The sequence below is a fragment of the Chlamydotis macqueenii genome, chromosome 1, assembly GCF_036417535.1.
Source record: "Chlamydotis macqueenii isolate bChlMac1 chromosome 1, bChlMac1.mat, whole genome shotgun sequence".
Taxonomy (NCBI): Eukaryota; Metazoa; Chordata; class Aves; order Otidiformes; family Otididae; genus Chlamydotis; species Chlamydotis macqueenii.
In genome coordinates this window covers 166,774,523-166,846,611 of record NC_141556.1, presented here as the reverse complement: position 1 = coordinate 166,846,611, position 72,089 = coordinate 166,774,523, and the positions used below count along the sequence as shown (strand labels likewise).

The window sequence follows — 72,089 nt, the reverse complement described above, 5'->3', positions numbered from 1 at the left end:
CTTGGAAACTACATCAACCAGTTCCTTCAGTATCCTGGGATGCATCTTATTGAATCCCACAGACTTGTGTATATTTGGGTTGCTCAGGTGGTCTCAAACTGGATTTTCTTCTATGATAAAAGGTACTTCTTTCCCCCAGTCCCTGCCTTGAGGTTCAGGAACTTGAGATAGGAATCTTGAACCAGCTGATATTAGTGTCAGTGTGTCCTTCTCATTTAAGTGCTTTAACATATGTGTCAGTGACATTTTTTTTGTGTCCTAAAACATGATATCTAGTCTCCATCTTTCTTTGCAGAAAGATATGAGATTCTCTTAAGTCCTGTGTCAACATCCACCATCACTATACAGATTCCTCAGCTATCCTGAGGTACGTGGTGCTAGGCACATACATTAGAGTCATAATTTACTTGTTTTATTCCACACTTCTGACATTAACATGGACAAGATTTCATCCCTGTGTATAGTTATTCAGTTGCCAAAACAGGAAGAAATAACTGGGTTTCTGACTCACACATCCCTTCTCTCCACTAACCAGAGTATTTAACTGTATCAGCTCCAATTCAAAACGTATGCTCCAGATAGTATATTAATATAATTAAACATTGGGACTTAACTAAGAGTATAATCTATTGGTCAAAGATTTTCTCTCTATTACTGCATTGCTTGCACTGAATACATGGAATTTTTTTTTTTTTAATGTGAAATGAATACAGGACTATAGTATTAATATGGCCAAGCAAACAGAGTATGAACTTTGATTAGGTCTCATTTATGTTGATTTTTCCATTACTGTAAAATACCATAAATAGGCATAACTCAATTATACTATTAGAGTCTCACACTACTGGATTTGAATGCCAATTTACAGAAGTATACATCAAAGAAAAATCAGATTCTTGTATTTTATATGTGAGTGGGTATGTGATATACTAAAGGCATGTTAACAAGATTATCGTGTAAAGATCAGTGGGAAGAAAGCAGTTATGGAAGAAGTTAAATCTTGTTCCATGTATCTGGCAATTTATAAAGTATTATTTTTTTTTAACTTAAATACCATTTATTAACCTTTCTTCATTTTTTTTTTGTTAAACTTCTTATTACTGCATTTGAATTGAAATTCTGTATTTATTTGAGTTGATTTTCTATTATATGGTATCAAAATACAGATGTGCACAAAGGAGACTGCTTTTGAATTAGCCTTGCCTATGCTTGCAGTCTGAAAACTCAGAAATAGGTCTAACTTTGAGTACATAACAAAGATTCCCATTTTGTAAAGCAACTCTGAGGTTTAAAACTATGACTAATGCATTATTATCCTAATGTCTGTTGAACTGACTAGGCAAAAGTCTTCCTTCATATTTTTGAAGACTTATCTCCGTGTTGCAATTGGTTTTCCATGTGACTGTTTCAAAATACTAGGAAACTGCTAAAAAGATAACACTCCTCTGTTTAAAAAGCTGCACCAGGATCTACCCTACCCAGTCATTTACAAATGGCTTGTTACACAAATTATATGATAGAATTCAAGCTTAAAACTTTACTTTGATAGATGGAGAAATGAGAGAAAAGTTAATGAACTGAAACTGTTCTACCATTCTGTAGGGCAATTCAGTGAAAATGTTAATAACACACTGAACCTGATGAGCAAGATAGCGTGATGATGAACATAGTAGTCATGTACAATATTTAGTTTGAAGTATTATATTAACATGAAAAATAATTAAAATTTGCTTACAGAACTGTATTCATATGCATAACTTGCAAGGAATCAGAGTCAATTAGGAACGAAAACTTGAGCTGTTTTTGTTTGTCACACACAGGCTGCCTAATGTAGTGAAAAATACAGCATGAAATTCCTCATTCTGCTTCACCCTCCTTAGACTTCTCTTCAAATGAAAATGCTATTTCAACGCAGATTTTTTGTGGAGTTGATTTTTTCTCAAAATAATTTTCTATGAATTATGTATGGTGGTTATGTTGTGCAGTCTTGTTCACGAGAGACAGAAGGCAGATGACAACATTTGCTTTATTTAAAACTATCACTGATGTTTCTGAAGCTAAGTAACTTAGGCCAATTCATTCTTATTTTAACTCTTTTTTTTGGTAATCTTTTAGATCTGACTGAAGATAATAGGCCATACAGTCAATTTCTATAAATCCAAATATATTTCTAGTGAAATTAGCTTACAAATGGATTTTACAATTTGTTTCTGAATCATGCAAGGGAACTTTTTGTATTAATTTTGGCTCCTCTTAACAATTTGTGCTTTAGTCTGCCAAGATCTCCACTCATCCTTCTCATAACTTCAACATTATTTTCAGGAGGAATGTTCAAACTTTTCTTCACCATGGACTTTTGTGTAATAGTATGCAATTTTGTGTGAAAAAAATACAACATGGATGCATGAGAGGAAAAGAATACTTTTCTTATCAGCCAACAGCATGATTTCTTTGGAATCGACATGACATTTTTGCATATATGAGCTCTTTCTGAGATAGGAAACTGCTTCCATGTATTTTCGTTTTGTCATTTGTGTTTTTAATATCTCTGAGATATTCAGAGGTAAAACTGCCATATTCCTCCTCTTTTCCCACCCTCCCCATAGAAAAAAAAAAAAAAAAAAAGCCAGAGCAAACATGTCTGTACTCAATAGGATATTTTTCTCATGGAGTCAGATTCCTCAAAGTGAGTGAGGGTCCCTTGGGGTCTGAGAGCACAGGTACATTGTGGGGCTGATGTTTTCCAAATGTGCTGGCTGGTGGGGCAAGGGGGAAGAGGGAAGATGGAGAGGCCAAACACTTGAATCCTTGCCTCTCCATTCAGGAAGATCAACAAAACTATGCAATTTTACAGCAAGGGAATATATATTCCAAGTGAAAGACTCAGTGTGGAATTAATTTGAGGAAATGCAGCTGTTTATGGCAGTACGTGTGTATTTAACCAGATGCCCTAGATTCTTATTAAAGTCAATGGAAAGAAATAAAACTTTTAAAATATGCACTTTCTGAATATGGATAGGGTATATTTAGACAGTAAGACTTCCAAACATAAATGTCCAATTGTGAACTAAGTATCTAAGTTCCAGATACAGTCAATGAAAAACCCAGTCTTGAACAAAACACAAAAGACTAGTACCATTTGAGATGCCTTAGTGTATCTCAAACATTCAGAACATTAATGGTACTCACAGGTATGACACAAGACCTATGAAAGCCTTGAGAGTGGCAGCTAGAGACCAGGTGAGATACCCCAGGAAACCCAAAGTAATACTACATTTTAAAATTGAGCTCCATGTTAAGTGTCTATTTAAATTGAGCTGTGATACTTTCTATTCTCTATTAACTGTTCTGACTAAACCTTGATTACTGTAATGAGTTTAGACATTCAGTTCACACTCACATGACAATATTTAGTTACCTACATTTGGTGTCTTGTTCTACAGTTGAACTATTCTTGGTATCCCAAAACCTTGAAAGCTCCCATTTCTTGACATTGACTGTGCAGAAAGTCAAAGCTGACTTGCTCAGCAGGAGACTTTTACACTGCAGGTGTGAGAAATTCAGCAGAATAAGTGTACTAAAACTCAGCTTAAGAATGTAATGATGAAAAAAATCTTAATAGCCACATCTATTAATCTGATGCACATAATCTGTAATGTTTATTTTCAGGAAGTTTAGATCTTTTGTCAGAATCAGTGCATCATAGACAGAGAAGGAAAAAAAAAAAGATTCAGTATGTGATTTCTTGGTCCCTGTCTTAATAGTGTCAATTTGGCTTGTCAGTTACTGTCAATTGTGGTTATATTGATCTGTGTGCTTTATGGATTCTACCTAGAATTAGACTCAATCTACAAACTCAGATACTACAGCGAAGTCCATGGCGTCTAACTTTCAGTCACTACTGAATTAAATATTAAGGCTACTCTTCTAAGAAGAAAGGAGTTGAGCTTAGTTATTTTCATCTTTCTCCTTTACTTACTGATTATTTTTTATTTAACTGATGTTAGTAAAATGAGCAAAATTTTACCCTGTTTTGGAGGGGCAATATTACAGAAATGATTCTTACTTATTTAATAATTAAGCATAATATGACATTATGAAAGTTAGCTAATATTCTTTGTCTAAGATAAAGTGTTATTCTGATCCTATTTGTACTGTACTAAATTGAAGATATTCTCCTGAAGCCAAGAAAGGGACAGTCTTGGGGGGGGGGGAGAACACAAAAATTCTCATTTTTATTGTTGCTGCTGTTATTCTACCGGAATATCATCCTACTTTCCAATATGAAGTAATGTAACATTAAATATTAATACAGTGTAAAAACCTTACAAGCAAATATGTATCAGTCTGTGTCCTAACGTTACAACAAACATCACCAAAGATAATAAATTGGATGTATCATCTGTAATATTTTGGTTTTCTTTTCATAAATTGTGATTTGACAGTGGAAAAAAAATACTTGAAGAATATTATTTGACTGCCTTCTTATATGTGTGTATTTTTATTTTTAATTGAAAGTTCCATCCTGAGTATGTTATTCATAAGTTATTCATCACACTTAACTTTAGCAATATAAAAGTTAAATAGCTCAGCTCTGATTTAGCTTACCCAATCTTAGAAGCTACAATTGAGTAACAAACTGAGATGTCTAAATTCATGTGCTCACAATACAGCTGTTATATTTCAGCCAGGGAACACTTAAGATTCCTTAACATAATCATGCATAACACTTAAGATAAGCTAAAGTATCTTGCCTGGACTCCAGCTACCAATCCAGAAAAGAAAATACGTTAAGCTTCTGCAGGTATCTCAGATACCCTAGGATGCCTTAAAGACTGTCTAAGCATGCACAACTAAAAAAAAAAAAATATTTAAACTCTTTTTAAAATCCAGTTCCAAATGTCTACCCGGAGTTCAAAGAAGACAGGATATTTCCAAATGCCATTGGTCATAACTAGAGCAATTTCAATTAACTCTGCTAATTCATTCTAGTAGTCTTAGTATAAAATATTAGCCCACATGACAAACAAAAATAATTCCTATTTTTTATTGGTTTAATTAAACAAAAATTCTCCTTGATACATTCTTGTCTGCTTGTTCAGTCAGGCAATGTCAGTCAAAGTCAAAGGAAGGGACATCAAAGGTGGTTACAGATATCCAACGGGATTTCTGAGAAGGAATTTCACAATCAAACCCTAGCAAGTAGGAAGGCTGGGAAAAAAAAAAAAAAAAAAAACACAACAAAATCCCACAACTTTAAAACCCATTAATGAATCTCTGGGCTTTAAAGTTAAGCCTACAGGAGATACACTGTGAATATTCACACTTATAAATGAGCAAGGCATAGAATTAAATCCTAGGCTCAAGGTCCAAGTACAAATTGGCTCATGTTCACATTGCCAAGGGCTAGCCCCCTCTGTAGCAATTTTGTCTTGGACACAGCTAGTGGAGAACTTCAAAAAAAAAAAAAAAAAAGAGCTAGGTTATGGTAGAACAGTAATTTGGTAAGGATTCTCCATTATGGAGTATCTATTATGGATTATAGGTCCAGTGCTTGAGTCCACTCAGGTTCTGATTTCATTAATTTAGCAAGACAGAGGATCCCATTCCAGTCAAAGATGTATGGGCCGCTCAGTCCAATGCAAAAGGATGTATGTTCCACAGTTACATTTTCTAAATTTTTTCTTTCTTCTACTACTGTTTGACAATTTGGTCCTGCATGAGAGATTAAGACAGATTCCTTATCAACCCAGACAGAGCAGGGATCTGCAACTGACTTTCTTCTCTTTGCAGGAATAATTATTTTGAATTTAGTAAACTCTGACATTTGGGAAAAAAAAAAAAGTGTTAATTCAGTGAAAACTACAGAAACTTATCTGTGGATGGGTTTTAGTCTAAAAAAAAATATGTTCTGATGAAACAATTCTATGATTCCATGATTCTAAGACTCCATTAATACCAGTACTATCAACTCTTTGGTAGCAATTATCTAAAATTCAGCATTCTTTATTAAATGTCTTTATCATAAGCTTGTTGCTTCATAATCAGAAATTTATTGCTTTCAAATAAACAACTGCACTCATAAAATCCATGTAAATAAAACATATTGCAACATTGTCTGACCAGTACTCTTATTAATGATATAACACTAGTAGCCAGAACTGATCCTTTAAAATATGTAACCTATTTTTAAACTTTACTAGCAAATCTTTTTATTTGTTTTATTTTATTCCTCATTTCATCCATATAACAAAATGGACATGCTCAAGTACAATGTAAAATGAGGCTAAATATCCTTAAATTTAGTATTCAGATCAGAACTTATGAGTACTATGAATTTGTTCAAAACACAAATAAGACTAATTTAATATATACGTCTGCATCTGAGCTAATAAGTTTGGGCCGACATCAGTTTATGAATCTGTAGCAAGAATCACTTGCTTCTCAGCTTATTTTAAATATTGCCTTATTATAAAGCCCAAATCAACAGTCTAATCACTATCCTAAATACACTTTCTCATTTATTTAGTACCAGAGGAGTATTGTCTTATACCAAAATTTTTGTTAGTTAAGATCATCTTTAATTAGTAGCAGCATAGTTGTAGAAAGACCTTTCAAATATATAAGTGCTTCCTGTTCCCATGGGCACCTTTAGCCAATGCCAGTAACATCTTTCACTCTGCCGTTCCGACCTGCAGTTTTTCTTCCTGAGTAATTTCAGGAAATCTGCAGGGGCTAGCACCTGTATTTAGTGCATTCCTCTTGTCCATTCTTATACTGTCATATTTAATCTATGCATCGTGTTCTTTCATTCAAAAGTACGCATATCTAAATTAAAGTACCAAAAAAAAAAAAAAAGACAAAGAAAAAAAAATTGAAAATAAAAAGACAGACAAAGAGAGAGAAAATAGGTTTGCATGGTTTTCTCCCTGTAGGATATAAGCATCTTAATTTATGATAAGAGTATGAAAGCAGAAAACCTTTAAACATGAAAGGTATGATTATTATTTTACTGCTATTAATATTATTCTTCTCTGCCACACATAATGTTATAGGGGAGAACAAAATTTCTGGTAGGGATCTAAGACTTTTACAACAGTGAAAATGCACAGAAATTAGAAAATTGTTTCTATTTCAGTGGTTTACGTGTATCCATCCACCTAGCTTTTTGAAGAATGTTAGAATATTTCCACAAAGGAAATATTTTCATTTACACACTTATTTTTCAACTAGCACGATCTTCACCACCTACCAGAGAATTAGTACTATGCTTATATTTTGAGAAGGTCCTTTTTAACAATATTTTCTTACCAACTTAACTAAAATAGAGAAAATTCCACAATAAAGACACCTGATAAAATAACCTTTATAACCACATTAACTAATTTTAAAATATTTGCTTCCCAAACTGTAATAGCAGGGAAAAAAAAAATCTTACACTGTTTTTGTGCTTTCATTCTCTCATTTGGTACCCAATCTAAGTTCTGATGCTTCTCTCTAAAAGTCCATATTGCTTACAAACTGCCCAATACACAATACTGCCAAATATGTTGTGCCATATTTATCCTGGGCAATTTGATACATCCACTTACAATACAACTAATAGTCTCTGGGGTCTAGCCACATATTCTACATCCTGCACTTAAGTTTTTCCTATAACCCATCTTCCCTTTAAGATATCTCACGTGCATAGGTTGTTACTGTGTGTCCATAATTAAATTATATTCTTCCCTTTTCAAACCTCCTGTGAAAAAACACGTCCAGTTTGTCACTTTGTTTTCATAAACTTGATTATTTCTGAAGCACTTTCCGCTGTATTTTCTCATCCATTACTAGCATTTATCTCACATTGCGATAATTTTAATGACTTCAACAAAGACTACAAGCCTGGATTCCTCATTTATATTTCAAACTTGACCCAAGAACCAGTTATTTACTATTATGGTAGCAGCAATAACTGTCAGGATTTTGTTGTTGTTGTTACATTTTTGTTTCCTGAGCCTTCTATTACTTTATGATGCTTCTATTATAGTTATTATGTACTATAGCAATTTCTAAAGGTATCAGCTGAAATAGGAGTCCCATCCAAAAGCAACCATTAGGATGCAATCTCCTAGTCAAAGAGCTAGCAATTTGAAAAGACAAGAATAAAATCTAAGTGAGGAAAACAGATGGAAAAAGTGTGTGGGTACATCTGACCTAATTGATACTCTCTAAAAATTAACAACTGTCCCTTAAAAATTGTCCTGTCTCAGCTATCTCTCATATAATTTATTTTGTATATTTTCAAGGGTTTGATTTAATTCTCACATACATTTAATTATCTGCAGTGCAGGTGTATGTAACTGAGCTACATTTAGGATTCAACTCCTCTGCTCGTTCATGGAGGTGCAGTACCATTTGTGGTATCTTAAAGTACCTTGCCTGGGCACCAGCTGACCATATGTCTTACAAACCTTGAGTCTTTTCTGTCAGTACCATGTAGACAGCTGAGATACTGAGATAATTCAAATTACTTACGTGAGCCAAGTGAACCAAGCCACTAGCCCCTCAGTGTAGATCCAGAGTTCAATTCAGTTATTCCTACATGAGTGTCTACTATTTCAGATGCCCTAATGTATCCCATCTAGGCTCCAGCTGCCACTCCAGAAATACATGAGTGTGCCCTAGCCCTTCTGTTGTATCTACCATCCTCATGCACACATCTCAATTGCTCTGGGACACCTGTTAGGGCACTACTGGCTTGTGCTAGGGCAGCTTGTTCAAGCCCATCAAGCTAGGTAAGACAAATGCCACCTACATTCTAGGTTACATAGTGATCCAGAAAATGAGTGGTTTGCTATTTTTTTTCCACCAGACTGTACTGCTTCTTAATTTCTTCATAGCTGTTCTGCATTATGTTTTCCACTGGTCTTCAAAGTTTTCATTTTTGTCTTCCCAGCCCATCTTTACTATTTGAACTCTCATTTAAAGGGAAAATGACATTATCTTCCCATTCTTTTTTTTTTCTTTCCCTTAAGTCACATTTTAATACACCTTGTTTGCTAAACGTCTCACTTGCAAGAGAATTGCAGATTCAGGAATGATAAAATAACACAAACCCAGCATGATAACTCATGCTTAGATGTTCTTTGAGACAAAAGCTTGATGGGTCTGTCTGAATAGTCATAAGGTAAATAAAAGTCATTAAAAACTAAGATAATTTGTTCCACTGACTTAGTTGGAAACTATCTGAGGGGGATCAATCTCACTACCTAATGGAAAGGGAGAAAGCTGGAGGAGTTCTGATGGCACTGATATTTCTATGGGGCAAATGCTAGAGCACTTTGTGTCAGTGATACCACTAAAACAATGGCACTTAAAGCAGTCATTCGCTTAGACTTCTACATCTTCTACAATGGGCCATTTCTGTGCATTTTTTCCTCTATTGTGAATTCTCAGTCTCAGCTTTCAAGTGCTTGGTGCAGGAGACTGCTGTTTCCTTCAGGTGAATTGCTGCTGTTTTTGTCCCTCTCTCACATGACTGAAGAATGTGTTTAAGAAATATATGCAGAAACTGATTGAGAAACTTGCACCGATAAATTAAACCATTCAGCAGAACAATATGTCAATCGACCTGGTAATTATTCTTGGAGAAGGAATACTGATGGATCTCATTTATATTTCTCCACCTATAATATCATAGAAGTTTCTGAAACTCTCAAACAATTATGTTGCATACCATTTTCTGTTACAAGTTAACCCGTTAAGGTACCATTGCTAAACGTAATAATAATGAGTGTAATGTACTATAAAAAAAATACTTGCAACATTTTTAGTCCACATTTTTTTTCCACTGCTAATATTCCTCTGAATGAGAATATTTGAGGACAATAAAAAAGATTCTTGTGATTTTGATTGGTCATGTCCATATTCCTAATACATTATAAACAGATTGTATGCTATACATTTTAAAGACATACAAATATCTGGATGATCTTAGGGCAACCATAGCTTACCAAAAAAAAAACCCCATGAATTCTTCACTTTCTGACTTGTTCTCAAATACCAAAAAAAAAAAGTACTTATGCAGCAGCCAGCTTGGGAGTCCTGCTCATTGCTTAGAAATTTCTGCACCATACATCACGAAGAATTCCCACAAATTTGAACTGCACAAACACATGGAGTAAGATTCAGCTACAGAAATTGTCCTACTTCACGTATATCCATATGGAAACTTTTCTGAATTAAAAAAAGATCTACCTGCTGAAGTCCATAATCATCTAAGAATGCTGGCTTTTGAACAGAGGTGAATTAAAAATGTAGCCAAACCCACTCTGACTAGTGCAAATAGTTTAAACAACTACACTGAACTCAAACAAAATCCTGCTTTGTTCTTCCACAAAGCCATTAACAAAAATACAAAGAAAAAGGCTGACCCTTTACTGGGAGCTACTTGTCTTGGGGAGTCTTTCATATCTGGGAGACCTACAAAATTTCACGTGGGTAATGGAGACTAGAGATTATTTTAGGAAGACCATTCTGTAGCTTCTTGCTGTCCTTTCACCCGAATTAGTTTTGTCACCAGTTTAAGAAATGTGTAAGGTTTTCACGTTTTGTCATTCTACTCAAGTAAAGACTAGTAGACAAAGCCTTCTTTGCTTCTTCTCCTTCAGATAAAATCTGACTTTCTACACGTGCTAAAAAGAAAAGTTTGTATGACCTTAGTTTGCAAGCAGTTCTGAAACACTGTATTTTCAAGGTAATTGCAATAAAGTTATAAAACAACCTAGCACCAACTGATAAATTCAGTAAAGCAATATAATAACGCATTCCTGTGCAGTTCCAACAGTACACTTCTGCTCAAAATTGTACGTATCACCTGTGAGTATTAATTTAAAATTTTGTCAGGTTGCTCCGAGAGTTCCATTCAGTCTTCTGCAACGGCATACAAGAGGCATACATGCAGGCATGTATTTCTATGGCAACAGTTTAAATTCTAGGCTATTTTTAGTTGAACTGTTTGCAGGGAAAAAAAGGAAACATAAACATTTTTTTTTAAATCTATTATTTTCCTGGCTGTCCTTTCTGAAACAACAAAAATCTCATTTCTGTGATGATTAAGAAGAGATAAGAAGTAACGTAATATGATATATGTTATGGCTGCAGTTAGGAGATTTTTCTTAAATTAACAGAAAGAAATGCACATGTTTTGACACAAGATGGATATTACATTGGCTTCCAATGTTAAAAGGATTATCACCACAGTTAGGCTTTATAAAAATGAATAAAATATTTAATTTTTTTTGTTACTGTTAATGCTGTACAGCTAAACATCTTTAACATATTTACACTTCACTCTCCTTCAATACATCCTCAATCATCCCTTTCCTTTCTCTTTTATTTATTTATTTATTTATTTATTTTTTCTTTGATTGGGTGTTTTGTTTTGATAAAAAGAACCTTGAAAGTGCTAAACATGCAAATAAGACAAACATTGTAATCCAAAGCCTAGAAATTATTATATCATCTCACAGAGTTAGGTGATCTATGTGTCTTAAATGCGAGTGTCTGCAAGACTGAAGAAAGAATCATGTGAGTGTTGAAATCAGAAAAATGACATAGAAAGAGAAAGGGTCATTTTGTTATTACCCCTCCATCCCCCACCCCAAAACCCAACCTAGAAACAAGGTGATAAATACGTAACTTGGACACTTCAATTGAACTGACATTTCTATTTCAGTGTGCCAATGAACTAGCACTTTAAGGAAAGTAAATGAGCGAAGTTACAGGTTTATGCTACTTCTCGATGACGACAAATCAAAATGACGTATATATAGCATTCTATTCTCTGGAATGCATGCATATCTGATCTCAGTCAGTGACTTGACATCTTTAATTTACTATATATTTTATCTTAATTTCTATAATAGTGCTTGTAACGTAGCTATAGATTTTTAGCATGGGATGCATCCTTAACGTTCTCGGTTCTTCAGTTTTATCACCACAATATCGTGGAGAAGGCAGCAAGACTTAGATAGTCATATAGGGGTGCAGTAGCTTATTCTTAAATGTTTTGTTTTGTTTTGTTTTGTTTTAACTATGCCTAAGCTAAAGTTGATGGCCTCCTGAGGACAGAAATACTGGCTCATATGTAAACGCTTTTTCTTTTTCTTCTCAGTTTGGCAGATTGCACAATGCACAATGGCAAACTAGTGCCTCTGCTGCCATCACTTTGTTTTACACAGAATGTCCTGGCAGAACAATCAGTCTAACAAAGAAGTAAGGGGGAGAATAAAGAAGGGCCCTCGAAAGAGGAATGATTTGTGTAGTTAAGCAGGACATCCCGTTTTCAGAGCTACACAACCAGACTTCAAGGTATTTTCTAGGAGACTGCAGACCTTTGCACAGTGATAAAGGATTCTGCAGGAACGAACTATTCCCTACGTTTCATGCTTCATGAATGCCCGGGATCAGGCTTCTGCCTTGTTTTCAAGAGTGTATCTATTGCAATGTGTATGTATGTATGTCTGTTTTCTCCTCGCATATCCCAAAGGTGGGCATTCTCTATAAAGCAAACCGAATCAGCATTTGAAGTTTAGCAAGTCCCTTACGGTGTTTTACACTTTAAAAGGATTCTCTGCCTGGAGAAAGCCAGAAGCAACGTGACTGAAATTCTCCACATCTCCACTGGGACTCGAGCTGCGAGTTACAAGTGATCTGCAGGGGCTTTCGCCTTTACAGGTTTTACTCGGTTTAGGGGCACTTTCCTGTACAGGAACGGCGTCAAATGCGAGCTGCCTGAAGTCCAACCGCAGCACTGCGCCGTGGCTTGTTGGGGTTTTTTTCGGTTTTGTTTTTTTTTTTTCAGCGTTTAATATGAACGGGTGCAGCTACCCAGACCAGGGATGAAAAGGTCCCTCCCCTAATTAGTTTTCCCACTTGCAGTAGCTGCTGGAGCCCAGCCGCCCGCAGCAGCCCTGCCTCGCCGGCAGTCCGGCAAGCTGACTACGGGCCTGAAGTGCTGACCGGTGAAATCCGGCTCCGGCTTAATGAGACCGAGCTTGGCAGAGTCAATTAAATCAAATTCCCACTAACATCCCTAATATATCTGCAGTGTGTGCAGCAGCGGCGGCAGCAGCGAGAGATTCACAGTATTAATAAAGGGATTCACTGCCGCATTATTAAAAAAAAAAAAAAAAAAAGGAAGAAGGAAACCAGGGAGAGAGGAGGAGGCAGGAAACTTCTATTTGTTATTTACATTGGGGAAGGGGTGAGGGAATGGTGTTTGTGCTTCTGTGCGTGAATGAATGAGAGAGGGGAAGGGAGGGAGGAAGGGAGGGAAGAAGAGAAAGAGAGGGAGGTAGAGAAACACACACAGAGAGCACTGAAAGGAGGCACTGTCCCCTGAACCCAAATAACCCACTTGCAAGGACTGATGCTGGAAAAATGGTAAGGACCCAGAGTTGAAAACATTTTCACTTTAATACTGAAAAAATATGCCATTATAAAATCCTCGAATAATTAGTAAGTTTCACTTGCTTCCTCAGTTCTGGTTCCCTCAAGTTATAGTAAGATTTACAATAGCACAGAATTTTCTACCATTAAACTTTGCAGCCTAAGCACTAGAGTGACATTAATTGGTCATGCTTAACTGCCTTGGATTTTTTTTTTTTGAATGTTTACAGTGTTACCATAATAGAAATCAAGGGTACTAATTTTTACATTCAGATGGAAAGGCAATACTGAATATGTATATTTTAAAAGAAGAGAGAGAAAATAAGACCAAAGCCTCCCCTCCCCCACCTCCCAAAAACTGAAACACAACCCACTATCAACAAAGCAAATTTCTCCCAGCAAGGTAATTCCTGCCTCAAAAAAAAAAAAAAAAAAAAAAAAAAAAAAAAAAGAGAAAGAAAACAAAATCGAATGAGAATATTCATGCAACTATGTCTTAAATAAAACCTTTACAATTTTTTTTCCACGGTAAAAGTACGATCTCTACTGCCTATTGATCACACAAAAATGGCGAAATGGCACTTTTTATTATTATACTGTATTTCGTATATAGAAGGTTTGATACGAAGGGACTTATCAGGTAAGAGGGACGATGGTGTGAATTAGACGCTGCTTCCAGTCGGGGGCTGGAGCGTCCCTGGGGTGCGTTGTATCCATGCGAGCCATGCAGCACTTTTTTTTTTTTTTTTTTTTTTGTCCATTTGTCTGTTTGTTTCGGAGTCCAAGTCATTTATTTACATTACATTCATGCCTTCGTGCAACTTTCCACTCCTGCTTTGCTGTCAGGAGGAGACTGACACCAGCCAGCCTTTCCTCCGCCCCCCTCCTCTTCCCGGCCTCTCGGAGAGGGGTCGGTCCACAGGGGAAGAGGCCAAAAGAGCAAAACAAACCCCAACACAACGGAACAAAAGCCCAACAAAAACCAGGAGCCGTGTTGCGCCCTGCCGGAGCCGAAGTAAGCGGGTCCTCGCTCGTCCCTGGCTGCCCCGGCACCGCACGGGCGGAGGATGCGCCCACAGCGCCGGGCTGCGCGGAGCTGCGGGGATGCGCCCACTGGCGCCGGGCTCCCCCCACCGCTCACCGGGCCTCGGTGCTTGCTATGGGGGTGGTGAGGAGGGGCGGGCGGGCGTGTGTTTTGCTTCTGACAAAAGGTAGCCGAGGCGCAGAACCCTCCCCGGCCGGGATTTGCCGCCCCACCGGCCGCAGCGGGCAGGGCCGGTCCCGGGTGGCGGCTGCTTCCTCTCCGTCCCCCGTCTCAGTCGGATAGGGAGTGGGAGCCACAGTCATAAACTCTGTGGGCCCCGTCAGCGCTGTAGGGCCCGTTGTGCCAGTAGGATGAGTCGCACACCGTCTGCAGGGAGTTGATTTCGGATGCAGAGGAGTTGGCGTCCCTCCTCTTGGACCGCTTTCTGTTCCTCAGGATGAACACCAGCATGCCAACCACTGTGAAGGCAGAGGTCACAAAAACCAGCAGGAGCCCTGGCACCAGCACCGAAATAGAGACACGGCTAGTCTCCAAGTAGGAGTTGGAGTGAGTACCTGTCTCTGTCAAACCAGTGCTGTTTTTGTTAGAAGTTAACGTGGGTGAGATTTTTAACTGAGGGCAAATCACATCATTGGAGAGGGACTCGAAATCCTCCTTGAAGAAGTCTTCAGGGGACTCGCACCTCAGGTCGCTCATAATAACCTTGGGGCGCAGCATCTCCGCCCACTGTTTGAAAGGCACAATAGGGCAAGTGCAGTCCCACGGGTTGCCGTGCAGGTCGATCTGGGTGATGGAGGTGAGCTGGTCCAGCACCCCCGCCACTGGGAGGTACATGAAATAATTGTTGTGTATGCTCAGCTTGGAAAGAGAGACCCCGGCGAAAACGTCTACTGGGAGAGACCTCAGCAGGTTGTTGTTGAGGATGAGGACTCTCAGTTTGGGCATCGCGTTGAAGGTGCCAGGCATGATCAGCTGGATCCCATTAAATTCCACGTTCAGATACTCCAGGTTTTGCAGCCCAGCGAATTTCTCCCGGGACAGAGTGTCTAAGTAGTTGCTATCCATGTAGAGCCATCGGAGATCAAAGAGGTTCTTGAAGGTGTTGTTCTCGACAGTGGCAATGTTGTTGTTGCCCAGATCGAGTAAATTAAGTTTCCGGTAATCCAGAAAGTGGGATTTCCTGATGGTGTGTATTTTGTTGTCTCTCAGAAACAGCTCCTGCACGTTGGACGGCTTGGGCTTCAAATCCACCAAGCTGCTCACATTCCTGTCATTGCAATTAACCTTTAAACCCGAGCCAGGGATCTGATCGCAGCTGCAGATCTGTGGGCAGGAGACAGTAGCCGGTGGCTTGTTTTTCACGCTGACTGTCGACACGGCAGCAGTGGGTCTGGTCTTGATTTGCCAGTTGACAGGAATCTTTGTACCTCCATTTGGACTAGATCCTGGCGTGGCAGGGTCTTCTTTGCCATGTGTTTTAAAGGGGGTTGGAATGGGACCAGGATCACAGGTTTCTTCTTCGGCAGGGGGAGCAGCTAGGCTAGAATCCACTCTGTTCTTTTTGCACAGCTCTTGCTCTGTGGTCTCATTTAAATCTTTGCCCTGCAACCTAGTGGGAGCCTCACAAATCACTCTGCCGATCAAAGCGTTTTTGGGTATGTTTTCCAGCCATTCCTTCAACGACAGCAAATCGCAAGTGCAGTCCCAGGGGTTATCCTCTAGCAGGATTTCAGCAATGCCTGGGATCTGCTCCAGGACCTCCTCGTAAGGCAAGGTTTTAAGACGGTTTCCCCGGAGGTCGAGATGGGTGATGGGCACATACTGAAACACGTTGGGGGGCAAGGTGCTGATGAGATTGTCATTTAAAATCAGCACCTCTAGCTTGTTTAAGTCCCTAAATGCTCCCGGGTCAATATCCCGCAATAGATTAAAATCTGCCTGGAGGTATTCCAGATCGTCCAGCCCCAGGAAAGTCTGCTTCCTGAATGATTTGATCTTGTTGTTGTTTATGTGCAAGCGTTTCACCAGCTGCAGCCCGAGAAAAGCCCCAGGAACAATCTCATGCAAACCGTTGTTTTCCATGTGCAAACTGACTGCATTGTAAAAGTTAGCAAACTCATTAGGGAAAAGTCGAGTCAGGGAATTTCCATGCAGGAATAAATGGTAAAACTGGGAAGTTGGGGCGGTGAAATGTTGCAGGCTGGTAAATCCCTTTTTCTCACAGTCTACGTGCAAATCCCCTTCTATCTCGTTGCAGGCACAGATCTTCTCTTTGCAAACGTCCCCTGTAACGTTTCCAGCAGCAAAACAAAGAGACGTCTCCAGCAACAGAATCCAAAGCAGCATTTTTAAACCGAGCAATTCATTCCCGATCTCATCACAAAGTAACAGCAACCATCCTCCTCACACGGAAAACAATTCCAGTTCATTCAATACATGAAATGTCCGAACCACCACCAAAGGGAGAGAAAAAAAGAAAAAAAAAAAATGTGGGGAGGGGGAGCAGGGAGGGTTGGCGGAGGGGGGAATGCTTTCTTTTCTCCTCTCTCCCTCTCCCCTCCCCCCCCCCGACGTATAACCGCAACAGCCCAGATTCCAGTCAATAATTATATCCACAAACTATCCAGGCACGTACTGCAAAGCACGCAAAAAAAAAAAAAAAAAAAAAAAAAGAAGTAGAAGGGGAAAAAAAAAAAATCACCCTCCTCGATCCCCCTCCCTGACGCCTCCCGGGCAGCTAAGTGGAGGTCTGCCGGCCGGGCTGGCTCACCGGCACGGGAACGGTGCTGCTGGCCCCCGGCCGCCGCTGCATGTCAGAGAGGCGCAGGCGGAGAGAGCGGCGCTGGCCGCGGAGGCTGCCGCCGTGCGCGGCTCCGCGCCGGGCTGACCTTGCAGCGCGGCCGCGGAGCCGCGCTCCCTCTCCCACCGCCCGCCGGGCGCTGTCCAGAGCCCCCGGTGCTGAAAGCGCGCCCCGACCTCAGGCACTGGCCGCCCAGCCGCCGGCGCTGCGCGGCGCCTGCCCCCGCTGCGGTGCCCGCATGCCCATGCCTCTGCCGCGGGGCCGCCCGCACCGCACCGCACCGCACCGCACCGCGCCGCGCCTCGCCTCGCCCTGCCGGCCGCGCTGCCTCCCCTCCTCGCTTGCTCGCTCTCTCGCTCTTCTTTTCCTTTTTTTTTTTTTTTTTCTTCCGCTGCTGCCGAGTCGCACGCTCGCACACACTCACATGCACGCAGAGGGAGAGTTGCTAAGAGGCTCTGCTCGTTTCAACCTGGTGCACTCTGAAAGATCTGACACCCTCTGCTGAGCTGCAGTGGCAAAAATCCATCTGCTGAGGGAATGCTGGAGGAAAAAAAAATCAATCCGCATACAGGGCAAGCGTTAAAAACGTTGGCATTAAAAGCTGTCGATCTATTTAGATGCTTTCTCCTAAATGGGTTATTTAATTTATTTCTTGTATTTTAAGATGGAAAGTTTATCATCCCTCTCCTCCCGACCAGTTCCCTATTGCTCCCGTTCACACACACTCACACCTGCACAAGCAGGCGAAGAAGGTTGCCTTATTGTATTTCCCAATGGCTTGAACAGAATTAGTGTCAGGGTGTCAAGCGAATAGCAATTTGAGCTAATTATTCTGCACGCCATTTTTTTTAATCGTTGCTTTAAACGCATTTCTTCCTCCCCTGCAATCTATGGAGTTTCATGCTGGTTTTGGTCTCTTGCTGGTGGTCTCTATGCGATGTAGAACCGTGGATTATTGCATTATCTATATATATAGACATATATATATGTTTTATAATTTAGATGATCACATAGAAGAAAGGGCGGGGTGGGGGGAGGAGGGGATTGCTGCACTGTTAGCGATTCGTGCTACCTGTTCCCACAGAGTATAGTGTCTCCCTTAAGGAGGGGAGGAGAGGGCTGAAACTGACAGTTGTGCATCTTGACATTTTTATCTATATATAAAAATCTAGAGACGCATATATGTGCAAGCACAGATATTTCTCTGGGGTTACTCCTAATATCCTCCCTGTGGAAATAAAACGCCTGCTTCCCCCTCCCCCTTCCCCCCTTCCCCTTACACCCCCGCCCCCCTCCCCGGCCGCCCTTTCCAGCTCCCACTCTTCTGACAAAAGAGATTACACAGCGGAAAAACTGGTGCTTGGCCTTAAAGAAAGAAGCCAAGCACACAAAAGTTTCTGCATCATTTGGACCGGTTTCAGATGCCTACGAGCGAAGGACCAGTTGCACCTCTGGTGGTGCAAGTGGAAGCCCGCGTTTTCCCTTGCTTTGTCAAATCGCGCTGAGGAGGAGGATGAGGGGGAGGAGGAGCGGGAGGAGGAAGAAGAGGAGGAGGCGGGGGCAGGAGAGGCGGCCCGGCCGCCGGGTACCTCCTGCAGCCCGGGGCTGTACCTCGCCCGCCCGGCGCCGCCGGTGAACTTTGCGGCATACTGGTAGGGGGAGATGTAACCGCGGGGGTGGGCTGGAGGAGGCTTATTTATAGGGAAAGTGAGGGAGCCATATGGAGCCCGCACCCCCTGGTCCCGGTGGCATGCTAATTTGGTCAAAGCTTTCCCCTGGCTGCCGCTTGCAAATAAATGAGACATCCTGCCGATGACCATCTTATCAAATTAATGTAATTAGACCACAGACAAGTTAAACAGTTACCGTGGCCATTTCGGGTCTCCAGGATGAAGATTTGGCCTTTAGGTTCGTTACACTGGGCAGGGAATACGGAGGGAGGAGGTGAGCGGGGGGAGGAAACAGGACAGGAGCAGGAAACGAAACAGACAAAAAGAGATAAGTCCTTGCCGTGAGAAAGCCTGCCCAATAAATTACAAACGGGCCAGAAGAGATAAAATGCCACAGAGACAGAAAGCACGACAAGAAATATATTAGTGGTTTCATTAGGAAAAAAAAAGAGAGAAGGAAACTTGGCGCCACGTTGAGGCGCATTAATTCATTTCTCCTGACGGTTTCTTTGACTTTGTCTCTCGGTGATGCTAGGGGTGGGAGGCGGGAGGGCGGGGGGGGCGGTGGGGGGGCGGGGAAGGGGGATGTGCTAGGCTGGCTGGAAACCTTCCGTAGATCAAGAATTGCAGCCTCAAAGTTCAAGGGGAGCTGGAGGCAGGGAAGCCCCCAGGAAACTATGTGGAGTAAGGCTGGAGAGTCAGGGGAAGTGGCAAGGGTCGGGGTGGGGGTCAGGGTAGGGGACCCACTCACAGACTGTCAGCAGCAGTGACAAGATCACTGTGATTAAAGGCTCGAGGAAGGAAAGGCTGAAAATCTGGATCCTGGTGAACTCTAACTGGGATACGGGGCAGCAGGACTAAAGAGCTTTTTCTCCTCCCACCTCAGCATAAAGCTTCTCTGAGCATCCTTACCTTCGTGTTATTAAAATTGCTCAGGCACCGTAAAAACAATCAAAATGCAACCAGAGGACCTGAACATTAACAAGATATTAAATAAATAAATACAAATCAAATAAAAGGAAGGAGAAAGCAGGTCCTTCAAAGCATGAAGGACAAATTGCCTGCTTCTTCCAAGGGATCTACTGAGAGGTGGGAACTGGTGAAAGCCATCTATGGCTTTAGAATTTCAAAGAGGAAAAAAAAAAAGTAAAAAAAAAATCTACCAGAAGATGTAAGAGTGTTTATGGGATGCTATATAACTTCCAAAAGAGTATTTAAGTAAGGACCCATTGTGTTTTCAACTGTATACCTTGCACTTACATAGAGAGATTTATGTCTCATAGATAAAATACATGTATTGAGGGAGCATCTGCCATGTGAAGGTTAGCATCTAGAAGATAAGTCAGAGAGGAAGAAAAGAAGTATCATCCATTTTAGATTTGGCATCTGAAGTTTTGGTTCTGTAAGTAAAGTTACACAGGAAAGGTGTATCAGGGCCAGGAAATTGATCTATCATTACTAAGGACCATAATCCTAAATTTCCAGAGTTCCTCATCTTTTGAACTAAGTTTGAAAACATGTCCTTCAGGAGAAGAGGCTTACCTTTAAGTGTTTTAAGGACATATCTACTCCTGCATCAGATTGATCAGGATCTCTCTGACTGAAATTTTTTACTCTTTTATTTAGAGAATGTGGTAAAGTGAGAGATCATGCAGCACTGAAGTGCCAGTGAATCTGGGTCTTTAAAATTCAGCTTTTGCATCTCAGTTTACAGTCCATACACAGGCTGAATAACCAGAGCTCACATTATCCTCTCCAAATTATCCAGTAGATCAGATAGGGGAAAGAGCACCCAAGTCTATTTTCCTTGACTCTTTTCCTTACCTAATGTATTTTAGCTACTGTTTGCCTCTGTAGCTTCTAGAAGTCTAAGACAATGAGCTTTCTGCTTATACCTTTCTTCTCGGTGTAAAGTCTCATATTTAACCAAACACAAGCAAATGGCCTTGGACATCACAGTTGCCTTTTGAATAGGAATGGTTTTACTCCTAATATGGAAAATACCTTGAAATAGGAAAAAGTGCTGGGATACATTTACATTTTCCCAATTGATAATCTCCCATCTCCCTGTTGCTATGACTGTGTAAGTAACACTGGTTAAGGGTCTATTTGTGTTATATCAGAACATGTTAAAAAAATAGTTACTTCACGTAATGTTGTAGATATTGCAAAGCAGAATTCAGAGTATCTGCAAAGTTTCTACAGAACAAAAATTTATTACTGTAGATACCCTTCTTACAATACTTGTGCTACATACTGTAAAATCATCTTCATTATTTCTATGGGAGGCATAATCATAATAAAGACATCCTACAGTGTAGATAGGATGCTGTGTGTATGCATATGTATATAAATGTATGTGTGTGTCCTACAGATTATGATGGACTCAGCAAATAGAAAAGTCATGTGATCATTGTTTCATTTGAAATTATGTATTTATGTAGACTTTGGCTATGCTGGGAGTGAAAGTTAACATAGATGCCTCTATGTGTTGATGCAACTCCTGCAGAAACTATGCTGTATGATGTGTACAATTACTTTAAAATAGTTCAGATTATCTGGTTTTAAGTAAGAGTAGGAGGGGTTGAACTAATACAAGGATCTCCTCCCAGAATTTTCTATCTCAGTATGTTTCACAGGCCAGTCTTCACAGAACTACTGAATTTCTACCTAAATTGCATTTAGGCCTAGCAAGGTTTCTGAAACGAAGTATTTTTCTTCATTTTCCTGAGGGCAGTGACATGTGAGTGTGTTCCAAATCTCCCTCTCTATGTTCACCAGATGGAGCTTTGCAACATGATGCAGCGGTGAATGATGAGGATTAAAAAAAAAAAAAAAAAAGAAGGAAGAAAGAAAAGAAAGTTAGAGAAGTTGTTTGCCTACTTCTATCTAGTGGGTAGGAGACTGGCTTAGGATGAGAAAATAAAAATTCTCTATCTCTTGCAGTGTAAGAGCCAGCCCACATGTTTCTCTTTCTTGGCTCATACCCTCAACTGCCAGGCTACCAGCCTCCTTGCTGCAGCTGTTCTACTTTACAAGAAAAATAATTTTGAGATCATTTGAACCAGAGGAAGGCAGTGGGGGAGCATGAGTTTACAGGCTACTACTTACAGCACCCACCAGGGTGTGCAGAGCCCTGTGAGGCCTTGTTTGCATTGTGCTTTCGTACGATGCTGAGGTTGACCTAATAAATTTCACATATTAGATGCTCAGACTGTGGAGCCAATAGTAAAATCTACAGACATTCTTTCTCCAGGATACATATTCAAATATTGTGATAATTTTTTTTTTATTGGAAACATTGGCTTGAATAGGTCACAGGGTTAGTCTCAAAGGCTAACCTCAAACACTAGGTGTCAGAAAAGTGAACAGGAGTTGCAAAGGTGGACAGGCTTTTGCATCCAGCTTGGGTGTAGTCTGTCATAAAAGCCATGTAGACATTTCACTTTGAAATTCTGATGATGTGGAAGCAAGAAGTGTATTTAGTGACTTGGCCAGGCCAAGATCTTGACCAGAATTTCTTATTTAAACTAAATATATTGATCTGACCCAGTTTCCACTGTGATTGCTTGCATTAAAATACCTGAGCAGTTCTTAGGACAGGACTGAGCCCCAGAACTACGTTCTTACTGCTGAGACTATTCAGAATAGCTGTTTGGTGAATGATTGAATTCACAGAGACATTTATATTTTATCTTCCTCTCCCTGTTCCTTTCAATTATTATTTTTCCTCCCTCTGCAGCCTACAGTCTCCAGCATAGTTTGCTGGAGTGGCACGCTTTCAGATGAAAAGGGTACTGCAGGGAGGTCAAGGGACAGACTTGAGCCCCTTCCAGCTTAGCAGTGAATTGACCCTGTGTCTCCACTGAGAAAGTGTATTCTACCCACTACACTGTTGGTTAGGAGGAGAAAGATAGGGAGCTGAGTCACCCACCTCCTTTTATTCCTCTCATCCCAAAACACACACACACACACTCATGCTCTCTCTCTCTCTTTCTCTCTTATTTTAAAAGTTTGATACAACAGGAGTGAGTTACCAGTTTTCAGGAGAGAATTTCAAGTTGTGGAGCCTGTATGAAGGGCGATGGTTTTGCTGCAGCCCTGACCCCAGAATGTGAACTGAGATTCCACTGCAGCATTTCACTGAAATGTCCTCCGAGCTGCATCTTCGATGCTTTCTATCCTGATGTGAAGGCCTGATTTTCTGCCTTTCCCACTAGTGTGCGTGAAATGGTTGGCTGCCTGACTTGAGGACTGGGATTTCACTCCAGGCTTCTGTTTCCCAAGTTTGGCATTGCAGTGTTCAGCACTGCAGCACTGAAATACACAGATTTTTTTTTTTTTCCTTTGTGATAAAAGACACACATTTAGGCTTGGCAAAAATAAAACAGTGATATTAACTGGAGCTATGAGAAATATTCATTCTTTTGGTCAGCTATAGTACTAGTATAATGTGATAACCCTTCATATGAAGTTATAACATTTGCACCATATTCTAACCTCAGCACAATTTTGGCTTTTTAACAGATTCTGGCATTATTGTTTTAAGCAGTTATTACAGTTTTCAACATCCTACAAGACTTGACTCCCATGTAGTGTGATCAATACTCAATATAGCACTGCATTTTTACTAATGTGATCTTTTCATAGTTTGATTGCTTGCTTATTTCATTCTTTCCTGGAACATTCAAGATTGCAAACAAGCAACAGGTTGAAATAGTTGGTCACTCTGCAACATATTTAACTGACTGAGGTAGTTTAGTAAAGTGCACTGAGGCTATTTGAAATTAGTTAAAAATTACTTTAATCCTGTTACATAAACTCAAACATTGAGACAGGAAGAGCATGAGTTAACTCACACAACACAAATCACAGTGTCATTTAGATCTACAAAAGACATTGAAAAGTAACTTTCTCAACCAAAAAAAAAAGCAAAAAAAAAAAAAATTCAGACTTTCAATCTATTGCTTATACATGTAATCCCACTGAATCACATCAGCTTGAATAATAGATCTATAATGTGTTTTCAATAATTAATTATTTTCTTAGCAATTTTCATGGCTCAGTCTCAGAACAACATAAGGATCATTTACATGGGCAAAAGTAGGTAAGAGTTTATGTCTCTGCTCTCTCTAACTATAAGATATTTCCTTTGTTTAATAACAGAGAGAGAAATGTTTCTCAGAGTGAAGAACACACCACTGAGGCAGACCTGCCCTATTTCTAGCTCCACCAGTAGTTTGTTGACATGACAGGTGGTAGAACACTGGAACAGGCTGGCCCAGTGGATGCCCCATCCCTGAAAACGTTGAAGACCATGTTGGATGAGGCTCTGAGCAACCTGATCTAGTTGAAGATGTCCCTGCTCCTTGCAAGGAGTTTGGACTAGATGATCTTTAAAGGTCCCTTCCAACCCAAACTATTCTGTGGTTCTATGATTCGATGCAACTCATTTCTCCTTCCCACGCCTCAGTTTCCCCATCTGAGGAACCGGAAGGAATTATACAGCTCAAAGGTACTTTGAAATCTGTGATGAACAAACATGGTGACTGAGTTAATAATTCTGAGTCAGTCAAATCTTATGTAAGGGTAATACCCAGTTCTTCCTCTTTTTATCAATCCATCTCAGAGGCTTTTACAATGGAATACAGTATAATTTTATTTGCTCAACAGATCACAAAACAGAAGTGCTGACCTTGGGAAGGTCACATGTCAAGCCGTTGATAGCGCTAGAAATAGACTCAAGTCTCAGAAGGCCCAGCCTTGCCTTCTACACCAGCATTTTAGAGATACAGAACTACTGATTTATAGAAATAAGTCTGTTCCAAAAGAAAAGCTAAAGGTTTCCTGCCTCCTTCTCCTTCTCCCTCAGACTTGATTTTATGCATCAAAGGTTTCATATGCCAGTCATTTTCTTTCTGGAGGCCTAATGTAGTTATGTGGAGTGACAGTATTATCAAGCTTTGGTTTTCTTATTAATTCACATCTTAATTCACTGTAATTGAATTATTTTAACAGGAGAAAAATAATGTTTTCTTTCCTCAGTCTTTTCCTGACTCAGATTTCAGACTTCAAAAAACATACAAATTTCAGAGACAAATAATAAACTATTTGAAACACAAAGTACCTTTCACTTAAGGAACACTTCAGAAAAAAAAATCTTTTAAGCATGAGAACTGTGAAGAACTTGGCTTGTTTTCAGGAAGTCTATCAGCTCCTTTTTTTTTCTGCTCAAAAAAAAAAAAAAATTGAAAACAAATCCAACCAACCAACCAGGTAAAGACGCAAACAGAATTAAAAATTTTCAGTGTAGTTCAAAATATAAACCTGACACATACTGTTTGAATTGATCAAAATGTGAAATGTTTTGTTCTGGTTTTGATAGTTTTATTTCCTAACATAAAAGAAAAAAAAAAACATTCTGAAATAGAAAATCAGAATAGAATACCAGGAAATCAGAATTTGATATCTTTCATTGTCTTCCATAGTTTTTTTTTTCAAAGTTGTAATTTGTCAAGATTATTTTTCCCTTGCTTTGATTAGCTTAATTGGAATTTTCTGATAGAAAAATTCTGAAAATCTTTTTTGAAACTATCCATTAGGAGAGCATCCAGTGGTGTCTGCACATTAAAAGGAGAATTGCTGGGCATCAGCAAACTGTGAAAAGACTGACTAGATGAAACATTATTAACAATAAAATAATACCTTCTTTCTATTTATGCAGTGCCTAGAAACCATACCCTGGGACCAATCCCACATGGCTTTTTAGTTTTAATTAAATAACATTTTAGAGACATAAGGGAGAAGAGGTTGGTGACCTGATTAATCATTGTACTACTCAATTTTACATCACAGCATCCCAAATGATTTCAAATTTATTATTCTGATGTAAAGCTAGTACATTGCAGCAGTGACTCAGGATATAGTTTGTTATTTTTTTCTCCATTGGTAAAGCTGCTCTGAGAAAACCCTTAACGCTTTCACTAACCTCCAGCCACTTATTTTAACTTCTTGAGGCTTTTTACTTAACCAAGATAGTTTTATTGATCCAGTTCATATTGCAGTCCACAAACAATTCTATCCTTCCTGAGCTGGTGAGAGGATCAAATCAGCATTGCTGCTGAGGTGGCTAAGGAAGGATCCCTATACCTAGAGGAGATGGATACACACTGAAGCCCAGGATTCAGCCCCCACAAAATCCTAGCTTGAATGAATCTGGACCTTATTATCTTTAAATTATTATGTAAAATATACAGAATCTGAAATGCAGTTTCACATGAGACTCTTGCAAATGAATATATGTGTGTGCATACAGATACAGATGCATGTACATATTGGGCAGTTGGATGTGACTGTGATGCGAGTATTTAAAAGACAGAAATCCGGCCAGGATCAAAGTAGTGTTTTACTAGACTGGCATTCATTAACAACACACATTTTCCAACAGTAAGTTCTTATTCATTATTAGTTATAATTACTGCATATTCAAATGGCCCTTAATAACCATCTCCCACATTAGCTGTGTGTATTCAATTCCACATAACTAATGCAATGTAGTCAGCAGGGATGGCTGCAGTTAGGTTTGAGGATCAATTTCAAGATCTCTTTGATGAGGTAAGCTGAGGCCAAAGTAAAAAATAATTTTTCTTCCTCTTGTTTTCTCATGCATCCACGGTATTTTTACAATCCTTACAGCCTCCCCAAAAGAAAGAGTAAATCTCATCTGCTTCCAGCACAGATTATCTTATTTCTGGGAGCTGGACTTGTTCATTTTCCCAGGTATGTTTCTTGCCCGTTCTACATCCAATGTTCATATCTTGTACATGCCTTGTACATGATTTTCATTGTACCCTGTTTGTGCAATTACATCACAGAAGTCTCCTTTTGCCTCTTACAGATACATATTACCTTTACACGTACCGTTAACTGTGTCCAAGTGCTCAGACATTGTTGCTGGTTATGCCATAAGTAGCATCACAAAATGTACCATCTCACAAGTAGTTATAGTGTTGCTGTTTAGTCATTTTAGAGTACTTATGTTCAGATTACAGGCAAACAAATACCAAATATGCCCTTCTTGATCTGTTTCAACTTTACGGGTGCAACAGGCCTCTGCTTTGTCAGGAAGACATCTATTTAAGTTTATTTAAACATAAATGTTTACTCAATGAGATATTCCATAAGCTACATCGATACTTAAAATTCCTAAATGTGTCATAACCTCTGCAGAAGATACTTGAAAGTAGTTTACTTGAGATTTGCTTTTAATACTGGGCATAAGAATTGGGCCATCATTTATTAAGTAGGCTTGTACTCTCTCCTTTGGATAAAAGTTCTTTACTTACTCTCATGTACAAGGGCTTCCCTGGCATATTTTCAGTTGTAGAGACTGAGGAAAAGCAGGATAGTTTACCACGTGATTCAAATAATATTCAGTTTTACTGGTTTACCTTATTTGACATGAATACTTACTCACATTCTAGAGTTTCAGCATTTATAATTAGAAAAAAAAAATCATAAGCTGTCGACCAGGTTTGCAGTATATGCTCCTGTAGGATGCATGTGATCCGGGATTCAAGTGCTTGGCTCTCAAATACATAATTTGTTTGATGCACAAGGCGCAGCATTTGCAGTGCAGAACCACACAAGCAGGCCTCGGACAGATCGGCAGACACAATAAACCTGCTATGCCGCACATATGAGAAGCAGTTCATGCTATCACAGATCTGGTGAACCTGTACAAAAGTACATTCCTTCCATTTGTAGACCAAGAGAAATAAAGTGTCCTACCTCTCCCGTGAAGGTGGCGTAGACATACAATAGCACAAATATACCCCTTTAGCAGTTGGAATGCTGCATTTTAAAATTTTTATTGCATCTGGTTGTGAGTAGTGTCTCTAAAACATAGTAGTGCTGCCGCCTCTATGGGTGTGTAACAGGTTGCTAAAGGACTCCAGTGCTACAAGTGGGAAATACTTCTAGGAGGGCACGCAAGGTCATTGCTGAAGGACTCACTTCACTTCTCTCTGACACTTCTTCATTTTCCTTCCCCGTAACACTCATCATGAGAGTTCAAGTCATTGAGGACTGACTCAATAACTTGTGTACTTTCACTCTAACTGTGGAAGGTCAACTAAAGGTAAAGTAAAAACAAAACAAAGCAAAAAAGAGATCAGCTGAAAATATACGGCTTTTTGTCTGAGGACTCAGAGTAACAGCTCCCTTCTTTGGTCGATTTCTCAAAATCTAAAGAGATTAAAGGTTAGAGGTACATTTCTCTGAACAATTGATTTTTTTTTTAGGTCACTGCTGGAATAGAAAAAAAAAATTTAGACTAAACCATTTTCTTATTTTTTCTTAATTAGTATTGTTTCTGGCTTTTTTTTTGTGAAGAGATTACAAAATATTTTGGTTTTAATTAAATATTTTAATAATTTAAGTAAAATATTTTACTGCTTTTAAAATTAGCTTTTAAAAGTGAAACTGAAGCAAATTATGATGGAACAATTCAGTAGTATGGTGGTAGCTTTACCTTTTAGCATATAATCTGATATACTCTCCTAGGTGTCCTTACAGTCAGTGAAGAGAAATTAGCTACTCAGCTGTACTAAAATATGTATAAAACAAGTAGAATAGATCATGTTGGGAAAGCATTATTTGTGACACATTATTAGAAAGACCCTTACTGTTTACATTAATTTACAGTAAAACTAACTGACTTTTAGATGACTAATTCTAGATGTTGCTAATCCCATTCAAGGGATTAACTCTAACATCAAGGGAATGTTTATAAAAATAATATTTCATTGAAAAAAATATCAAAACAATTTTTTTTACAGTCTGTTTTTCCACTAATTTCTTGAATAGAATGAACAGTTGAAATATTTTAGTTTATTAGTGTATTTCAAGAATACCTGAACAGAAAGTTACCTAGGTGTAGTAGGATATTTGATATAAAATAACAATATTATTTTTCAAAGCAGAATAAGCAGAAGAAAAGTCATCAAGTTGTGTCTTCAAAATTTCCTTTGGAAGGATAAATCTACAAGAAGTATATTATGTTGCTATTTCTTAATTTCCGATGTTACAGAGGGCTGTTCACTTGTTATCTTTTTTATATTTCTACCAAGATATCAGAGAGAAATGAGGAGTGAAACGAAAGAGTACTGCGTTGATGACTGTCGTAAAAGCTGGATTTTATTGATTAGATTATGTGTATAAGTTGCTTTATTGTTCTGAATCTTGACTCATTAAAAAAAAAACTATGCTTGGGAAGCAATTTTCCTAATTATTACAAAAACTCCATGAATGTATGATTTTCTGTGAATACTTAGGAATATTTTTCCATACACTATTTATTACAAACATTTTGAATATTATCTGTTTTATAAGTTAGCATTACGTTGTTGACATCAAGGAAATCAACCTCTTTTAAGATCTCAATCTTATGAAAAAGTAGCATCTAAATTCAGATGCTTTGAAGAGTCAGGGATATTTAAAATAGTAATTAAAAAAAAAAGGAAAAGAAGAAATTAAATCTTAATGGTATTGTTGTTGCTAGGAGATTCCAGCTACTGTTTATGAGATAAATGTGTCCTTTTTTTTTGTTTATTTAAAAAAAAGTTTAAAATTGATTAACGAGTAGGTAAACAACTAAAATGCTAACCTCCTAGTCAATTTGTGTAGAAGCTTCCAATGTATAATCTGATTAAGCAGCAGCAACAACAAAAAATCTTGAAAGCAAATTGATCACAGAAAGGACAGGGGACAAAAAGTAGGTTACACTTCCACTTATTCCTTTAACCTGTCAAGCTACACCTTCCTGGTGCTGCAAACAACCACCTTAATTAATATCGGTCACTGTGAGAAATGGGATGTAGGGTTAGATGGACAATTTGTCCAATATAGTACAATGTTTATTATGGTCTTCTGTTCAGTCTGTGTGTAATTCAAAACTATAATTAATGTAGCTATCACCACCGAGCTCAGTAGATATAATGGGATTTTCTAACAGCTTAGAAGCTGTCAAGGTTTCACAAAGAAGCTAAAAGGCAAAATATTACTCAAGAAGACCTCCTTGGCAAGTTTCAAGTTTTTCTGCAACAGACTAGAAATTCTAAACTTTTTAAAAATGTGTTCTTAAATATAATTTAACAAGATATCACAGTGAGATAAATAGCTAAATTATTTCAACTTAAACTTTTACTTTTTTCAAATATCCACTTCAACTTAGTGATGAAAAATATCAGTCTAATAGTGTCAGTTTGGTAAAGGAGTAAAAAAAAAAAAAACCTGAAAAAAAGAATCTATTACAAAACCATGTCAGATCATCATAGCTATAGTCACTTCCACCACTAAGATGAATGTTCTAGAACTTGGAGAATCCTAAAAATGTTACCAAAATTCAGAATAAAACTTCTTAACACCAATGTGAAGTTAAGAAGCAGGCACTTCTTTATTGCAGCTCTGGGCACACGGGGGATCGCTCCACCTAGCGTGCGCACCTGTCTGATCCAACGGCATAGTTAAATACACATTTGATATACATATTCACTAGATTTATGAGAAATGTTACACACAAACATAAATTTTCCGAGAAATCATTATAATATGTCTCCTCCCATTTGCACATGCTCAGTCTTTTGAGTCGAGGGTCTTCTGGTGGTCTTGGGGGTCGTCAGGACGCCCCCTCCTCAAATTCGTTGGTCGAACCCCTCCTTAAAATCTCCATATATGGTCTTGAGAACAAGGTCGCCTTGCCCTTGAATCCTCTGGCCTGAAAGTGATGGCTCAAGGCCCAAGCTGCACAGCTGGTGCCTCATTCTACCACTCTCCTAGCTAGCCCTGACACATTAGGCTAATTTCCAATAAACGAGATGTTGTAACAGTTCTAAGACTCCCCATTCCCTCTAAGGATTTTTCATACAAAATTTAACCCATGTGACTATAGCTCTATAATTGGCAAGAATCACCCCATATTGATATTCCAGAATCATATTGATTAAGTATTTTCGTATTATCAGTCATTGGTTGTATCATTGATTATAATTCTACTGATTAAAGTCCTCAATAACCAGATCGAGATGGAAAGGGTAGGGGGTTTCCTAGCAGCAAGCTGGTGCCCATAACGTTTCCTTAGTTTCCTAAAACACAATGCTACAAGTCAATTAATCTTTATCTAACCTATTTTACTCAAAACAAAGTTTAAAACTTTTTAATATTTGCAACAAAAATATCCTATAAAAATTAAAAGTTGTTTAAAAGCATTATTTATTAATTGTCGTTAACAAACTATTTGTTAATTAATTAAAAATTAATTAACCTTCCTTCAAGATTTGCCACTTGCATGTGCTAGAATAAAAGTACTGCAGTACTGTGTCCAGTTCTGGAGCCCCCAACATAAGAAGGACATGGACAAGTTGGAGAAGGTCCAGAGGAGGGCCACGAAGATGATAAAAGGGCTGGAGCACCTTTCCTATGAGGACAGGCTGAGAGAGTTGGGGCTGCTCAGCCTGGAGAAGAGGAGTGTTCTGGTTTTGTTTAGTGAGGGTGGGCCTAAGGTGGTAGCTTCTGTAGGAAACTGCTAGAAATTGCTCCCCTTTGCTTAGTGGACTCAGCTGGGCCTAGGGTGGACCCGCTGCTGGCCAAGGCCGAGCTAATTGGTAGCAGAATGTCCTGTGATAACACCTCTGTGATAATGTATTTAAGAAGGGGAAAACAGGAAAAAAAAAAAAAAAGAAGAAGAAGATGTGAAGCAGCTGAGCGGGGGCAGAGAGGGGGAGGTGTGAGCCTTGTGGGCCTTGCAGGCCTCACCTTCTGGCCTCCCGCCGGGCAGCTGATTGGGCCCAACTCGGCCTGGCTGCAAGAAGTGGAGAGGAGATGAGAAGTGAATAAGATGTAAAAAGGATCCTGAGAGGCGTCTGCCAGCCTGTTGTGAGGAATGGCTGCAGACGCCAAGGTCAGTGAAGAAGGAGGGGAGGAGTAACCCGGCTCCTGGCCTCCCCTGCAGCCTGTGGTGAAGACCATGGTGGAGCAGGTTGTCCCCCTGCAGCCCATGGAGGTCCACGGAGGGGCAGAGATTCACGTGCAGCCTGTGGAGGACCCCACGTTGGAGCAGGTGCAGGCCTGAAGGAGGCTGTGGCCCATGGAGGGCCCCCTGGGACAGCTGTTTTAAAGGGACTGCACCACATGGAAGAGATGACCCATGCCAGAGCAGTTTCATGAAGGACTGTGGCCCATGGGAGGGACCCCACGATGCAGCAGAGGAGGAATGCGAGGAGTTCTTCCCCCGATGACGCAGCGGTGTAAAATAACGCGTGATGAACTGACCGCGACCCCCATTCCCTCTTCCCCCCTGGGCCGCTCAGGGGGAGAAGGTAGTAGGGATAATGTTAAGCCCGGGAAGAAGGAGGGGTAGGGGGAGGTTATCTTGTTCCCTGTCTCATTCTTCTGCTAGTTTTAGAAAAAAATGAATACTTTTCCCCAAGTCGAGTCTGTTTTGCCCGTGACGGTAACTTTAAGGATTTCTTCCTGTCCTTATCTCAGACCTTGAGGTGTTTTCCTTATATCATCTCCCCCTGTTCACTTGGAGGGTGGGGGGAGTGAGAGAAAGACTGCATAGTCTGGTTCTGATCAGGGCTGAACTAAGACAAGGAGGCTCTGGGGAGACCTTATAGCGGTCTTCCAGTACCTCAAGGGGACCTATAAGAAAGATGGGGAGAGGCTGTCCAGTAGGGCCTGTTGTGATGGGATGAGGGGTAATGGTTTTAAGATAGAGGAAGGTAGATTTAGATTGGATATTAGGAAAAAATTTTTTACAATGCGAGTTATAGAACACTGGAACAGGTTGCCCAGAGAGGTGGTGGAAGCCCCATCCTTGGAAATGTTCAAGGCCAGGCTGGATGAGGCTCTGAGCAACCTGATCTAGTCGAGGATGTTGCTGGTGCTTGCAGGGGGGTTGGACTAGATGACCTTTGAAGGTCCCTTCCAACTCTAACCATTCTATGATTCTATGAAAAACAGAGAACAATCAAACAAGCTCGACTGCTCCTGTAAGTTGCAAGTTGCTTGAGGAAGAGCTGAGAACTTTTCTCATTTACTCATATATGCTCACAGCCCTAGCCATTAAAACAGGAGAAGATATGTGATGTTTATTTTACTAACATTTTAAAAATGTTTTGTTGTCTTTGTGTGTAGGCAATAATAATATATATTTTATTTGTAAAGCACTTAGGTAGCCTTGGGACTTTCTGAACAATTGGTCTTGATATCAAGAACAGTATAGATGCATTGCTGCTGAAAGTTTAAACCTGGTAATCTTATCCATCCATTGTGCTTCTCTAAACATACACAACTACAGATTTTTTATGCCATAAATCCTTTTAAAAATGCAAGATCTATAAGTAGAAAAAACAACCTCAAATAACTTTGTGGTTTCTTGTAACTGTTCACAGGTCTTTAAACAAGTGGGTTTTTTTTTTTTTTGGTTTTTTTTTGTTGCTTGTTTGTTTTTTTTTTTTTTCCATTTCGTGCAGGTTTTTGGAGGGTGTGGTTGGTTTTGTAGTATTAATATGGTAGCTGATCCCAAAAGACATAGAGTGTTCACAATTCCCAATGAATTCTCGGTAAAATGGAGATGTTCAGTACTTCGCAGGGTTGAAACAATACAGAAGTATATGTGATTTTGGGTTCTATTTTTTTAAATTTCTACATTATGTGAAGAAAGGACTGAAGAACTTTTTTTGGCTTGGTGATACTGTCTTCAGTTCAGTCAGGAGTCTGAAAATTAAAGCCAGAATAAAAGCAGCACTTCTCTTACAGAAATGCACAATATGTTTTCACCTTTATGTGTTTGTTTCATAAATTGTTAATTTTATATTTGTTTTCTGAACATCTGGTACTGTATTTAAGAACTTGCTGTTGTCCTACACTGTTTTCTTTTTGGATTTCAGACATAAGGATAATACATTCTGTTATTGTTTAGACATGTGCCTTCTGTAATCCAAAGATAAACAAGGTGAACCAAAGATGCAAAACACTGCAAAATAGCTCCTTCTTCACTTTCTCCTTGTACATTTAGTGTAACTGAATGCTAAAGCATGGAAAAATAAACCTAAAATAGAAAAATGAACTAAAATATAAATATAAAATATAAATATAAGGCATAAATATAAAGCTAAAGTATGAAAAATGAACTAAAAATTAAATCACAGGAGAGAAACATTCGCTGGGCAGGCAGGATTTATTTTGTTTGACACTCTTCCCCTTGCTGTGACCTTCTGTCTGTTAAGGAGAGAAAATGTGAAGGTGTGTCAGAGAGAATGTGAGAGACAGGAGAAGACAGAAAGAGAAGAGAGAGGGAGGGAGGCAGGGAATAAAGGAAGAAAGGAAGGAGGGAAGGAAAGAAGGAAGGGAAGGAAATCAAAACAGCAGCAATATCAAAAATAATAAATGTGTTTTGGGACAGGAATATTAATGTAATGAGATTTTTAATAAATGAATCATTATGTTGTCCACTCATGTAAAGCAATTGAGGTATGGCTTAGGCAGTAGTGTCTTTAGGTCTAGCGTCTTTAGGTCAAGAATTAGATTAACTGGTGGAATAATACTAGAAATAACTAGTGTTTTGTCTATACTAATGCTATTTTTCTATTCCACAGCTATAGATCCACTATATTTACTGCTTTGGACAATTAATATGATTTTTTTTTAAAAAACTAAAATGTGTTAAAGGAGTGTATTTTCAAATGACTTCTTAGTACTAATGTTTCCTGGGAATAATACACATGTAAGTAACAGCAACATGTTTGCTAGCAGTATAAGAATCCTGTCAGTTTATCTGCATAGAAGAACATTTGTTCTCTTCTCAGATTTATAAGAGATATGGAATAACTTTGATGCCTGTGATTAAATACACAAATAACAAAGCTAAACAACATTATCCCATCAGATGTAATCAAAACAACTTGGCAATTATCAATAAACAAGTTAACAAAGGTTTATCACTTGCAAGAAACAAGCAGTATACCACATCTCAGTGCTATCAAGCTAGAAGTTAAACTTACTCTGGATTTTGTTTAACATTTTGCAGCCCAGTGACATCCTGGAGACTTGATCCTTATGCTGAGGACAACTTTGGTGTCAGGACATGCTATTCGCTTCAATGGTAGTGGATGCTGCTGTACAAAGAAGGAGTATAAATTGGCCCAGATCAGGAAGAAAGCAAATGGTTTTAAGATTCAGGGGATGGATGTACCTTGATAGCCATGATCTAAAATAAAAATCCTAAAAAGAGAAAATTACTTAACTAGAACAGAAGAGTGGAGGAATATATTCAGACTGAAAGAACATGGTGATAAAGCAAAGATTTGTTTTCTTTTTTTTTTTTTCATTTATTTAGTCTGAACCAGCAGATCTGTTTAATAATATTCTGTTTAGAAAGGGATCTTGCTTTAAACTGTAGTGAAATCCATCCTAAGAAATCAGAGGTGCTTTGACATCTTTAATGTACACTGCACAAGAAGAATACAGTGGTGGTTTTAGGCTTTGAAATAGTAAAGATCCCATTGCAAAAGTATTAACTAAATTTGATACACTAAATATAAGATGTGCACTAAAGATGTTTAGGAACCACTTAAGTGGGACAATTAAAAAAAAAAAAAGTTAATCTAAAAAGGCTGGTTTTATCCAGGAGGGCTGACTTCTTTTTTTTTAGTGGTCTAAATCTCTAGTCTGCGTTATTTCCAGTACAATATCCTATACATTTTATTGGATTCAATATATAAATAAACGTAGATTATTGAATGAAAGAAGGATCTTGGCATAGCAGAACAAATGAAACTCTTCTATTTGAGGAAAAGAGCAATCAAAAAATATTTGTTAGCAGGCCATTCTCTTTTGTATGAATGCATACATAGAGCTATATACACCTATGCATATGTTGTTTGTATGTACGTATGTATCTGTATGCATATATATTCAAGCAGCTTATACATGCAAAATCATAAGAATGAAAACTGTGATGCAAATGTGTGTAGGTTAATACAATAAAAAAAGCATAAATAATAGTCCCTCAACTCTATCTTAGGCTAAACGTTAACTGTCCAAAAGACTGTATTTTTTATAGGGAGATAAAAATGGGCATCAACTATATCACCATCAAGTTTTAGTGGAGGCAGTTCTTTGTTGCTGTACTAGAAGTAAAAATATGAGGTTAATTCTTGGCGTATGAGTAGTGGCTTAGGGCTGTTTCACTTTTTTTTTCATCTGGCAGTTTGATTCTGTTGCAGAAGCATAAAAGACAGCACAGACAATCACATGTATGTCTGTCTAACAGCTAAACCTGTCCAAAGTAAACTTAAATTTCCATGATTCCTTAACAGTCGGTACACTTACTAGTGGTTAAGCTCAAAAAAGAACCAGCAGCAACATTTAATCTACACTAATGAACAGACAGATAGGACATTTAGTGGTCATGCTTGAGGTTTTATCGTCATGGCAACACATAATGTGTGGCAAACTACATACAACATAATGTTGTGGCAATCTACATACAAATATGGACCTGTTGGAATGAGTTCACAGGAGGGCCACAAAGATGATCAGAGGGCTGGAACACCTATCCTGTGAAGACAGGCTGAGAGAGTTGGGGCTATTCAGCCTGGAGAAGAGAAGGCTCCAGAGAGACCTTGTAGAGGCCTTTCAGTACCTAAAGAAGGCTTATAGGAAAGATAGGGAGAAACTCTTCATCAGGGCCTGTTGTAAAAGGACGAGGGCTAATGATTTTTAAAATAGAAGGAGATAGATTCATATTAGACATCAGGAAAAGAAAAAAAAAACATTATAATGAGGATGGTGGAACACTGGAACAGGTTACACGGAGAGGTGGTAGATGCCCCATCCCTGGAAACATTCAAGGCCAGGTTGGATGAGGGTTTGAGCAACCTGATTTAGTTGAAGATGGCCCTGCTCCTTGCAGGAAAGTGGGGGGCGGGGGGGTGGAGTGGAGGAGATTGGACTAGATGACATTTAAAGTTCCCTTCCAACCCAAACGATCCTATGATCCTATGATCCTATGATTCTATGATCATTGGATGCTCACATACCGGTTGTTTTAGATCTTCATCTGTGAAATACTCTCTTTGGGTAAGTGCCATCTTAACTAAAATAGCACGTCTGCCAAACAAGTTACACCAAAACCAGAAACAGTCAGGGCTAGTTCAGGTCAGTGATGATACTTATGCAGTTAAATCTGTTCATGTGTAGACTATACATTCCCACACCCTCTGCCCTCTAGGGTATAAAGGAAACTACATAGAGGAAAAGATTTATTTCCCTTCAGATCCTATTATTTTCAACACAACCCCCACCAGATTGCTTTGTGCAGGCTTCTGAGTCATGAGAGGGGTGAATGCCCCTATTTGTCTCTCTGTTGTCTTAGCATTTAAGTGTTATCTCTGTGTTGTGTTAACATTCCAGTGCAAATAAAGCTATTTCAAGTCAATGGACTTGATTCAACAGTAGAGTGCTTTAGTTTTAGGTGACTCAAGGAATGTAGCTGAATTGATTTCAGTGTACTGCAGTGGTTAGCTGAGATCAATATTGGTAGCAGTAGTTGTAAGAAGGCAATCTCCACAAAATATTTTCTTCACTGGCTAGGGCTGAACACAGACTCATCTACCCCCAACTTCTACCAACTACCTGCATAGAGAGTATTGCATTTTTTTTTTTTTGCAGTGTTACCGAAATCCAGAATAAAACTCCTTAACAGCAATGTGAAGTTAAGAAGCAGGCACTTCTTTATTGCAGCGCTGGGCACATGGGGAATCGCTGCACCTAGCATGCCCACCTATCTGATACAACAGCACAGTTAAATACACATTCAATATACATATTCACTAGATTTACGAGAAATGTTATACATAAACATCAATCTTCCGAGAAATCATTATGATACGTCTCCTCCCATTTGTGCATGCTCAGTCTTTTGAGTCGAGGGTCTTCTGGTGGTCTTGGGGGTCATCAGGATGCCCCCTCCTTGAATTCGCTGGTTGAACTCCTCCTTAAATCTTCCATATATAGTCTTGAGTACAAGATCGCCTTGCCCTTGAATCTTCTGGCTTGAAAGTGATGGCTCAAGGCCCAAGCTGTATAATTGGTGCCTTGTTCTACCACTCTCCTAACTACCCCAGACTGTGGCAAATGTTGCTTATTAAAATTATACAACTGGAAAAAATAATTCTTTTTGCAGTTGGTCTTTATCTGAAACATTGTAATTATAATTCATTATTATATTGTAAGAACTTACTGCACTACTATAACGAGAGGAACTCATTGTCTCCAAAATAACCAGAGCCTATTTTCTCTTTTAATGTCATAATTCCTGAGAATTAAATACAATTTTCAATTATTTTTAATTAAGAGTCCACTCCACATAATAGTCCCTTTGCGAAATAATTGAGAAGAAAATGACCTTCTAAAAGGTCTTATCCTTCTGATGTAGGGAGAATTTACAGAAGTGTTTAGCTGAAGAAATTAACAATATAGTAGAACAACTGACGAAAATTTGGGCCTACTACAGTGATACAGATATTTCTCATTGTTGCCTTTTATTGCCATCTTCTCTAATTGTCTCTGTAGATTCTTAAGTGTATTTGTTTTGTGTTCTTTTCCCTTCTACTTCTTGGATTATAGGAATTTTGATTGCTTTTGCTAAGCTGCTTCTTACAGTTCCTCGTGGGCTGCTGATTAGTAGCGCTCTACAGAAGGCATTTTTGCAGCTGTAATCCAGAACGCTTAAGAAAAAGGAAACAGAATTCATAAAACACTGTTATTAATTTAAAAATGTAATTAAAGGATCAAAGCTAGCAAAGAAAAACTTTGTAATACTAGAAAATAATGCCATATCTTATATACTGCAGAGCTGTTTCTTTTTTTTTTTATGTAAATAGAAAAAAAATGCCAGGGGGCTTGATCCTCTAGGCTGCTAAACTCCACTGCAGCAAAGAAGAACTAAAGCACTGGCACTTGGTCTTGTTTTATAAATTGCCCTGATTGCAGGCGTTAGTGGAGCTGAAGAGATGTAGTGAAGCAAGGTCTTACTGCCACTGTTTCTCAAGCCTGCCTGAACTGAAAACTTGCCTGTCAGAGAACGAGCTGCACAACTGCAGCTACATCAATGTCTGACTCTCCAAAGTACGCAGGACCTTGGTGTCACTTCAACAGCTGTTCATGAGATTAACTATGTGATCTCATTCTCTGCAATTTAATAGGAATTGAAGGCATTCAGTACCTGGCAGGATTAGCTCCTTTGTTTTTTGCACTGATGAGAGACATAAAATGTTATAACAAGAAAGGAAGAAAAGGAGTAGAGAAGTCATTACTGTTAGAAGCTAAGGCAGTGAAGGCCTATGACACATGTAATCGCCATTTTTAGCAGTTTTGTTCATTTTTGCTTACTGTTGAGTACTTAGGGTTTATGGTCACAAGAAAGCAGCAGTGATGGCAGTCAAATAACATAGCTTCCAGAAGTTCCCTGTAAATTGTATGCCACAGCCAGATGCTCAGTGTCTCGTGACTAGTTTCACTTGGGAAATAAAATGTCTAAGAAGCTTCTGTGAGAAAATGCCAATTTAACAACAAAAATTATGAACTAATCATTTTTATTCAGGCAGCATTCATTTTAGAGGAAATAAAAAGGTGTGTGAGGAGGAGACTTGTGAACCTTAAAATCCTATTTTGATTTTTCACAATGTAAAGTATAGATTTCCATTCCAAAATTATTTTACTTTAAAGCACAGATAGAAACACACACACATGAATTAAAAGAATACAAAAGATTACAAATGCAGAAGAGTATTCTGACTTGTTTTGGAAAAGAAATATCAAAAATTTTGGCTTTTTTTTTGGCTTCTTGACCTGAATTAAGATTATTTAAAGAAATATATACTTTGTTTTCATGAGGTAGGTGATTATTTTTGGTTTGGCTATTACCTGGGCTGGTTCAATGCTTTTGCTGGTCCCTTTTCTCTTAGTCTTCAGCATCATCTACCAAGGTGTCAAAGCTGCTCTGATCATCTGTTTAAGTTTCTGCAAACTTTTGATACTAAGTTTTGTTGTTCTTTCTCAGGGTTGAGTATTGAATTATTCCTCAAGTGGTCCTCACCTTCAGTGAGCCCAGTGTTTTCTAGAGCACATGGACCTAACCATGTCTCTAGAGCTTTAAATTAGCTTTGCTGCTCTTCTTGTACACTAGGCCACACAATACATCAGTGATAACTGTTGTGCCTTTCCACAGTTTAAAAGACCCTCTAATAGCCTTGTGCAGCTGTTAACTTTTAACCTTTGCACTGATTAAACACGGTAGAATTAGGATCCATAAAAAAGAGACTTAAATCGGTATTCTGTGCTACATGCTATTTGAGGAAAAGCCAGGTGACTCTCTAGACTGTTCTGTTCAGTAGTAGAAATAAAATCAAGAGTCCTAAACAGAAGACTCACATGGATGGCAGGTCAGGTCCTAAGCACACATACACACCCATACCACACAAAGTCATTGGAATTGCTCTGTTAATGCCAGATTCTACAGTTAGTCAGGAGACTTCACCTGTGGAGAGATTTTCAGTTTGTGAAAGATTAGAGAGTTTCCAAGATTCTCTTCAAGCCTGCAACACCACATTAGTATCCTTGGGAGCCCAAATACAACAGAGGGATTGCTCCTCTTTTTCAACATAAAAAAAAAAAAAAAAAAAAAAAAAGATACCCAGAAGGTATCTACAAACACAGGCACATGGGCACACATCAGTCAGGAAGTTCCTGAAACTGCACACCAAGTCTACTCTAGATAACTAAGAGAAAACGTTTTGTTTAAAAAAGTTTCAGATCATAACCTTTTTGTACTCCCTTACTAGTTAGTGGTTGATCTTCAGCTAGAAAAAAAACCCCTGTACAATGTCAGAGCTATGGATAAAAAAAAAAATCAGACATATGTATCTATGAAGGAAAAAAAAAATGTAGGCACATTTGCCATTTTTGCTTAAATGTGACTGTTATGACTCTTTTGCAAGTTTCCTTGCCTTTTTACGTAAAAAGAAACCTCTGAGCTGGTAAACATTAGACACATTAACAGCTTTTCTTACAAGTGCATTCCCTATGATACTCATTATATGTAAGACTGAATAAAGGACAGTATTGTCCCATGCTGTCACATCAGTAGAACCTGAAGTAAGGTTCAAAATTATTTTTCTTTTGGCTTTTCTTTTCTTCTTCTTGTAATCAGTGAAGACTTTAACACATTTCTGAAGTCCTGTGAAACACTAGCTAATAATAGAGACTGGTGCTTGCCTTGTGCAGGGAGACAAGCCTTTCATAGTATTAATCCAGAACTACATATACAAATACACATTTTTCCATTTCTTTCTGGACCTGCTGAACCTGAGATTAAGGACTCGGTATCCCTAATGTGTGTCATTTCCCCCGCAATGTGCAATAGTAAGATTGGAGAAATGAAGTAAATAACAGATCGGGCCCTATGTTGCTAGGTAACATCTATGCATATATCTGTTTCCCGTAGGATTATGATCTAGCCCTCTTCTCCCTTCTGATTTTGTAAAAATATTTACTCAATGTAATTTGGATCCTTTGCAGGTGATTTTCAGAGGGGATATTTATATTATTAAATCCAGAGCTCTTTTGTGTAAAACTCAACTCTGAGTATTTAATTACACTTTCTTGTGTATGCATTTTACATGCCAGTATGCGGATGCATTTCCTCAGTCATCTTATATGCATAAGCATAGTTGTACAGCAATACATAGTTGTACAGCAAAATAAATAAAGAAAAAGTTAAGAAAATGCAAAGAAATTATAATTTACAAATTCATATTTAAAGTTAAAAATCCTTATAGTTCCATGCAAAAGCTAGCTAGCAAGTAGACCTATAAAACATCCACTCATGAACTCAAGCATAAGAAGATTGGGGAAAAGAAATACATTCCTTGTTATTAGCAAGTTACTGAAGTTTAAAATATGCAGTTCAATCAAAATTAAGCTGGAGATATTTTATTAAAAAGTAGAGTGAGAAAGCAGGTAGAAAACAAGCAGAGATTAATCCAATGAGTTGGAGGAATATTTACTTCCCCAAGGATGTTAATGAAAACCTAAATATAGATATCATACTACCTGGAGAAGCTGAAGCAAAGAAATGGACAGGTTATTTTAATGAAAGGATTTATCTATCTAGTGCATCCCTATGTTTTCATTTTCCTGTGGTGACAACTTCACTGCTGGGTAGATTTCAAGACAGTATGCCCCATTGTCATTAGCAAGGCTAGTTAGCATAATACAGGTCACAGAACAGTAATTGCTATTCTTTAGCTTGTAACTCCAATTCTATCTAGCAGAGTATACTCAGCTAAACCTTGGCAGGAGGAAAATAGAGAAAAAGTAAAATCTCAACACGAACTATAGAGTTTGGGCTTTGGACTATTATCACTGTACATATCATCCACGAATCTCAGCCTGAGGTAGTTCCAGAACTCTTTAAAAAAAAAGTTTGCATTCTGGCTGAAGAAATAGGACAGCCATACATGTAATTCTTATGGCAGTAAACATATTCCTTATGTTTATCAATATAAGATACATATATCAGCATGAGATGAATTTGACCTGCCTAGGCTCCCTCCAGAACTGTTAATGAGAAAAGATATACAATGCAGGCAAGGAAGGAAGGGAGGAATCCTTTCAGGATTTTAGAGATCATTGTTTGGCTATTTGTACTTTTCACCTCCTCCATTAAGTTGGATAGGAATAATCAAATTATTTTTTCCCTTAGGTTCCATGATGACTAAGATTTTTTTAAACTTTTTTTTTTTTTTTTTTGTTTAATCTCACTCAAAATAACTCAGAAAGCTAGCTTGCAGTCTTGACCACTGACCTTCATGTGGAAAAAAAAAGAAAAGAAAGTACTGAAAAGTGAAAGGAGATTTATTACATATCATCATATTTCATAACAGAAACATTGCTTTCATTAGGAGAATTTCCCTTTCTTTCCATTTCTCTTTTTCTTTCCCTATTTCCTCACACCATTCTCATTGGCCTGAAGACTACAATTTCAAAAAATCAAAGAGCAAATAAGGCCACTCCAACAAATATTCTGCTTCCTCTTAAAACACCTTAATCCCTTTGGTACCCTCACCTCTCTAAAATCCTCCACTGAAGACACATAGCAGCACCAGCTCAGAAAATCCTCTGCTAAGTGTTTGTCTTCTTTTCCACAGGGAAATTCTAATGCATAAGTTACTCTGAAGTCCATAATCCATTAGCTCTTCAGTTTATGAGAGTTAGAGAATATCCAAGAGCAGTCATAGTCTGAACAGGAGGATGGATGAGACTCCTTTGAAGTACTTCACCCTTATGTGTGGTTATGCAGCTGTGCTCATGACATCTCTTAGACTTTTTGTTCATGTACATAAAAAAACCCCATGCAACATATTTTACGTTAGTTAGATTTTATAATTTCATTACAATTAGGGTTTATTTCCTGAAAATCCTACAATGATTTATCTGAAATCATTAAATGATCAGAAAAACTGTTAGAAAAATATGACTTCATTTTTAATATTGTAAGGGGCAACTAGTTTGTAGCAGTTTACCTGACACTTATTTTGAAATCAGCAGCTTGGCCCATATGAATAACAAAGTTAAAACTTGATCTTTTTTTTAATATCAGAATATTTATTTATTAATTTATATATATATAAAAATGTTAATGTCATAAGTCTTCAAATAATACGAATATCCTTCTTTAAGAAGTATGTTGTGTAGAACTTCAACAGTAAATTTGGAAGAATGCAGGGTAGTGCATCAAGATATATTTCACACCTGTACACCTTTAAAAATATAATTTGCTTATTTATCTCCAGACCTACATAAATTAGCCTCAGGAGTGTTATGTAACAACACTTAATTTTTACAGTGTTAGATAAACAGAACAAAAAGAGGAGAGAGAAGTAACTTTGCAATAGATATTAAAATAATCCCCTACACAGTGAAATTTTAAGAACTGAATAAACATGTATAATTTAAAATGACTTACTACTTTGTGTAATTTGTGAAAGCCGAGCTTCACAGTAGTGTCTTTAAAACAATCATTTTAAAATCTAAACTACTTTCCTTCTAAATAGAACACACATCATACAAAATGAAAATATTTATATCATACAGAGCAACAGATGGATTTGAAATATAAAGTGTAATTCATATTCAAGGTTAGTTTGATACTGAATGTTGGAAATAATTCCAAACATAAACCTAACAAATATGCTTAACAATAATTGCAGTCCAGTTTTCCTCTAAAAATGTTCTCTGCTTTTTGCTCAGCATGAAGCATAACATTATTTTTCCATTTGACAAAAAAATGTATCACGTAAACCATTTTTCCATCATATGTATTTCAGATTCTGACATAAATCAGGCAAAAAGGAAGCCAGAGTCAGCAACATATGGACAAAATGAATAGATATTTACAAAGTCTGTGTATATAGCTCATAAATGTTCTTTCTTTTTTTCTTTTTTTTTTTTTTTCAAGGCACAAAAAAAACCAACTATTCATTTTAGTCTTCTGTAAGACTAAATACTCATCAATTCAGCAACTCTCTTCCATTTTGGATAGTTGTTTACCCCACAAAGGAAAAAAGGTATGAGTTGAAAGAATCACTAAAATCACATGAATTGAAAGAATCACTAAAAAAAGAAAGGAAAATCTTGATCCTGGAGGGAAGATGAGTAGATTTGTCTTTAGTTATTTACAGCTACTTAGCTATTCAGATTTGTTTTTTATACTCTTCCTCATTTTATATTTTCCAGCCATCTCAGGGAATCATAATTGTTTTTCAAAGAATTACTTCAACAGTTAGTCTACACCTTCAAAATATAATGGTGGTTTTTTTTTTTTTTTGTTTTGGTTTTTTTTTTTTTGTAGGAAATGGTAGCCAATCCTAGTTTCGGTATTTTTTTTTTCTTTTAAAGCACATATCAAGTCATACAAAGAAAAAAAAATCAGATTGCTTCCACCATTTTCACTATCCTTTGAGAGCAATACTGTAAATGGCTTCCAGTTAAAATATCTGTTTTTATCTACAGACCCATTCTAATTTGGGATGTAAGTTTGAAGAAAAAATTCTAAGAATAGGGGTTATTATTAATATTAGGAACCTCTATCACACAGTGATTGATAAAATAGAAAAAATACAGCTTCCTAGCATATATTCCTAAATCAACAAGCACACTTGCCTGTCATTTGCAACTTTAGAATTAGTTTGCAATTTCAAAATTAGTTTGCACAGAACAGCAACTGTCTTATTAAAAGCATTGATGTTGAATGTTTTGCTGCCCTCACCAGGACACCGCATAATTTTGCATTTTATTTGGCATACTCCTAATTAAACAGACTGACAGTCATATTCTTTGTAATAAATCAGCTATAATGAAAAGTTAAGTGATTTATGTCACATGATATAAGTACAATTGCTATCAGCTCAAATTGTTTTAACAGAAATTAGGAGTGGTCCAGTTGATCAAAGACCTACAAAAATATGGAATGAAAACAAATTTTCTGAAAATGTCTGAGGCAGATATTTAAAAATCTATCGATGCAGAATTAGAAAAAAAAATCATTGACTAAAACAATAAATATATTACCAAACTTTTCTTGTGCAGGTTCTTCTTTCTGCAGAAGAACTGGGATGCAAGACTCAATGTTTTATCCTCAATGTTTACATACCTGATCATTCTCTAAATAGAAGAGAAAAACATCAGCTTATTAGCAAAAAAAAAAAAAAAGGTTCAGCTGGTGGCAGAAGCATATCTCTAATCAAAGCAGAGGGAAAAGTTCATTGCCATTATGACAATATGTTAGAGAATTTATAACTACAGTAATATAACACTTTCCTGCAGCAAGGAATTCTATAGACACTGGCACAAAAAAAGTATTCTCTGCAGTTGATTGTCACTTGTAGACTTTTCTTCAAGTTCACTATTTTACAAGGTTCAGTGATTTAGGACTCATTGTTTCTACTTTAAGATGGCTGGTGAATCTGTGTAGTATTACTTGACTGACGAATTACCTCGCTTTTTAAGACGATAGAAAATTTATCATTAAGGCAAACAGAAGTTATTATTTATAGACTTATTTTTTTTAAAAAAATTCACTGAAAACCAGATTCCTCTGTAACAAATCTGTTACTTATGAGAGTTCTAAGGTAATAATCTTAAACCCACAATGTTTTAGGAATAAATATTTTAGCCTTAGCTTGAAATTCAAAAGAGATAAAAGCAAATATATTCCTCTAATACATTCCTCTATGCAGATCATTGATCATTGATGGATAACATGAAGTTCAACAGTGAACAATAAATATTATCTTTCCTTGCCTTTTTTTTTTCACTGAAATAAACCCCTTGCATGAGAATTGACGGTAATCTAACAAATTTCCTAGTCTGAGCAATTTAGAACAAGCCTTCAAGTTACACCAGGGATCATATTTGCCCCATAGTAGACAAAACCTAAAATAAATATTCTAACATCAGATAGGTCAAACTTTAACATTTTTCATCACATTTAGTGTGTATGGTATTACTAAAACTAGAAGAAAAAGTAAAAGACTTTATAATTTTTTTCTGTAACTGTATATCATGAAAAAAAAAAGGTGAAGATTAAATCCTCAGATATCTCTGAACAGCTAGTTGTTTAAGGATATAACATATTTACCACCCAAATCTTTCTCCAAGAAGCTTATATAGCTGAAATGCTAGCTTTGGTATTGGTCCTTCGAGGCTTCATGTTACACTAATATTTCACCAAGAAATCTGTTTCCAATCTAGAACAACAAAAACAGTCATTGTCTTAAAAAGAGACTGCGAAGAGACTCCAGAATGGAGGACCACAGATTTTGTCAATCTCTGGACCTAGTTCTGACTTTTAAAAAGTCACAAAGATTGTATACAGTAAGTTTGGACATGCTGCCTGAACAGCATAAGGGCAGTAAAAGTCATTACACAGGAGCTCTAAATCAGCATAAATTATCCCTTTATTTTCATCTTTCTACCTTGTGTAGAGGGGCATCTAGAAGAAAGAGGAACAGCCAGTGTATGAAGAATGCTGTTTAATACCTGAAAGGAGAGGTTAGAATGTTAATTTTTTTTTTTTTGTCCTTCTAATTTACATTAGGATTGGGCCAAAAAATATGAAGGATGGCTTGTGGGTTTGTTTTTACTCTCTCCTGATCTGCCTCCAGTGACTCTGTGGGGAAGGAGAATAAACTTTTATTAGTCCTTTCCTCAAGCTGACCTGTGATTTCCACAGTCTGACATGTAAAAAAAAAACAAACTAGAATAACTAAAATTACTTTTTTTTTCCCCCTTCCTCACCCCACAATGTATCTTGCCAGCAGTGCTTCAATAAGGGAGAACTCTCATTACAACATGGGTACTTCTGGAAATCCAACCAGGCTATTGAAAAACATTTGGAGAAGTCCAAGTCCCTCCCCTCTACCCTGTCTCATTTCCAAACAGCTGGATAGAATAAAATATTTTCCTTAAAGATTGCAAAGGAAACTTCATAATTCTGAATGAATGTGCTCAAATTAGGCATGTTTACCTTTTTTTTTTTTTTTTTTGTTTAATAGGTTTGACTTCAAGGGCCACAAGTGGAAGCTGATTGGGAGCTTCACTGCCATATATATTTTAAAAAGAGTCACAAACACATCATGCTTGGTTTGTTTGTTTGTTTCACCTTGTCTGCTTCTTTTCACTTAGCCATCACAGGATTTGCATGTTGGCCTCTGGAGGATATTCTTCTTGCAATAGCATCTGGGCCTCATGATGAATTCCACAGGCATTTGTACAGATTTTCTTCACTTGCCTCTGGCTCTGCTATTCACTGTCTAAGCTGTTGGTTTTTTTTGTTTCCTCTCTTCAGTTATTTTCTTCCAAGTTTTAAGTTGGAACAAAAGTGACAAGTGAACTTTCTAGTCAAATGCAATGTATACATATTGTTTCTAAGTATTTTTTTTCTAGTTTGGGTAATTTAGCTTGCATTTGATAGCTTTTGGTTTGGTTTATTTGTTTGTTCAGTTGCTTTTCTCCTCATTCTTTAATATCTGCAACATTATGTCACTGTATGACTTCCAAAAGGTACCAGAACGCTGTATACTGACATCTTCTACCAGCCTGCTTGGATTAACATAACACTTAACAGCATAGACTTCCTCCCACTGTGTCTTTTCTTCAGCCTACAGGAGCCACTTTAAAAGGTGACTAGAAATATTATAATATTAATTCAAACACTTATGTGGTCCGTGACTTTCTTGCTGGCAGTGAAACAAAAGTCATAGCCAATGTTAATGTCTAGTAAACTTGAAAGCTGTGCAGAAAAAAATTGACACCTGACATATTACATTAGGTAGAAAGACATCAGATGATCCAATAATCATCAGAAGACAAATATGTGTGTTACCACTGACCTGAACTTTTCTCTTACTGATCACGTAGACATGAGAAAATATGTTCTTTTTTTTTTAGTTACCTTTGATAAACATCCCTGAAATGTTTCTTACGTCTCATTATTAAATTATTGAGCTCTCATGATCCTGTTAAGCAACATAATGAAAGAATTTCTGAGCACATAACAGCATAACAAGAGTATTTGACTATAAAAGATAAATACACATCCCAGGACAATTTTCTCCCATATAATTACAATAACATTATGTAGGAGTAACAATTTGATACTTTCTCCACAACATATTTGTCTTTCTTTTTGCCTTGTCATTTTATACTTTAAAAAAGTAAAAAACATTAAATGGAATAAATCTGATCATAATTGGTCAGCTGAGCTTAAAAAAATCTTGCCTACTAATAAGTTCTTTTAACTGTACTATGTAGATTTTTGCTGCACTAGTATTGCAGCTGGATATATGAGAGCACATCTGGAAATTCTACAAGCATTCCAAAGAGAAGTTATGCTTCTGAATGGGATCCATTTCTTATCCATTGGAGAAAAAAGCCAAATAAGGCATAAGTATAAAAAATTAGATGCTTCAGCACCTAATAGTTAGATATCCAGCCATCAAAGTTGAAGCCAGAGCCATGAGTAAGATGTCCACATGCTTCACAGAGTTACTCAGAGTGGTGCCTTTCAAAGAGAGATTTTAGACAGTGTAATATCGTGGATGTTTTAAATAAAATAAATACTGTAAGTGGAAATATTCCTAAAATTAGGACATTTGGTGTAGATAACAGAATAACAGAATCATAGAATAGATAGAGTTGGAAGGGACCTTTAAAGGTCATCTAGTCCAAACACCCTGCAAGGAGCAGGGACATCTTCAACCAGATCAGGTTGCTCAGAGCCTCATCCAACCTGGCCTTGAATGTTCCCAGGGATGGTGCATCCACCACCTCACTGGGCAATCTGTTCCAGTGTTCCACCACCCACATTGTAAAAAAACTCTTCCTTATATCTGGTCTCCATCTATCCTTTTTTAATTTATAAACATTACCCCTTGTCCTATCACAACTGGCCCTGCTAAAGAGTTTCTCCCCATCTTTCTTATAAGCCCTCTTTAAGTCCTGGAAGGCCACTATAAGGTCTCCGCGGAGCCTTCTCTTCTCCAGGCTGAACAGCCCCAACTCCCTCAGCCTGTCCTCACAGGAGAAGTACTCTGATCATCTTTGTGGCCCTCCTCTGGACGTGGTCCAACAGGTCCACGTCCTTCTTATGCTGGGGCCTCCAGAGCTGGAGGCAGTATTCCAGGTGAGGCCTCACGAGAGCACAATAGAGGGGAAGAATCACCTCCCTCAACCTGCTGGCCAAGCTTCTTTTGATGTACCCCAGGATGTGGCTGGCTTTCTGGGCTGCAAGCACACATTGCTTGGGGAAGGGGGAGCACAGTTCAGCCCACTGCTGTCAGCATGGTGCCAGTGACAGCACCGAGGGTCAGGAAGCTGAGGAAGGATCACAGATAAGTGCAAATAAACCTAAACTGTGATCCAATAGCACCCCTGTTGCTCCAGCCAGCAAGTCGGCTTTGTTGGGGGCCCAGTTGAAGTGTCTCCATACCAATGCACGCAGCATGGGGAATAAACAGGAGGAGCTGGAGATGCGTGCACACGAGCAGGGCTACGACCTCGTTGGCATCACGGAGACGTGGTGGGATGACACATACGACTGGAGCGTCAACATGGAAGGGTATAGGCTTTTTAGAAAAGACAGGAAGGGGAGACGAGGAGGGGGTGTCGCTCTCTACGTCAGCAACCGGCTGGAGTGTGTGGAGCTCCGCCTGGGGATGGAGGAGGAGCTGACAGAGAGCTTATGGGTCAAGATTAGAGGATGGGGACGGACAGGGGACGTTACGGTGGGGGTCTGTTACAGGCCGCCTGGCCAGGAGGACAGAGCAGACAAAACGCTCTATAGGCAGATAGGAGCAGCCTGACGGTCACAGGCCCTGGTCCTCATGGGGGACTTCAACCACCCTGACATCTGTTGGAGAGACAACACGGCAGGGCACAGGCAGTCCAGGAGGTTCCTGGAATGCGTGGAAGAAAACTTCCTCCTGCAGGCGATAGAGGAGCCGACAAGGAGGGGTGCCATGCTGGACCTTGTGCTCACCAACAGGGAGGGGCTGTTGGGGGATGTGAAACTAAAGGACAGCCTTGGCTGCAGCGACCATGACACGGTGGAGTTCAAGATCCACGGGGCAGCAAGGAAACTACATGGCAAGCTCTCTGCCCTAGACTTCAGGAAGGCGGACTTCAGCCTCTTCAGGGACCTGATGGGCCAAGTGCCATGGGAGGTGGCCCTGGAGGGAAGAGGGGCCCAGGAAAGTTGGTCTATATTCAAGGAGCACCTCCTCCAAGCTCAGCAGAGGTGCATCCCGATGAAAAACAAGTCAGGCAAAAAGGCCAGGAGGCCGGCGTGGATGAGCAAGGAGCTCCTGGACCAACTGAAAGTAAAAAAGGAAGCCTACAGAGGGTGGAAGCGCAGACAGGTAGCCTGGGAGGACTACAAAGAGGCTCCGCGAATGGCCAGGGATAAGGTAAGGAAGGCCAAAGCCCTGGCAGAACTGAATCTGGCCAGGGATATAAAATGCAACAAGAAGAGCTTCTATAGGTACGTAGGGGACAAAAGAAAGTCCAGGGAAAATGGAGGCCCCCTCCAGAAGGGAACTGGTGTCCTGGTTACCAAGGATGTGGAGAAGGCTGAGGTACTCAATGACTTTTTTGCCTCAGTCTTCACCGATAAGAGTTCCTGTCCCACCACCCAAGCTGTAGAAGGTGCAAGCAGGGACTGCGAGAATGAAGAACTGTCCATTGTACTCGAAGAGCAGGTTCGGGATCATCTGAGGAACCTAAAGGTGTACAAGTCCATGGGACCTGATGAGATCCATTCGCGGGTCCTGAGGGAACTGGCGGATGAAGTTGCCAAGCCACTGGCTATCGTATTTGAGAAGTCGTGGCGGTCTGGTGAGGTCCCCGATGACTGGAAGAGAGGGAACATAACCCCCATTTTTAAAAAGGGGAACAAGGAAGACCCAGGTAACTACAGGCCGGTCAGCCTCACCTCTGTGCCTGGCAAGGTCATGGAGCAGATTCTCCTGGAAACCATGCTAAGGCACATGGAGAGCAAGGAGGTGGTTGGTGACAGACAACATGGCTTCACCAAGGGCAGATCGTGCCTGACCAATTTGGTGGCCTTCTATGATGGGGTGACGGCATCGGTGGACAAGGGATGAGCAACTGACATCATCTACCTGGACTTGTGCAAAGCTTTTGACACTGTCCCGCATGACATCCTTCTGTCTAAACTAGAGAGACATGGGTTTGATGGACGGACCTCTCGGTGGATAAGGAGTTGGCTGGATGGCCACACTCAGAGAGTGGCGGTCAACGGCTGGATGTCCAAGTGGAGACCAGTCACGAGTGGCATCCCTCAGGGTTCCGTGCTGGGCCCGGCCCTTTTCAACATCTTTGTTGGCGACATGGACAGTGGGATAGAGTGCACCCTCAGCAAGTTCGCCGATGACATCAAGTTGTGTGGTGCCGTCGACACGCTGGAAGGGAGGGATGCCATCCAGAGGGATCTTGACAGGCTGGAGAAGTGGGCCTGTGCCAATCTCATGAAGTTCAACCAGGCCAAGTGCAAGGTCCTGCACCCGGGTCATGGCAATCCCAGGCACAAATACAGGCTGGACAGAGAATGGATTGAGAGCAGCCCTGAGGAGAAGGACTTGGGAGTGCTGGTGGATGAGAAGCTCTACACGAGCAGGCAATGCGCCCTTGTAGCCCAGAAGGCCAACCGCATCCTGGGCTGCATCAAGAGGAGCGTGGCCAGCAGGTCGAGGGAGGTGATTCTCCCCCTCTCCTCTGCCCTGGTGAGACCCCACCTGGAGTACTGTGTCCAGTTCTGGAGCCCCCAGCACAAGAAGGACATGGCCCAGTTGGAGAAGGTCCAGAGGAGGGCCACAAAGATGATCAGAGGGCTGGAGCACCTCTCTTATGAGGACAGACTGAGAGAGTTGGGGCTGTTCAGCCTGGAGAAGAGGAGGCTCCGGGGAGACCTGATAGCGGTCTTCCAGTACCTCAAGGGGGCCTACAGGAAAGGTGGGGAAAGGCTGTTTGGTAGGGCCTGTTGCAATAGGATGAGGGGTAATGTTTTTAAAATAGAGGGGGGTAGATTTAGATTGGAAATTAGGAAAAAATTTTTAGCTATGTGAGTTATAGAACACTGGAACAGGTTGCCCAGAAAGGTGGTGGAGGCCCCATCCCTGGAAACGTTCAAGGCCAGGCTGGATGAGGCTCTGAGCAACCTGATCTAGTTCGGGATATCCCTGCTCCTTGCAGGGGGGTTGGACTAGATGACCTTTGAAGGTCCCTTCCAATCCTAACCATTCTATGATTCCATGATTCTATGATTGATGGCTCACGTTGAGCTTCTTTTTCACCAGCACTCTCAAGACATTTTCCTCAGTGCTGCTCTTGATCAGTTCTCTGCCCAGTCTGCATTTTGGTTTGGGATTGCCCACATCCATGTGTAGAAGCTGTAGAAGAACTCACTAGGAAAGGAGGTTGCAAGATTTCCTTCATTCATTCTTCAAAGATTAGCTTATCCCTTTAAGGTAGATTTATTCAGTGTATTTACTTATCTATTTGAATGGATGGATAGAGTCTTTTAGAAGGGAGTAGAAAAAGAATAACATGGGCTTGGTCTTTTTAGATATGTGTAAGGACACCCTTGCAGGCACCTGGTGACCGAGTCGTCTGTTCTACACTCTGCAGAAAAGAAAAAAAAATACTAGCATGCACCTGTCACATTGAAAAGTTCACAGGCCTATGGCGACCACATATTATATATTGCAGAATGCAAAATCTGAGTATCTGAGTTATTTTCTCCTAGAATGGTTTGGCTTTTTTTTTTTTTTTGTGAAATGGAGATGGGATTAAAAACACAAGATCTTCTTTGACATAGTGACTGCCTGCAAGACTTGTACTTCCAGACTACAGAAATGTGCTCAAGTGTCTGTTTTCTGCTCATCCCAAGGACTATATATAGAAGTCAGGAAAATACACAATTATTTGGCACATGAGTATGGGTTTTTCAGATTGCAGTTTTGGATTTAGCAGCTTAATGTTTCTGCAACCTGTGTTCTCTGTGCATTGATTTAAGATTTATCTCTTCCTTTTTCTCTTCTTTTCAATAATAAAGTACTGCTTCCAAACCAAATATTTTCAAACATTTCAACATTTTGTTAGTTTTATAGGAAACTCTTTCTTTGTATCTTTCTATCTCTAAAGATAAATTATCATCTGAGAGTGAATGTAAGGATGAAAGGAAAGTAGAGAATAAAGTAAAATGATAGGAAGTGTAATATAAAACAATAGAATACAATGCAATAAAATATACATGAAAGCTGTTACTTGTGTAGAAACCTGCACAAATGATCAAACAAACATCACGTTTTCTCATCAGCATGTGTCCAGTCCCCTAGACACTAACATGGTTCTTATGATCCTCCTGCTCAAGCATATTAGTCAGTGTCCCTATTATCTGCTGCTAATATTTTGTGCCTAACCTTTTCTGCCTAAACAAGTGTCAAGATATAATTACCTGATCATGTGCCATTTCAGATGCCCTAATTCTGAAGGATGTTGGCAGTTTTGGTATAATCTCCATGGAGGTCTGAAAACATTGGGCAATAGAAAGCAGGGAGTACTGCAAGAGCTTGTGTCACTTGTGTATGAGCCACACTTGGCACTGGCCCACTCACATAGAACATATATCATCAAAGGTATCACATACAGGAAAAGGATATCTTGGAATCTTTAGCTGGTTTTGGACACCTTTAGCTCTTGCTTCATATAAACAGAGATTTTTTTTTTATGGTTAAGGCAATTCTTTGCCAAGATTATTTTTTGCTTTAGTACTTTATTATCCTAATGAAATTAAACCAGAATGCTGCTATGCCCAAAGCTTGTACAGTGACGGAAAGTGCATGTGTAAACAGCTAATAAATAGGAATAATAGAATTATAGAATCATTCATCAACCTAACACCACCATGTCCACTAAACATGTTCCAAAGTGCCATGTTTTTTTTTGAGCACCTCTAGGAGCAACCTGTTCCAATACTTGATAACCCTTTCAGTGAAGAAGTGTTTCCTAATATCCAATCTAAGCCTCCCCTCCTGCAACTTGAGGGCATTTCGTCTCATCCTATCACTAGTTACTTGGGATAAGACATCAACACCGGCCTCACTACAATGTCCTTTCAGGTAGTTGTAGAGAACAATAACGTCTTCCCTCAGCCTCCGTTTCTCTAGACTAAATAATCCAAGTTCCCTCAGCCGCTCCTCATAAGACTTGTGCTCCAGACCCTTCAGCAGCTTTGTTGCCCTTCTCTGGACATGTTCCAGCAACTCAACTGAAATTGCATACAATATTCAAAGTGCGGCCTCACCAATGCCAAGTACGGGGGCACAATCACTTCCCTACTCCTGCTGGCCACACTGTTCCTGATACAAGCCAGGATGCTGTTGGCCTTCTTGGCCACCTGGGCACACTGCTGGCTTATGCTCAGCTGGCTGTCAACCAGCACCCCCCAAGTCCCTTTCTGCTGGGCAGCTTTCCAGCTACTCTTCCCCAAGCCTGCAGCCTTGCATGAGCTTGTTGTGACAACCTCAGCTCTTGGCCTTGCTGAACCTCATGCAGTTCACCTATCCCGTTGGTCCAGCCTGTCCAGGTCCCTCTGGAGAACCTTTCTACCCTCAAGCAGATCGACACTCCCACACAGTTTGGTGTCATCTGCAGTCTTACTAAGGGAGCACTCAATCCCCTCATCCAGATGGTTGTTAAAGATATTAAACAAGACTGGCCCCAACACTGAGCCCTGGGGAATACTGCTTGTGACCAGCTGCCAACTGGATGTAACTCCGTTCACCACAACTCTCTGGGCTTGGACATCCAGTCAATTTTTAACCCATGGCAGGGTACACCTGTCCAAGCCATCAGCTGCCAGCTTCTCTAGGAGAGAGCTGTGAGAGACAGTATCAAAGGCTTTGCTAAAGTCCAGGTAGATCACATCCACAGCCTTCCCATCATCCACTAGGTGAGTCACCTGGTTGTAGAAGGAGATCAGGTTGGTCAAGTAGGACCTGCTCTTCATGAACCTGTGCTGGCTCGGCCAGATCCCCTCGTTGTCCTGGAGGTACAGATGGTGAATTCAGGCCCATAATTCAAACTATGACTCAGACAAAAGGAACTAATTTGAAATTTTCATAATGAATGGGACTGAGTTATTTGGTTCAGCTGATTACAGACAACATGAACAGTGCTTTTAAAAATAGTGATACATGGACCTGTAAAGGCTTATGAAGTATATAAAAGGAGTCTATGAAAGATAAGTAAGAAAAACAATCCACTAATCCAACTGTCAGTATGTTTAGCTTTTTTATAAATGGTTCAGTCAAAATTCTGTAGAGTTCTATAGACTGAAGGAAGCTGAAAGACACTACTGCAGAGGAACAGAATTGTTGTGATTGTTAACATCAGTTAGGAGAAATGGACCACAAAGTAAGTGAAGAAACAGAAATACTTTAATCAATATGGAATTTATAAAAAATTTTTAGATTCAAACAATATTGCCTTCAGTTAGGATTATTAATTACATCTTTTGCATATTAGAGGAGCTAAGGACCCTTTTTTGACTTTTCATGCACCTGAAGCAATGACACTGCTTTAACCTGAAAATGACCAGCACTTACTAATAGCTTAATCAAGAAGAATAATCCAAGGCTAACAGCTATTCACATTTTACAGTTCATTTATCCATTTAAAAAGTCTTAAAGCATCTTGATTAATAACTTCTGATCTTTTTTTTTTTTTTTACCACAGCTAATAATGTCTATTAAACTGAAATAATAACAACCTGCACTTAAAGTATTGAAATAAAAAATAGTATTGGTACATATTTTTCTCCATGAAAAGAGAAGCTTAGTCCTTCAAAAGCAAGACACACTTTAGCAAAACATAGATAATCAGATTGAGAAACCTGAATCCTATTAAAAACAATGAGAATTGGACACTTAATATCCAATATGGATCTGAATGTAAATCTTGAAGCTGCACAGAAATGTATTATTTTAAAGCAGTAAAAACCCCCATAACAGCACTTAATGGATGTTAACCTAGAACAACACAATATTAAGTTAACAATCCCGATGAAGAACAAGTTGGGCAAAAAGTCAGGAGACCTGTGTGGATAAGCAAGGAGCTCCTGGACCAACTGAAAGTGAAGAGGAAAGCCTATAGAGGGTGGAAGCAGAGCCAGGTAGCCTGGGAGGACTACAAAGAGGCTGTGCAAGTGGCCGGGGATCAGGTGAGGAAGGTTAAAGCCCTGACGGAATTGAATCTGGCCAGGGATATAAAAAGCAACAAGAAAAGCTTCTATAGGCATGTAGGGGACAAAAAAAAGTCCAGGGAGAATGTAGGCCCCCTCCGGAAGGAAACTGGTGTCCTGCTTACCCGGAACATGGAGAACGCTGAGGTACTCAATGACTTTTTTGCCTCAGTATTCACCAATAAGGGCTCTTGTCTCACCACCCAAGCTGTGGAAGGCACAAGCAGGGACTGCGAGGATGAAGAACTGCCCACTGTACTCAAAGAGCAGGTTTGGGATCATCTGAGGAACCTAAAGGTGCACAAGTCCATGGGACATGATGAGACATGGGTGACAGGGACAGTGGGATAGAGTGCACCCTCTGCAAGTTCGCTGATGACACCAAGCTGTGTGGTGCCGTTGACATGCTGGAAGGGAGGGATGCCATCCAGAGGGACCTTGACAGGCTGGAGAGGTGGGCCTGTGCCAACCTCGTGAAGTTCAACCACCCCAAGTACAAGGTCCTGCACCTGGGTCATGGCAATCCCAGGCACAAATACAGGCTGGGTGGAGAATGGATCAAGAGCAGCCCTGAGGAGAAGGACTTGGGAGTGCTGGCAGACAAGAAACTCAACATAAGCCGGCAATGTTCCCTTGTACCCCAGAACACCAAATGCATCCTGGGCTGCATCAAGAGGAGCATGGCCAGCAGGTCGAGGGAGGTGATTCTCCCCCTTTACTCTGCCCTGGTGAGACCCCACCTGGAGTACTGTGTCCAGTTCTGGAGCCCCCAACACAAGAAGGACATGGCCCAGTTGGAGAAGGTCCAGAGGAGGGCCATGAAGATGATCAGAGGGCTGGAGCACCTCTCTTATGAGGACAGACTGAGAGAGTTGGGGCTGTTCAGCCTGGAGAAGAGGAGGCTCCGGGGACACCTGATAGGCGTCTTCCAGTACCTCAAGTGAGCCTACAAGAAACATGAGGAGAGGCTGTTCAGTAGGGCTGTTGTGATAGGACGAGGGGTAATGGTTTTAAAATAGAGGGAGGTAGATTTAGACTGGATATTAGGAAAAAAATTTTTTACAATGCAAGTTATAGAACACTGGAACAGGTTGCCCATAGAGATGATGGATGCCCCATCCCTGGTATCATTCAAGGCCAGGCTGGATGAGGCTCTGAGCGACCTGGTCTAGCGGGGGATGTTCCTGCTCCTTGCAGGACTAGATGACCTTTGAAGGTCCCTTCCAACTCTAACCGTTCTACGAGTCTGTGATTCTAAAGAACAAGCGAACATTTAGTGTTGGCTGCAAAGATGAATTCTTATCAAAGCTCAGTCTGAATGGGAGCCTGTAGTAATAGGTTCTCTAACAACTTCTTCTGAAGACCACTAAAGAATTTTTTTTTTCCAATCTGTTTCAGAAGTGAAGTTTTCTTACTGAGTACACTCTACTGGCAGTTTACGTAGTTTTAAATGAAGGCTCTTCTGAGGCACATTTGAGAAAATTTGCTGTGAATCAGAATGCATAGGAGGATATATTCTAAGTGCCTCTGCCAGTCAAAGCTGTGAGAATATCCCAGAAGAACAAATGTAACCACTCTGGTAGCAGTTGATTATCATATTAAGGATTTTAAATATTCTCTGGAAAAGTAACAGAAAATGCACAGCCAATGAATAAATAAAAGCTAAAATAGAAATATTCTCCACAGAATGAACAAAAATTCCAAAATATGTTCTGAAACCAACACAGATCCTGGAGAAGTGACAAAGGCTATAACTGAGATGTACCAGTTGATAAATTCACCATTTATTCTGAGCTGCAGTAAGTTTTCTCCTCCATGATGACAGAAAGCAAAATGGCGTACATTGGTAAGAAAGAAACATATCAGAAAGAAACAATTACAAATCTTTAGGAAGGCATAGTGTCATTTAAATGCATTAAAAAAACCAACCCAATTGATTCTTTGGTCAGTAGACAGTAATCCTGTGAGTACCTTGAGAAGATTTCCTTGTGGATGCAAAAATTACATATGCTCAAAAAAGACCACCCCAAATAAAAAAAAATATCAACAGTGAGAGGACAAAATGTGCAAAATAAAATACAGCTCAAGAAATCTTCTTAGCTGAAAATGACAGGAAAATGGAAGAATTTTAGGTGGGCGTATCAGATACGTTTTTGCTTATCTTACTTTTCTTTCAAGGTCTGTCTATGGTTACTGCTGTGTGACCTGTATACTGATGACTTTTGGTTCAATTCTGTACCCTACTCTTATTGCTTGTGTGGCAATTTAATCAACTGCCAGTAATAACAGAAAATCAAACACCATCCACTTGAAAAGATGCACCTTACAAGTACTACATCTATAACTTCCCTTAAAGGAGTTCCCTGCATCACTTTTTCCAAATATATCTGCTGATGTAAAAGTAGCATCAGACTGTTAAATGAAGAAAACTGTAGACAGTAATACCTTGGCTGCACCTTACTGTCACAAAGCAGAATATGTTTGTAGCCTTAATATGTAGTGATTTACTTTTTAAATTGAAACATATCTTCTATTGTACAAGATAACAAACAGAAAGTATTTGCTCCAGTGATGTATGTCTGTCATTCTGAAGTTATTTCTCACCTGTTTTGTGCACTAGAAGTTTGTAGTTCTCTTAATGCTGTCAGTGCAACACTAAACAATATAAGTAGCTATCAAAAATTTAAAAAAATAATTAAAAAAAATCCTACTTATAAAAATCTGTTCTTTCACAGAAGAGAGGGGATAATTGAAGGGGAAAGAAGAAAAAAAACCAAACCTCTGCAGCTTTGATATGGTTAACATTGATACACTATCTTGAAGAAGGATTACAGAATTTCAGAAATAAACTGAAATTCAACACAGGGGAAAGATATTACTACTAATGGAATTTTACTGTTAATGGTATTTCACTATCAAGTGTGTTGTTTTTTTTTTTTTCAAAATAAGAGAAGGCTCTGAAGAGACCTTATAGCAGCCTTCCAGTACCTAAAGGGGGCTTATAAGACAGACAAGAAGAAACTCTTTGGCAGGGTCTGTTGTGATAGGATGAGGCGTAATGGTTTTAAAATAGATGGAAGTAGATTCAGACTTGATATAAGGAAAAAAACAATTTACAATGAGAGTGGTGGAACACTGAAACAGGTTTCCCTGGCAGATGCCCCATCCCTGGAAACATTCTGTGATTCTATGATTCATGATTGTGCCAGTATAGAAAAAGAGTTAAGTTCTTGCATTTTATTTTTAACATGAATAAGAAGCAAAGCATTTAGTAGTTAAAAATCTTGCAGAACTTGTGCCTGTACTTTTAGTTTAAAAACTAATTGATTTTCTCAAGCAGCAGTTTAATCTGTGTAAGAATCTATGGAATAGGAAGAGGTCTAAACTGAGCATTTAGTGGTGCTACCAGGATCACACAGTTCAAAGATAAACATGTTACCAACAAAGAGTAGCTTTGACAAAAATTATGATCCTAGAGACAGATTTTCTATAAATGTTGAGATAAGAAGATAACAAACTAACTAGCACAAGGCAATTTCTGGTGAGAATCTAGAATCTGCAGAAAAGGTCACGGAGACTTAAAGCAATCTTGTGGGTTAGTGTGTTGTGCAAAATTAATTGTAAAAGTCCTATAGATAATTGTTTAAGCCAAAAGAAACATAGCAAATTTAAAGTGTCAAATTAGGATATTTTTTCCTAACTTTGTAAGAAATTAATGGCAGAATGGATAAAGCTAAACCTGGCTCCATTGTGTCTAGAGTACTACAAAAGCAAAGCTCAGCAGACACCATGGTCTGCATTTTAATGCCTAGTGTCTTTGAAGTACTCCTTGTAATGCCATCACAGTATTTAGAAGTTATACATATTGCTACCATTTTTATTGATAAATTTCCAGAGGGAAGTTTTAATAAAGTTACTGGAAGAAGACAGAATGGACATCAACCTCTGGAGTATAATTTGGTTGGATAAATGCTGTCTTAGAGGACATTACCTACTTATAGTGACTACAACGTAAACCTAGAGAACTGCTAGTACAGCTTAGACAGATCTGTTGTATAGAAACCAGGAAGAGGTGTTGTAATCATGAAGGTCTCAGGTAAAGCCAAGAGATGAAGCACAAACACAGTGAATCTGACATTGCTGTATTGCTAAAATGCATTTCAAAAGTGAGAATACATAGTTATAGATAGATAGATACACACATACACATAAACACATACGCACACTTCACAGACTACCAGAAGAAAAGATTTGTCTTTCATTTCTACTGTTCCTGATGAATTAATGTTTACTGTTGATATGTCTTACAAGAAAAAATAAATAGCAAGCCCATGCACCATGAGGAAATAAATGGTGATTTTAAAGTAAGAGACATTAGTCAATACGTTTTACCAAGGTCTTTGTGTTATTTGCAAAGGATGTAACAGTTGTTTAGGATGTTTTGATCGATATGTTTGACACAATGAGTATTAAAAATCATATCAGTAGTCTAAAAATGTCCAAAAGGATTTCTGGACCTTTTCTTTCACATGAGCTTAAGCCCTAGTGTCCTCCCTGAATGTGAAAAAGGATGTCAGTATTTCTATCGTGATAGCTGTCTTGTATCCACATTTTTTTCTTTGAAAATGTCCTACTTAGCAGTATGACTGCTTTCTGCTCAAGTCCATGAGGGCTGTTATTTATTAGTTTTATACTACCCATGAGTATGATTAGTACCTTACAGAAACATGGATACTACACCAAAGAAATTATGTGTTAAATGAGTTCAAATGTAGCACAAAAAAAAAAAAGGGGGGGGGAAATAAGTGTAACAATAGTGTCTCGTGTAAATTTGAACTACAGTGTTAATTTTTTTTCTCTTTTTTTTAATTCATATATCGTTCTTTTTTTTTCATATTTCTGTACACATACAGAAATGTATACTCACATGGATATGATTTTAAATTCTTTCTCTCTGCCTTTTTTAGCTCTAAAATGTTTCTACTTATGTACACAATATTATTAGAATGTTCTGAGGGTTTGTCCATATATGGGAACGCACATGCAAACACATACACATGCATATATATATATATACACACACACACATGTGTACATATACACTAATACCTTAATCAAATGATATACACTAATACCTTAATCAAATGATATACAATTTCAGTGCCATTTCAGGTATCCTAGATTATCCTGCCACTCCAGAGGGTATGGCTTTCTTTTAAAGCCAGTGTCAGCATGATGTGATGCAAATCAACAGGTATGTTTTATAACTAGAACATCTGAAAAGAAAAGGCACTACATGCTTATGGGCTTTCTCTTCCCTTAATCTCTGTTGAGCAAAATGAGAGCTCAAACAACTAGTTTGCATACAGGTACCTTCATTGTAGGCACGTTGTCCTGGTTTTATTTAATGAGGGGGGCTATGGTGGCAGCTTCTGTAAGAAGCTGCTAGAAGTTGTTTCCCCTTTGTCCAGTGCACTCGACCAGGCCTAGGGCGGACGCACTGCTGGCCTGGGCCAAGCCAATTGGTAGCAGAATGTTCCCTGATAACAGCTCTGCAATAATGTATTTAAGAAGGGGAAAAACAGAAAAAAAAGAAAAAGGAAAAAAAAATATGTCAAGAAGCTGAAGTGGGGGCAGAAAGGGGTAGGCACAAGCCTTGTGGCTCTTGCAGCCCTCACCCTCTGGCCTCCCGCCAGGCAGCCTTCTCAGCCCAACTCGGTCTGGCCCAGCTGCAAGAAGTGGAGAGGAGAGGAGACGTGGAGAGAACCTGAGAGGCGTTTGCCTGAGCCAATTGTGAAGATTTTCTTATGAGAGGAATGTCTGCAGACGCCAAGGTCAGTGAAGAAGGAGGGGGAGGACTAATGCTGCTCCTGGCTAAGATTCCCCTGCAGCCTGTGGTGATGACCATGGTGGAGCAGGCCGTCCCCCTGAAGCCCATGGAGGCCCACGGAGGAGCACAGATCCACCTGCGGCCTATGGAGTTCCCCACACCGGGGCAGGCGGATGTCTGAAGGAGGCTGTGGCCCATGAAGGGCCCATGCTGGGATGCACCCCATGGAAAAACAACCCACACTGGAGCAGTTCAGGAAGGACTGTAGGCTGTTGGAGGGACCCCACGCTGGAGCCAGGAAAGAATGTAAGGATTTCATCCCCCCAAGGAGGAAGGAGTGGTGTAAAGCGACATGTGATGAACTGACCATTACCCCTATTCCCTATTCCCCTCCTTTGCCGCTTGAGGGGGGAAGAAGGTAGAGATAATTGAAATTAAGTTAAGCCCAGGAAGAAGGAGGTGTGCGGGGAAGTTACTTTGCTCTCTTCCACATCATCCTGCTTTTTTTTTTTTTAAATAATAAACAAATAGTTTTTCCCAAGTCGAGCCTGTTTTGCCCATAACGGTAATTTTAAGGATCTCTTCCTGTCTTTATTTCAAACCTCGAGCCTTTTTTTTTTTTTCTTATATTATCCCTCCCTGTTCCCTCAGAGGGAGTAGGAAGTGAGAGAGAGAGACAGTGACTGAGTAGTTTGGTCCCAGTGGGGCTAAGCTACAACACACATAAAGTTAGGGAAAGTTGAATCCCACGCAGATGCTTAGTCAAAGACATTTAATGCCATTTTGCATGCTCAAAGTAGTTCCACCTTTGTCCAGTTGTCATTTAAGAAGGAGATGGATCTCCTTCAAGTCCTGTGTCATATCTAAGTTCTGTCATATCAGTTCTAAAGAGGTAACTTGGATGCTCAATAATGTCTCAAGCAGTACAGAATGTGGGTAATTTTAAAATTGAATCCCATCCCTAAAGTTTTTCTTCACGACAGCAGCCTTCCAATACCTAAAGGGGGCTTATAAGAAAGATGTGGAGAAACTCTTCAGTAGGGCTTATTGCGATAGGACGAGGGGTAATAGTTTCAAAATAGAGGGAGGTAGATTTAGATTAGATATTAGGAAAATTTTTTGACAATGAATGTGGTAGAACACTGGCACAAGTTGCCTGGAGAGGGAGTTGATGCCCCATCCCTGGAAACATTCAAGGCCAGGTTGGACAGGGCTCTGAGTAACCTGGTCTAGTTGGAGATGTTGCTGGTCCTTGCAGGGGGTTTGGACTAGATGACCTTTAAAGGTCCCTTCCAATCCTAACTATTCTATGATTCTATATTTTATGTACAGATATCCTTGTTTTTTCTAAATTTTCCTTGTTTCTTCTATCCTTTTTAAATTCCATGAACCTTTGGGCAGCAGAACAGCTGTGATTACATTAAAAAAAAAATCCTATTCTTGATTTAATTTTACCAGCGTAAGCACCTAAGAATTAGATGTCTGAGTCTTAGTTAGGCACTTCATGATTCCTTATAGGCAGTGAAGAAAGCAGGCATCTCCTTGGAGTGACTCTTAATCTATCATAGCTAGACAGAATGAGATGAGCTGTGTTCTGAAGGTGCCTAATTCTATTAACTATACAGAGAGATTAAGACAACTAGCTCAGGTTTAAATAGCTAATTTTATAGTTCTAAATCTGAAAGATTAATTTTTTTCCTTGCTTACATTCTTCTTTTGCCAGAGAAAAGAATCTACTGCATGGATGCAGAGCTATCAAGGCTACCTAAGCTCTCTTTGCTGATGAATAGGAGCTGTCAGCTCCAAAAGAGTAAAAGCTATTGAGGTAAGGCTTAGAATACCCAGAGACTGAAGGATTTCTTTTTCATATTTTTTACGTAGAGAAAAATTCAGGCTAAAATGAAATTCATAAAAAAATGAAAAATTTATGACTTTAACAAATATACCAAGGTTGGATTGTCTTTCAGTTGCTTCTTCAGTCACACAGAAATCTCAATAATATTGAAACGTCAGGCTTACTTGTGAAGCAACGCTACAGAGTTTTCCTTTTGCTTATTTTACGTTCAGTCCTACTTCATTTGTTTTTAATAAAGTAGAAATTACATACTGCATGTACCCAGAAATTAGTAAAATACAAAGTTAATTTTAAAAAACCACCACCTATTATAACTTTCATTGTTTTCCTTCATGAATAACTACAGTGCTAATCTGTTCATCTCTTCTGTTTGTCTGATATATCAGAGATACTGCTGCAGTAATAAAAAAGTGAGAAACTCTTCTCCTACAGGCAGAAGAAAACTATGGCCACAGAAGTCTCTTTTAAAATCCTATGAACTAAAATTAACTTTAGCAAAAGACAGCTATTTGCTCATGTGCAAAGAAAATAAGTTAATGCTAGAGTAAATTTAGAAGGATATATATAAATCAAGAAGTACCTCCAGTAGGACACAAGGGAATAAAAAATCCACAAAAACATTGGATATAGAACAATGATGGAAACAAAAAAGAAACATAGGAGATACTTCTGAGAGTTTACCTCACTCCATACATAGACCAGTCATGAAGAACAAAGAGAATGATCATTTCAGAACCCGATGAAAAATCATCTAAGGTTACAAATGCATTTCCCTGGGCTCACTCTCATCTTGACCAGAAAATCAAGTAGGTATGTAGTAGCTTTCTCTCTTTTTTTTTTTTTTTTTTACTTTTCTTCCTATCCTCTGCAATGCACAGACACTTTTCCAATATGAGCAATAGCAACAGCTCACAGACGGGTAAAACAGGTGTTCTCCCATTGGAGTTTACTTGCAAAACTATAATTGGCTCAGAAAACTGCCTTACAGGATTTTTTTTTTCTTCTAATGAAAAAGTTATCAGATAGCATTCAGAATAAAACAAAGAGGTCAGTCTTCAGGATGGACAGAAAGAATGAACAGAACCATCTAACTACAAGAGGAAAATTCTGTCTGTTAAATGGAATACAACAAAGAAGTTGTAATCTATTATTCCTTGTACCAATGAGAGCTCCACATCATAGCATGACAAATTGTATACTTGTAAAAGTAATAATTATAGGAAAATGAAAATGGCAGGACGTTTGTTGTAGGGAAACTACTACTTCATGTGCTTGAAGCTAGTACAATGACTTTATGAAAAGATTGCAGGAATATCTATAACAAGGGCATTGGTTTGAAACAAAAGCATTAAAAGAAGTCAAAAGGTTAAAATAAAATATACCTTATATATATGCATAAATATACACAAAATAAAAACTTTTAGCTGTAAGCATAAAAACCAAACAACCTCTTTTTTTTTCCCTGTATTTCCAAGTTTATCTGCACATAAAATTTGTTAATTTTTTTTTAACCAAAAAAAAAGTAAATAGACTGTATTGTGTAATCCCATGTAAGCAGCCTAAAAGTAAAACTGATGCAATACAACATGAGATCAAGCTTTTATTTTCTGAACCTATGTGCTTTATTAAACAGCGAGTAGTGACAAATATCATATATTAGATTAAAAAAAAAGACTCAACATTGTAAGAAAAGAGATATTTTATTTTTTGGACAGAGGTAATAATGAGCAATGTTAACAGCCGAAATGAAAGTTGCATTCTATTTCACATGTATAAATCTGTAATTAAACAATCCATTATACTTATTAGTCTAAATAAAATATCTATTTAATGCATAAACAACTATTTTTGTTGTTTGTAAGAAAACTTAAATCTCTTTGTGCCAGAATAAAGCCAAAGTAAACCATCTTGTTTGTTGAGACTCCATTTTGCTTAAATTAGGAAACCAACATACTGGATGCTTTTGCTTTCTTAGCCCTCTCTTTTAATGAACAACCACAATAATTTTGAAACAAAAAGATGCAGATTTAATCAGGCTCTTGATTACTGTTGATGAATATTGTAAATAGTTGTGAGATAATATAAAATGAGGACACAACTGATACGGTAAATAAACAAGAGACAAGACACTAGAGATTCATAATTTAGCCAGGTAATTAGCAATTAAGCAAAGAGAAGCCAGTTTTACCTGGATCTATCCATGAGAAAGATGTTTAAACATAGTCAATAGGACACTAATAATATTGCAAGTTAAAAGCAAAAACTGACAAGAAAAATCTGAGCACAGGCAAATGTGTACTGAACACTCTGCAAATTAGAGGAATTCTAAAGACTGGAGGTTTGTGTCTTACACATGTCACCAGATTGGCCTGAGGTTATGAACAGGCAGCTACTTAAATCATATCTCTATTGCTTTGTTACTTTGTTTCATTTAAGCTGGAAATAAATCAGTGTATCTCATATAACTGAAATGATACTGAGTCTTGCTCATCATTATTACCTTCTTATTATTTTTGGTTTAATGTCTGAGATTGGTCATGGATTTTATACTTTGCCTCAAGATTTGGATCATATAAGTTAGACATTGTAATCAATAAAAAAAACCAAAACAAAACAAACAACATCAAAACCAAACAATTAATGTAAGTTAATTTTAGCTAGCTAAAAAGGGGAAGAGATTTTACAAAGATTGATTTATCTGAGTTTGCTTAGATACTGTCTTTAGGACAGAATTACTTTTTTTCTTTGGAAACACTGATTTTATCTTTTGCTTAAAAGGATAACTATCCTTGACTCAGCATTTGTGCATGTGAGATGCATGACACCTTGTAAGCTGAATGTGCCTGGGTTCCCTTGATAGTCCATTAAGTTAGAATAATCCAAAGCATAAGCCACAAAAAGTCTATGTGCTCAATGAAGCACTGCCTAGAGCTAGCTGAAAGAAATGTTCAGTATTGATGAATGTCCTTCAGTAGGCACTGAACTGAACGTGCACATTTATCAAAGGTAGCCAGCACTAGTATCCATCAGGCAAATAACAGAAAGTTGCTAGGGTCTTGTGCTCAGCAACGAGAAACTTGGGTTCCATTTTTCTCCAAAACCTGAGGAAAATTCAACTTCCCTCAACTCCAGGAAATGTCTTAACTGTTAGAATACAAGGCATTCTGGGAGAAAATGCTACTATATCCTTTATTTGAACCTATGTCACTATGCAGTCAGGAATGTAGGAGTCATATAAAAGGAATGAATTGAACTACTGACAAATTATTAGGCAATTTGCTTGGGAGCAGACAGTTGTAGAGTCAATACAACATCGCTCCGTATATTTTGAATTAGTCAATCACTACATAAAGAGACAAAGGGAGATTTATTGTGTTATGTTTAGTTGGTCCACCCAACTAGAATGCTTTACAAAATAAAGTATATTTCCTGGTTCTGGTTAGGATAGAGTTAATTTTCACCTGAGCTGGGAAAGGAACTGGAGCTGGTGGCACCTGTGGCTGGGGTACACAACTGGGATAGTTTACTAGTTAGCCAGCAGCTGGAGTAGGAAGCGGGGCATCAGGATCCACCCTGAGCTATTGTACTGTAAATTATGTGCTTAAGTATTTTCCGTTGTTGGGGTTTTTTTTGTTTGTTTGTTTGTTTTCCATATCTGTTTTCTTTTCCTCTGTTTTTTGTCTCAACCCATGAGCTTTGCCTTCTTTTTTTTTTTTTCACCAGTTCTCCCTATCCGACTGCTAGGAGCAGTGAGGGGGAGAGTGAGCGACTGTGTGGTCTGCTGAGTAGGACCAAACCATGACAACACAGAGGTTTTTTTCAAGTGTGGAGGCCAAATAAAAGGCTATGAAAAAAAAATAACAAGGGTTTGGAAGAAGATATAAACAGCCTTACATAATAAGCACTACATTAATCATAAAGTGAGTCATAACATTGGGTAGTTCACATTAAGAACAAGTTGATGTTTTTCATGTCTGTATTCTTAAAAAGATATGAAGGTGCATTTCCTCCCACTCTTATTTCTACACACTTTAATTAGGATAATTTTCCTGCAATATGAAATTATTCTTTCTCACTCATATAGAAACTCATAGCAGCCAAATCATGTAAATCTAAATTTTTCTTTCTCATAGGAATATTTGCTTTCTGGAACATGTTATTTCTTCTTGTGCAAGATTCCTTAGCAGCATCATTCATAAGCTGGAGGATTTAATGGCCTTTATTCATTCATCAGAGAACTTAACTCAGTTTTTTCAACTCTTCAGTTGCATCTTAACCATGGATCATGCATTCTCTACTGCAGTCTTGGTCCCTGGTCCTTGAGGTGGGGAGAGCTGTTAGTACAAATCACAGTTCCCACCTACTCGTACTTTTGATTTCCCTTCTAGGTGAATCTAAGGAGGACATAAGATCATGTACACTTGGATGTCATGCTAAAAGGAGATCAGGATGCCTCTAGCCTCAGCAGATGAAAAATTACCCCAGAACGGACAGTTTACCCTCTGTGACTCCCTCGCTTTTTCTTCTGCTCCTCTAGAACAACTACTGTGGGAATTGGCTTGGTGTTGGGCATCCAGAACAGATTATGGAATACTTCCTTCATGAAAGAAATATGTTATAGCAAGCCACAGGAACACATTATGGAGGAGATATTTCTTTCCTTACCTCTTTTTTTTTTTTTTTCCTGAAACAATTTGGGAGTTTCTGCAAAGAGAGGAAATCTCTTGAGATGATGAAAAAAATGTTTATATACTGCCCCATTTTGTTTCAATTTTTTTTTTATTCCTGGGTGTCAAAATAGAGACATGTGTAGGAAAAATATATAGTTATTTAGAATGGATTTTGGGGAGTGAAAGTAGTAATACCATAGTAGGTAGCTGTCCATACTCCAGTAGGTAGAAATAATACATGGCCAGTCTCAAATGACTTTCCAGAAGTTATGTTCCATCTTGCTACTGTACTGATAGAAGCAGGAAAAGATCTTTCATTTCCTCCCCCTTTATCATAGGAGTAATTTATGATACTTTGAGCTTGTTGTATTTTGTCACTTTTACTCTCCATTCCTATTCTCCCCAATGTTTTTTTTTTCCTTTACCTTTCTATCTGGGAGTACTTCTGACACATATCACTGTGACAGGCTGCATGAGGATTAACCCTACTAACCTTAATTATCATCTTCATTTATCTTTTATTAAACCAAGAATTGAAAGATAAAAATTGTTTAAATTGTTAGAAATTACTTAATCCTTTGCTGATGGGTTGACTAGCTTTCTTGTTTCTCTCTCTCTTTTTTTTTTTTTTTTAATTACAAAAACTCCAATAATGCAGAATTCTAACCATCAATACCTTTTCTTCATATTATACACTTCAGAGACAAGTGAAATTCCACTTCACAGGAGTAACATTTTTTTTTCTATAGGTTTTTCAATGGAATTAGAGTATATATCTTCTGGAATAGCTGGACAAGATGATGACTAGTACTGTATGAAGTGCTAATGAACAGCAAACATGAACAGGAAATTGACAGTCAGTGGATTGGCAAAAAGCCTATTTATGAAATGTAGCAGTGATATTGTAAAATTTTTGGAATCTGCCTAAAGTCTACATCTCTGTTCACATTATTAGTCCCATTCCTTTCTCTTCATTCACATTTTGCCTCTAAATTAGAATGCAATGTGCCTATGCAGTCATCTCTTTCCACCTGTCACAGAAAACAAATGGCGCCTAACTGAGATGTATATACTTTGTTCAAACAGATCACAAATACATCAGGCCATTGGAGTTTGTGTCCCAAAATATCTCAGCAGGGTAGGACAATAAATAGACCCATCAAACTGGCTCCATGGTTTTCAGGATGCATATTTGAGAACAAATCTAGGAAAAACTAAACTTGAACATTCTAAATAGATAGATAAAGATATTTTACAGGGTAACAAGGGCCAGGCTGTGCATAACATATAGCCATACCAGAGAAAACCCAACAGAATATAGTATAAGACAAAGAACATATGGAAATGTGAATCTACCAGTGATATAAGAACTCAGCTGTGGCAGCAAGTTTAAAATTGTTATGTGTTCCGCAAGATACGCTGTAGCACTCTGACTTGACACGTGCAAGCCAAAACAATTGAGTCAGAAAATTAAGTCAGTGAGATAAAGCAGGACTGATACAGCACTTCTACACTATTTTATTATTATATTTTTATATTACATTATATTATTTTACCTTTTTAATTATTTGACATAATTATATTATTATTATTTTATTTTTTGTTTTACTTTCTGTTGTTATTACCTTGTTTTAGGAAAATTCAGGTCAATTTAAAGTAACTCCTCTATATAAATCCTGTTATCTTACAGAAATTATTAGATTTCTCAGAGAGGTATGTACTTTGCAAAGATGATTACAGAAACTGGCTGTAACAAATTTATCTCTGTCTAAGTAGAGTTCTGCTGCAATGATAAAAAGCTAATGGTGAAAGTGTAATCATAAACAGAACTGGTGGACATTTGTTTAAAACACAGCTTGGGAAAATAAAGAACCAGTGGCTTCCTAAATTCTTATGTAGCCCAATATAACACCGTTTGCATTCAGTAATACGGTTTATAGGGAGACCCCTGTACCTTGACAAACACAGTTGTCCATCATCTTTTCAGGACACACAGTAAAAAAAATGGAAAAACAAACAGAAAAACAAACACAGAAGGAAACCCTCTATTAAAGGTATGAGAGGGATACACTGTGTATACATTCATTGAGAGAGAATCAAAATCACAGTTCTGCAGGAGGAAAAAAGATAACTCCTGAAAAAATAAAAACCCATTCAATCATTAAAAAAAAAGGACACTAATGATTTTATTATAATAATAAAACAAACTTAAAAGAGCTATCAATTTAAGAATGTATTAGAATAAAGTTATAATTCACTATGTGCAGCATATAGTAAAATTACACATATGGTGTTAAAGAAAGGCCATACTATCTTGTACAAGAATCAACTTTGTACAAAGATCTTTACATCCTGCTATAGAAAACAAGTCAAGATTAATTTCAATATCATCTATGTGCTGTGTATACCAATGAATCTACACATATCTACTTCTGTATATGAACAATGACAAAGTTCATGGTTTTGTAAGACTGTTCAGTAGCCAAAATGAAAGTGTTCAATGTCCGTAATGAGTTGAATTGTAATTCTGAAAAAAAACCTTTTTTAAAAGTATCAGGATTATTTTTCCACTAAAATATCTCAATTTTATTAAAACTATTTCAATAACAGATAGATGATCAAAATCAAGGTCTATTTAAACTAGTGTTGCTGGGGGAGGGGGAGCACAGTTCAGCCCACTGCTGTCAGCATGGCGTCAGTGCCAGCACCGAGGGTCAGGAAGCTGAGGAAGGATCACAGATAAGTGCAAATGAACCTAAACTGCGGTCCAATAGCACCCCTGTCGCTCCAGCCAGCAAGTCAGCTTTGTTGCGGGCCCAGCTGAAGTGTCTCTA

The 72,089-nt window shown here is 38.7% G+C and overlaps 1 protein-coding gene and 1 pseudogene across 1 annotated transcript; one reads left to right on the top strand and one right to left on the bottom strand.

The window, feature by feature from the left end:
* Nucleotides 1-13,445: 13,445 nt before the first annotated feature.
* Nucleotides 13,446-17,893, bottom strand: SLITRK1 (SLIT and NTRK like family member 1). Its single transcript, XM_010129738.2, has one exon. It carries the CDS (start codon nucleotides 16,826-16,828, stop codon nucleotides 14,753-14,755), a length of 2,076 nt encoding a protein of 691 aa, XP_010128040.2. The 5' UTR covers nucleotides 16,829-17,893; the 3' UTR covers nucleotides 13,446-14,752.
* On the top strand, nucleotides 17,293-70,149 carry LOC147602336 (uncharacterized; annotated as a pseudogene).
* Nucleotides 70,150-72,089: the final 1,940 nt, after the last annotated feature.

What these genes read in the sequence shown, in the direction of transcription:
- SLITRK1 (XM_010129738.2), bottom strand. Translation starts at nt 16,828, where the DNA reads ATGCTGCTTTGGATTCTGTTGCTGGAGACGTCTCTTTGTTTTGCTGCT.